The sequence below is a fragment of the Oncorhynchus masou genome, chromosome 23 (genome assembly GCF_036934945.1).
Source record: "Oncorhynchus masou masou isolate Uvic2021 chromosome 23, UVic_Omas_1.1, whole genome shotgun sequence".
NCBI lineage: Eukaryota > Metazoa > Chordata > Actinopteri > Salmoniformes > Salmonidae > Oncorhynchus > Oncorhynchus masou.
This window is the reverse complement of record NC_088234.1, coordinates 29,603,746-29,675,834: the sequence shown is the minus strand read 5'-3', so window position 1 is coordinate 29,675,834 and position 72,089 is coordinate 29,603,746. Positions and strand designations below refer to the sequence as shown.

Here is a 72,089-nt window from a genome sequence, read left to right as displayed (position 1 = left end):
CGGGTGGAGGGAAGGCAGGCAGGCAGACTCCCTAACACTGCTTTGCTAAAGACCTCAATTGTAAGTCATCCAGGGCTGTAGCCAAGTTCTGAGTTTTAGTGAGGGGCCTCACTAAAAGTTGAAGCTCATTTACCGCGTTTCTATACAATTTAAAAACACCCTAAAATGCTATTTGGAGAACAGCAAAAACAAGCATTGGTTACTGTTGCTTCATTCACCTCAATCGATCTACAAACACACAGCCTATTAGCTATAAAATTAAATGAAATCACTTGCGCCGAATACAACGGGTGTAGATCTTAACGTGAAATGCTTACTTGTAAAGCCCTTAACCAACAATGCAGTTTGAGAAATAGAGTTAAGAAAATATTTACTAAATAAACAAAGTTTTAAAAAATCAAATAAAAAGTAACAAGATATTTACATAACAGTAACGAGAAAATAATTAGTTTATATACATTGTTACTTTGTTTCTAAACTCCTAAGTGTTTTTATGTAACTTCAACAGATTTTTGTGAATTTTCCTATTTTGTGCTATGTCTACATATGTCTATATACAGGGGTACCGGTACTTAGTCAATGTGCAGGGTTACAGGTTAGTCGAGGTAATTTGTAAAGTGACTATGCATAGAAAATAAACAGCAAAGTAAAGTGGGGTAGAGGGGGGGTCAATGTAAATAGTCCAGTTGGCCATTTGATTAATTGTTCAGCAGTTTCATGGCTTGGGGGTAGAAGCTGTTAAGGAGCCTTTTGGTCTTAGACTTAGCGCTCCGGTACTGTCTATGACTTGGTTGACTGGCGTCTTACAATTTTTGGAGCCTCCCTCTGACACCACCTAGTATATAGATCCTGGTTGTCAGGAAGCTGGGCCCCAGTGATGTACTGAGCCGTATGCATTAGTCTCTGTAGCGCATTACAGTCAGATGCAGAGCAGTTGCCATACCAGGCGGTGATAGAAACGGGTCAGGATGCTGTTCGGCCCTCGTTTTCCAATAGTCCACGATCAGCTCCTTTGCCGATAGTCCACGATCAGCTCCTTTGTCTTGCTCACATTGAGGAAGAGGTTGTTGTCCTGGCACCACACTGCAGGTCTTTGACCTCCTCCCTATAGACTGTCTCATCGTTGTCAGTGATCAGGTCTACTACCACTGTTGTGTTATCGGCAAACTTAATGGATGGTGTTGGAGTAGTGTTTGGCCACGCAATTGTGAGTGAACAGGGAGTACAGGAGGGGACTAAGCAGGCCCCCGTGTTGAGGATAAGCGTGGCAGATGTGTTGTTGCCTACCCTTACCACCTGGGGGCAGCCTGTCAGGAAGTCCAGGATCCAGTTGCAGAGGGAGGTGTTAAGACCCCAGGGTCCTTAGCTTGGTGATGAGCTTTGAGGGCACTATAGTGTTGAACGCTGAGCTGTAGTCAGTGAACATCATTCTCACATAGGTGTTCCTTTTGTCTAGGTGGGAAAGGGATTGCGTAATTTGTGGATCACGAGGCGGCATGCAAATTGGAGTGGGTCTAGGGTTTCCAGCATGATGGTGTTGATGTGAGCCATGACCAGCCTTTCAAAGCACTTCATGGCTATCGACGTGAGTGCTACAGGGCAGTAATCATTTTGGCAGATTATCTTGGGCACGCTTTCTTGGGCACAGTGACTATGGTGGTCTGTTTGAAACATGTAGGTATTTTCTTTAATGTAAAATCTTTGAAATTGTATTATGTTGCATTTATATTTTTGCTCAGTATAAATAAAACATTTGTGGGGGGTGGGGCACAGTTTGGGAACCACTGCATAGAACACACACTGTATGTTTGTAGTGAGAAGATCATTTGAACCTCTGCTCACCCAGTTGGTGAGTTTCACTATGGTGAGCCTCTGGGATATAAATATACTGCAGATTAAAATAAGAAAAGCAAAGCTTTAGAATACCTCTCACTGGTAGGAATACAGGTCAAATCCATACAGGTGATACACCATTTCATCAACATGAAAGAGGATGACATTTCTCTACAAGTAGGGTGAGTCAACATGTTTTTCTACTTGCACGAACACAAACAGAAATCAGAAGCTTGGACAGCCACGTCATATTTAGCTTACGTTGATTGGACTAATTATCTCAGGTAGAAAGACAGGTCAAATCAAATCAAATTATATTTGTCACATACACATGGTTAGCAGATGTTAATGCGAGTGTAGCGAAACGCTTGTGCTTCTAGTTCTGACAATGCAGTAATAACCAAGGAGTAATCTAACCTAACAATTCCACAACTACTACCTTATACGCACAAGTGTAAAGGGATAAAGAATATGAACATAAAGACATATGAATGTGTGATGGTACAGAACGGCATAGGCAAGATGCAGTAGATGGTATAGAGTACAGTATATATATATATATATATATATATATATATATATATATATATATATATATATATATATATATATATATATATATATAAGATGAGTAATGTAGGGTATATAAACATAAAGTGGCATAGTTTAAAGTGGCTAGTGATACATGTATTACATAAAGATGGCAAGATGCAGTAGATGCAGCATTTTAAATGAGTACAGTATATACATATGAGATGAGTAATGTAGGGTATGTAAACATTATATTAAGTGGCATTGTTTAAAGTGGCAAGTGATACATTTTTACATCAATTCCCTTATTGAAGTGACTGGAGTTGAGTCAGTATGTTGGCAGCAGCCACTCAATGTTAGTGGTGGCTGTTTAACAGTCTGATGGCCTTGAGATAGAAGCTGTTTTTCAGTCTCTCGGTCCCTACTTTGATGCACCTGTACTGACCTCGCCTTCTGTATGATAGCGGGGTGAGCAGGCAGTGGCTCTGTTGGTTGTTGTCCTTGATGATCTTTATGGCCTTCCTGTAACATCGGGTGGTGTATGTGTCCTGGAGGGCAGATAGTTTGCCCCCGGTAATGCGTTGTGCAGACCTCACTACCCTCTGGAGAGCCTTACGGTTGTGGGCGGAGCAGTTGCCGTACCAGGCGGTGATACAGCCGACAGGATGCTCTCGATTGTGCATCTGTCAAAGTTTGTGAGTGCATTTGGTGACAAGCCAAATTTCCTCAGTCTCCTGAGGTTGAAGAGGTGCTGCTGTGCCTTCTTCACAACGCTGTCTGTGTGGGTGGACCAATTCAGTTTGTCCGTGATGTGTACGCCAAGGAACTTAAAACTTTCCACCTCCTCCACCACTGTACCGTCGATGTGGATAGGGGGGTGCTCCCTCTGCTGTTTCCTGAAGTCCACAGCAAACTTGATGATTGAGTTGGAGGCGTGCGTGGCCACGCAGTCGTGGGTGAACAGGGAGTACAGGAAAGGGCTCAGAACGCACCATTGTTGGGCCCCAGTGTTAAGGATCAGCAGGGTGGAGATGTTGTTACCTACCCTCACCACCTGGGGGCGGCCTTCAGGAAATCCAGTACCCAGTTGCACAGGGCGGGGTCGAGACCCAGGGTCTCGAGCTTTATGACGAGTTTGGAGGGTACTATGGTGTTAAATGCTGAGCTGTAGTCGATGAACAGCATTCTCACATAGGTATTCCTCTTGTCCAGATGGGTTAGCGCCGTGTGCAGTGTGGTTACGTCATCTGTGGACCTATTGGGGCGGTAAACAAATTGGAGTGGGTCTTGGGTGTCAGGTAGGGTGGAGGTGATATGGTCCTTGACTCATCTGTCAAAGCACTTCATGATGACAGAAGTGAGTGCTACGGGGCGATAGTCGTTTATCTCTGTTACCTTAGCTTTCTTGGGAACAGGAACAATGGTGGCCCTCTTGATGCATGTGGGAACAGCAGACTGGGATAAGGATTGATTGAAGATGTCCGTAAACACACCAGCCAGCTGGTCTGCGCATGCTCTGAGGGTCTCGGCTGGGGTTTGCCGTCTGGGCCTTGCGAGGGTTAACACGTTTAAATGTTTTACTCCTGCAGTGAAGGAGAGCCCGCAGGTTTTGGTAGCAGGCCGTGTCAGTGGCACTGTATTGTCCTCAAAGCGAGAAAAAACGTTTGTCAGGCTGTCTGGGAGCAAGACATCCTGGTCCGCGACGGGGCTTGTTTTCTTTATAATCCGTGATTGACTGTAGACCCTACCACATACCTCGTGTCTGAGCCGTTGAATTGCGACTCTACTTTGTCTCTATATTGACACTTAGCTTGTTTGATTGCCTTGCAGAGGGAATAGCTACACTGTTTGTATTTGGTCATGTTTCCGGTCACCTTGCCCTGGTTAAAAGCAGTGGTTCGCGCTTTCAGTTTTGTGCGAATGCTGCCATCAATCCACGGTTTCTGGTTTGGGAATGTTTTAACCGTTGCTGTGGGTATAGCATCGCCGATGCACTTTCTAATGAACTCCATACGAGTGAGTCACTGGCTAAATAAGTACTAAGCTATTTCATCTGACTCTGTAGTTTCATTTCAATAATAAATGGACAGATAATTATGTAATTACATCATAGGGCCAGGAGTTTTTCCTGACTTGACTATAATCCTTAGCAGGAAAAACTCTGGACATTTCAACTTAAACCTAATCATGACACAAGTTCTAAATGGAAGATGCTGAGACAACTGATAACATGGACTATAATGTCACAAAGAGAATATGTGACGTAAGCATATTATACAATAGAAACAGAGGGAGGAAAGACAGACTTATTACCTGAGTAGGAATCTGTGTCTTCCTTGATGTATGTCTTAATTCCCTTAACAGCTGTTGCCTCTGAGCCGATAAGAGATGCCAACACTCTCTAATGGAATCTCATATCCCCTGCATGAGGGAGGGACAGTGTGTGTGTGTGATAATATTTTATATCCCCTGCATGAGGGCACTGAGGAGCCGAATTTGGATTGAGCCTCAGATTAATGAGTCTGATTTTACAGTGAGCAGGTGTTGCCATTGTAATTAGTCAGCAGGTCAGAGACATCCAGTGTAGTGGATATGAGGCTCTATCCTCACACAGCATTATCCTCAGGGAGAGGGAGACGGGTGTGTGTGTGGGGGGAGGGGGGGGGGGGGGACTTGAAACGCCCCAACAACAATCCCTCCTCTATTGCCCTATGGACCCTAGAGGCATTTGGCATAGACTATGGATCATTTGATACGGAGTGGGAAGCCTGTCCACTAGCCTTCCATAGTACAGTAACTGCTTGTGCCAGGAAGATCGTTTTAGTTGAAGTCAAAGTTAGACATCACCCCCCATATTACAAACTATGTGTTGTGATAATTGCGTTGTTTGCTTTACAACCTGTTCATTCACATGCCTTGCGACCGTGATGTATAGGCCTCAAGCCCGAGACAATAATACAACAGTAGCAGAATAAATTCAACCACACCTTTGTTTTATCCCAAAAATGGATAGCAACCTCTGTCTGGTGAAGTCCACGACGCATATTTCATGTAACAGACAGTTACATGACCTACAGCATGGTCAAGCAAGTTAATGTTTCCGACATTTTCGGAACACTAAACAACTATTGATTTAAAACCAGTGTTACCACAAGTCACAAAGAAAACAGGAGCTGCCTCAACTATTCCAGCACCATTTCAACTTCAACATCATCAAATCACCTCTGCCCAGTCTAATACAGTCACAACTAAAAGATACCAAAAACAATTTAGTCTAAACAACATAAGCTAAATATGATGTGGCTGTCCAAGCTTCTGATTTCTGTTTGTGTGCGCGCAAGTAGAAAAACATGTTGATACTTTAACTTTTTTTTGTCAAGGGATGCCAAATGCTCACTGGCTTCTCTTGCATTCAATGCTACAAGTGAGGACAATATTATTAGCATTACATAAAAGTCAGTTTTTACCATCCCGTCTTTGGTCTCTATGAGAGTTTCACATATTGTATCTGAAAATGGTGACATGCCAAATGGTGCTAACCAGAGAAATGTAATTGCCATTTAATTTCCTAATAGGTATAATCCAATATTTGAGTCTCCTGTTGTTATAAAATCTCAAAGTAATCTGACTTGTATTGAAACTCCGTAGGATTTTAAATGCTGAAAAGCTGAAATTTTTACATCTTAATATTTGTAGTTTATTACCTAAAATGGATAATGTGGGCCTGAGGAAGACCCTGATATTTTTATTGTACCTGAGACCTGGTTAACTGATTAAACCCCCCGTTTCTATGGATGGTTACAATGTGTTTAGGGCTGATAGGAAAGGCAAAGGTGGTCGTGTTGCTATTTCCACGAGGAATGTTTATAGGACAATTTGACCCAGCTGATTACAAAACCCACTCGCCCAAACGAAATCAACTTTGATTGACCTCATATTTACAAATACTCCAGAGAAATATGCTGGGAGTGGGGTATTTGCATTAGATATTAGTGACCATTGTATTTTTTTAAACCTTTATTTAACTAGGCAAGTCAATTAAAAACACATTCTTATTTTCAATGACGGCCTAGGAACAGGGGCAGAACGACAGATCTGTACCTTGTCAGCTCGGGGATTTGAACTTGCAACCTTCTGGTTACTGGTCCAACGCTCTAACCACTAGGCTACCCTGCCGCCCCAGGGATATATGAATGCCTCGATCCAACTCTTGTTAAATCAACAAGAGGAATTTAAATTTCAATGAACAGGCCTTTTTTTGGTGACCTTGATTGCAATGCAACTGACCCAGAGTTGGCTTTGAACCACTTCACAAAAGCTTTCAATTGTATTGTAGATAAACATGCTCTCTTTAAAAAATATATATAATAATTAGAAATCAGTCTTGCCCTTGGTTCAGTCCAGAGCTATCTGAAGTCATACACAACAGAGATGCTGCCTGGGCCAGAGCTTGACTCGGGCCCAGACTAGCAGACTTTTAGGCGATTGAGAAATCTGTGTGTAAAACTAGTTAAATAAGCTAAATCAGATTATAATGTTAATACGCTATCTGAATGTACAGGGAACCCAGATAAATGCTGGAAAGCTGTTAAATCACTGAAGGGTTGTGTCTCGTCTTCTCTCACCCAAGAAATCAAATTTAGATTCCGGCCCTATTACTGACAACATTGTTATCATTAATGCATTAAATCACCATTTTATCTCTGCAGGCTTTATATTTTAATGTATTTCAAAGCCAGCTCTTGAAAATAGTAGTTTCGATGTAGATGGGGGAAAATCAATTGAATGATACTGAAAATGCTGGTCAGGAGTTCTCTTTTTGGAAATTCACTGATAAAGAAGTCCTGGATGCTTTGTTAACATTAGACAACAACAAAAAAATCTACAGGGGCTGATAATTTGGTGCAGCACCCCTTATTGTTGGCCCGGTAGTGCACATTTTTTTATTTAACATTGTTATCAGGAAATATTTAAAAAGCATGGAAATCTCACCCACTCCATAAGGGTGAGGATACAAATGATCTTGACAACTATCGCCCTATTTCAAGACTAACTTGTTTAGCTAAGCTTCTTGAATCCTTGGCTAATGTACAACTTTGTTCCTTTTTATCTGATAATTGTATTCTTAATATAAACCAATCAGGGTTTAGGCCTGGGCATAGTACTACCACAGCAACCATGCCAGTTGTAAATTATCTTGTCAATGCCTCGTTCATTGACCTGTCAAAGGCGTGCTCATTCTGTTTTAGGGAGAAGAAAAAAAATTCAAGAGTCGGCCTGAGATATACAACCCGTTTATGGTTTCAGATTTATCTTAGCAACAGAACTCAGGCCACCTTAATAGATGGTGTTAAAGCTGAATTTCTTGAGATTCAAAAAGGTGATCCTCAGGGTTCGATTTTGGGTCCATTATTGTTCACTTGGTATATTAATGACATAGGAAACACTTAATATTCATCTCTATGCAGATGAGTTTTGTATTCCTGTGCCACCTCAGTGCAGCAGGCCATTCGTGAACTACAGCATGAATTTGATTCGATTCAGAGATCTTAAATTAGTGTTAAATACAAGTAAAACAATTAGAGAACAACATGCTGTTCTCTAGGTCACGAAATGTATACCACGAGGACCTGCATATTTGCCCTATAAATGGAGCCTACACTGAGCTTGTTTCTTAATACAAGTACCTGGGTGTCTGGATTGACGACAAGTTGTTCTTCACAACGCATATTTAAAAAATCTGACTAAGAAGCTAAGATCCAAGATAGTTTTTTTATATCTAAATAAATCATGCCTTAGTATTAAAAATAGGAGAAAGATTGTTCAAACAACACTTCTCCCTGTATTGGATTTTGGTGATATTGTTTACATGCATCAAATCAAAATCAAATCAAATTTTATTTGTCACATACACATGGTTAGCAGATGTTAATGTGAGTGTAGCGAAATGCTTGTGCTTCCAGTTCCGACAATGCAGTAATAACCAACAAGTAATCTAACTAACAATTCCAAAACTAATTTCTTATATACAGTGTAAGAGGATAAAGAATATGTACATAAAGATATGAGTGATGGTGCAGAGCAGCATAGGCAAGATACAGTAGATGGTATCGAGTACAGTATATACATATGAGATGAGTATGTAAACAAAGTGGCATAGTTAAAGTGGATAGTGATACATGTATTACATAAATGTAATGTAAAAAAAATGTATAAGGATGCAGTAGATGATAGAGTACAGTTTATACGTATACATATGAGATGAATAATGTAAGGGTATGTAAACATTATATTAGGTAGCATTGTTTAAAGTGGCTAGTGATATATTTTACATCCTTTCCCATCAATTCCCATTATTGAAGTGGCTGGAGTTGAGTCAGTGTGTTGACAGCAGCCACTCAATGTTAGTGGTTGCTGTTTAACAGTCTGATGGCCTTGAGATTGAAAAACAGCTTCTGTCTCTCGGTCCCAGCTTTGATGCACCTGTACTGACCTCGCCTTCTGGATGATAGCGGGGTGAACTGATCATCCCTAAAGCCAACAACTCATTCAGCCGCCTTTCGTTCCAGTACTCTGCTGCCTGTGACTGGAACGAATTGCAAAAATTGCTGAAGTTGGAGACCTTTATCTCCCTCACCAACTTCAAACATCAGCTATCTAAGCAGCTAACCGATCGCTGCAGCTGTACATAATCTATTGGTAAATAGCCCACCCATTTTCACCTACCTCATCCCCACAGTTTTTATTTACTTTTCTGCTCTTTTGCACACCAATATCTCTACCTGTACATGATCATTTATCAATCCAGTGTTAATCTGCAATATTGTAATTATTCGCCTACCTCCTCATGCCTTTTGCACACATTGTATATAGACTCCCCTTTTTTTCCTACTGTGTTATTGACTTGTTAATTGTTTACTCCATGTGTAACTCTGTGTTGTCTGTTCACACTTGGCCAGGTCGCAGTTGTAAATGAGAACTTGTTCTCAACTAGCCTACCTGGTTAAATAAAGGTGAAATAAAATAAAATAAATAAAAAGAACAGGCAGTGGCTCGGGTGGGTGTTGTCCTTGATGATCTTTGTGGCCTTCCTGTATCGGGTGGTGTAGGTGTCCTGGAGGGCAGGTAGTTTGCCCCCGATGATACGTTGTGCAGACCTCACTACCCTCTGGAGAGGCTTTCGGTTGTGGGCGGAGCAGTTGCCGTACCAGGCGGTGATACAGCCCGCCAGGATGCTCTCGATTGTGCATCTGTAGAAGTTTGTGAGTGCTTTTGGTGACAAACCGAATTTCTTCAGCCTCCTGAGGTTGAAGAGGCGCTGCTGCGCCTTCTTCACGATGCTGTCTGTGTGAGTGGACCAATTCAGTTTGTCTGTGATGTGTATGCCGAGGAACTTAAAACTTACTACCCTCTCCACTACTGTTCCATCGATGTGGATAGGGGGGTGTTCCCTCTGCTGTTTCCTGAAGTCCACAATCATCTCCTTAGTTTTGCTGACGTTGAGTGTGAGGTTATTGTCCTGACACCACACTCCGAGGGCCCTCACCTCCTCCCTGTAGGCCGTCTCGTCGTTGTTGGTAATCAAGCCTACCACTGTTGTGTCGTCCGCAAACTTGATGATTGAGTTGGAGGCATACGTTGCCGCGCAGTCGTGGGTGAACAGGGAGTACAGGAGAGGGCTCAGAACGCACCCTTGTGGGGCCCCAGTGTTGAGGATCAGCGGGGTGGAGATGTTGTTGCCTATCCTCACCACCTGGGGGCGGCCCGTCATGCGGCACAACCTCTGTTTTAAAACCCTTGGACACAGTCTACCATTCAGCAATACGTTTTATCACAGGGAACCATTTTAGGACTCATCTTTGTAGTTTGTACAAAAATGTGGGATGGACCTTTGTCTGCGAGAAGAGAGCTGAATTCTCTTTGATTTATTTACAAAGCAATCTGACAAACTCCCTCGATATGTAACATCATTAATTAAGATAAAAATCATAATTTACCAAACCCGTTCACAGCAATGGACAACACTAGAGGTCCCTTCAATCTCCACAGATTTGGGAAAATCTTCATTTTGTTTTTATGCCCCAAATTTGTGGAATAATCTGCAAAGTTCACTGCAGTTTATATGTGCTGGTGCCACTCATTCAGTTTACATTATTGATTGAGGACCTATGTAGTTGAATATGATCGCTTTTATACGTGTTTTATTTTATACACGTGTATGTTGTTTTAATATTCTGTTTTTATTGTAATGTGTACAGGGCTCTCTTGTAAAATAGATTTTAATCTCAATTGCGACTCCCCGTTTTAAATAAAAGGTCTAATTTTAAATACATTTTTTTTTTTAAACAGGCGGCAACAATGTCATAATCGTTTGGACCAGACAAGCCTGGCTTCCCTTGGCATCCAAGAATACAACATCACTCTTCAAATGATGCCCAACTGACCCAGATTGAGATGAATAAAAATGGGCTGTTTTTGTATTGCGTAAACAATAACAGTTATTGTGTGATGGCGGAGATGCAATGTTGTGTTCCAAACAAAACAACTGCAAGTTCGCTTGCTCTAGTTCCTCAACGGCAAAAAAAAGCACCTTATCGTGGAGGACTCTTCTTTGAGTCATGAAAGTGCATTGATATTACATAGGAACTGTGCACACTTTGAAGAGGTGTGTGGCCACTTGCAGACAACACTTATTCCTCTCACTCAAACCCTTGTAATTTCTGTGTCTTATGTTGCACCTACCCCACATTTTCCATATTACTGAATGTGTCCAGAGTGTTTTCAGATTTCGTTATCAAATGCGGAGAAAAGTACAGTAAATGTAATCAACAATGTGATGTTCAAATTCAGTCTTGTGTCAGGTGAACTATTGTGTCCTCAAATGTAGGTTTAATAATTTCCCCCTAATCTACAAACTGTTCCCTTTCAATTGCTACCACAGTTATGCATATGCTTTTTCAGATTTCCTTCTGTAAGAAACATTTACATGTAGCTCTATCCATACAGGTCAATTCCCACGAGTGTAAAAGGTTACCTTAACCAATCTGAATTCATTCCTAAAAAATAACACTATTTTTTTCCCTATCCCAGGGAACTCCTCTCAAAAACATGTTGGTTTTGTTTTTTTAACAATTAGTCCACTGTTGATACAGTCCCAAAATGTTTCGCATGTCAGCAGTCAAGTTTGATGAATTTTGCCATCTCATGATGTGGCCGGTGACACTTTGTTTCTTGAAAGTCCAATATCTTGAAAACTTGACTGCTGACATTTAAAACATTTTCGGACAGTATCACCAGAGAAATAATGGAGAAACAAAAATAACAAAAAAATATAGTTTTGAGTGGAGTTTCCCTGTAACCCTTAACTTAATAGATGTGAAACAGACCAACAGAGTTAGGTAACAGTGTCTCAACTTAAAATGTTAAAAACTGACATTTACTTGACTTCACCCATAGACATTTGGAAAAACAGACAAACGTCAAATGTCGAGAGTCAAACGGGATTCTTTGTTGACCTGTGCATGGTCATGTCTCCTGGTCTCTCTTTTCAAACAGAGGGCTGACATTTTCCATTAGAAGAGAAAATCGTCCTCCCAGGCACTCATGATGCATAGCATTGACAGTGAGGTTAAACATTCATGTTTAGCGGTAAACAGCTCCAGGTGCCCCTGAGAAGGTGAGAATGCACGAAAGCACACACTTTCCGTCACACACACACATTACAGTAAGCCCTCGCCCACACTATCTAATGCAGTTAACACTCAACATCAAACTCCAACTCACGCTATACCACAATAAACAAAGTTCAAATGCAGAGACTCCGAGACCATTGAGAGCTTTTGAAGTGACAGGTTGACGCAAAATCTGTAACCCATCTCCACTAAACTGTATCAGAACAATGGACAGCGCCCTACACAGTAAAGCAATGCATATTCACGCCGAACTAGCAGAGCTCGACAGCATCGACGCTGCTGTGCTTGGCGGCGGCCTTGGTGGTTTCATTTCCGATATCCATGGTGGCAGTGGCAAATTATTTAGAGCTAAATAGGCTAATAACACTAATAGCTCCTTAGCTAGCTATAAAAGATAACTATGTAGTGGTGGGGCGAGGCAGAGTCGAGTGAAGCAGCTTCAACTGTAAGCCTGACCCGTCCTTATAAATCAAATATTACAGGCGGAGGCGTATCTCGTTATTCACGGAGCCTACCATAGATGAGCCGTGTTCCCCCTGCGTTTTATGAAAACCCAAAGGAGTCATACCAAATCGCCCAGTGGTTTTCCATAACCCCCTACACACAAACAAACTGCAGCGTTCTCTTTCCATGGTACCGACACGTCGCAGCGGAGATACAGATTTGGCGCCAACCTGTCACTCAATCACTTGAACTTTTTTGCTATTTTTAAATAGGGACATAAAACTAAAACGGAATTGGCACAAGTCTCAACTGAGAGAGCATTTGAACTTTTTGCATTATTTGTTGGTTTGGCAATGCCACTGTCAGCCAGAGAAACATGCTGAGAAGGATTATTACCACAGCAAGCATGGTACTTGGAGTCAAACAGACAGGCCTTGATGAGATCTTTAAGGTAAGGCTCACAAAATCATTTTAGACCCAAGTCACCCCCTGTACCAGGACTTTGAATTACTCCCCTCTGGGCGCAGGTATAGGGCACCCCTCAGCAGGAAAAACAGAACGAGACAATTTGTGCCAGGCGTGATATCCCTCCTAAATAGCTCGGGCGAATGTTCCCATAGACTCCGTAAGGCCAGCAGGCTCATCTTTTTTTTGTTTTATTTGTTACTATTATTATTTTTATTGGTGCGTAACTGTTATGAAAGTTGTATTGTCAATTTTGTTTTGTATTTAAAAGACACTTTAAATGTGTACATGACACTGCAACAAAATTTACCCATGGGGACAATAAAGTCACTAAGTAAGTAAGTAAGTAGAGGGCTAAGGCCCCTTTTGCACTCTCGTGGAACCGGGCACATGTCCCTCGCTCTTTCTTCTCACTTTCTTTCCCCAGTCTGTCCTCAACATTGTCACTAAGCCAATTGAGGAAGATAGACATTGCGAAGGAGGGGATCAATAGGCAGGTAGGCCACTTTGTTGGGGGGGGGCAGAATGGAGGGATACGGTTCTGGTAGTCATCATCCCACACTGCCCCTGATCTAAACAATTCAGTCACAAACTGGAGGTACTTCATGAAATTAACATTCAAAGCTGTATGTTTGAAGAGCCTGTAACACTAGGGTAGTTTATCACATTTCCACAGATTACTTTATCTAACCAGGACGACTAGCTTATTCACCATGGGATTTGAAGTACTAGGAACTTGGGTGTTATGAAGGTTATGGGCCAATATACAGTAATACTTCTATGGTTTCTGAGCAACTGAGCTATTACCCTCTGTCTCACTGCAATAATCTGAGAGTACAGTTAAGAGGGGTTAGGATTTAGAGAACAAGAAACACCACATCTGGAAGCTGCAGAAGGAAGGCCCGTAAAAATATAACAATAACCAGACCCATACATCAGTGTGAATGATAACCTACAGATGGCATTCCAATGGCTGCCAAGACTCAAATCATTGGTGTAAAAACCTTCAGTATTGATACGTCGTAATTCACGGGGTTATTTCATAGTCGTACCCATATTCTGGTGAGGAGGAATCTAAATGACAAACAGGCAAAGATATCAATTTTTATTGGAGTAATGCTGGCAACTCCATAATCAGCTCCTTTCATAAGAGACAGTATGTGGAATTGAATGTGACACAGACATCATAAAAATAAAATAAAAACATGGGAGTCTCATGTAGGCCTACATCCACGCGTATGACACACACTCTCACTCTACAGCCAGCGAACTTCGCCTCTAGCGCTAATTAATTTAGATTAAAATGAACATAGAGATCAACGTTGGAGGACGCAGTGCTGATTGCGTCAGAGAGGCTGCTTACTTGCGCCCACACCGCCCCATACAGATCCGTTAAAAAAATGTTTGAAAAAATGTAGGGACCGAGTAATGTTCGCTTTCAATCGAGAGGTTTTTCCAGATGCCTGATTCACAGCCCTTGAACATGGGCAGCGTTAGAGAAATATAGTTTTGCAATGTGTACGACAACAGATAAAGAAATGGGTGAGGCACAGTACAATAAAGGCCACGGGGGACTTGAGTGTGGCGCAGAAACTACGCAGGTGGAATAACTAGAACGCCATCAGAAAACATAAGAATGCTTGATGGATCCAGACCACAGAAATAAAGATAGGGAATGGAGATAACATCTAAACATTTTTTTTAAAATCCTTCTCCCAGGACATAGTTAAATTCAAAATAACTGTGTGGGGATGACAAACAAAATAAATCAGCGTACCTCACACACCATCGCATACACACACACTCTCGGGGGAGCTACTACAGTATAATGGATACTACTTTCAGCAAGCTATAGTTTCAGCCAACGTGGTGTCCTCACATCCCCTTTCTGCAATGGCTGATTACCACGCTCAAAACCTCAGGCCATCGATGCGTCTTCTCATCCCCAGGATGACTATAACAAAAGAGACAACAACTTTCCATCGTGTAAAAGTGTCTGCAGCACCACTGAATGGAGCCTGGCCTTGAACTAATGATTAAATCATTTGCTGGGATGTTCTTGTGATGACACAAGTGTGTTATTAAGTCTGCCAGGAACGATATACACGTAGATTTTAGTTACACAACTAAAGCAGTTGTATAAGGACTGAGAGGAAAGATGTCTTACCTGGTCATTATAAGAAAATCAAGACAAATGAAATTTGATTATCAATACCATATGGACTATAGGTCTAGCTTATATGGTTGGCTAACTTTCAGCACCGAAAAGGACGTTTGGTAATCTGACATCCGAAACACTCAATCCAATCATTACTCAGTACATAGAGCACTCAACGATTTGGGACAGACACAGAAATTCAACCATTCAGTCATTGATTTAAGTGAAAAGCACAACATCGGGCACAAAAACATGACAAAACACCCAGAGAGGATTTATAAAATTAGCTAGTTTATTTCTGAATGGCCGAGATTTTTTTGCAGTGTGCGATTTCTATAAGATCCCATAAAAGATTGTCATCATAAAAACACTGGCCATTCAAGACTGGTAAGTCTCCAAAAAAAAAAAAAATGGCATTGCACACACAAAATACACATGCACATATCAGTACATTCAAGTCCATGTCACCAAAATAGATTTGATTTACAAAATAAAGTCTTCAATAAAAACATCTGAATATTGTTTTTTTTTTGTGTGTGTGTGTGTGTGTGTGTGTGTGTTTTTTTTACAACCAGGTCAGAGTCACAGCACGTATTCGACGAGTCTGAAAAATCCAAGCTTTAAAATCATTCTGTTGTGTGGTTTTACTAAAATAGCAGAGCTACATATTCAGTTACAAAAATATATATATTCCTGTATCCACTGCTGTGTTTCCGCTCTATGCATATACTCTAAGTCACTACTTAAGAGTACTGTTGATACGATTGTTTTGCTAGGACATTTGAGAGAAAAATAAAAATACACATACAACGTGACAGTGTTTTCAGCAGGAAAATGGAGTCAGCATTTCTGAAGCCTAGTTATGTCTACCGGATTTCAATTCAAGTCAATGACAGGAAAATAAATTAAAGCAGTGGTGAGAAGTAGCCTGAAGTGTGAATCCTAAGGCAGGATCCATACAATACGAGCCAGGGACAATCTTCACGAAAAATGTATTTTCCAAAAGGGGACAATGTTGATGATGTGGGAGAACGATAAACAACGGTTGAGCGCAGATGAAACGTCTCTCTACGTGTGCTTCTTCTGACCCTACCGAATACAAATTCAACACAGCTTCGACATTGAGGCGTGAATGTGTGAATTTCGACAACAAAGTAAATCTATCAGCTACCTGAACCTGACAAGCCTGTCTCTGTAGGGGTAAACATCTCTGATTCCGCGTACCGGTGATTGATTGAACTCCCAAAATGGTTTTCAAGGGGCTAGGCCAACGCCTCAGGCCAAAACATTCAAGGGCATCATTTTGGATGTGAGACGGAGACAGCAAGATAGTTTATAGAGTTTGACTCGAAAAAGAAAGGCTAGTCTTTGTTTAATTGATCAGAGAGAATGGCTACCTGTCTCTCTGTTGCGCAAACTCCCCTTTCCTCTCTAGGACTATATCCAACATCTCTATTGGGACGGGGCGCCGTCTGATGAGAGGAAGAGGAAATAACAGAATAAAAAAGAACTGATTGTTTTTTCAAGTGACGGACGACCACCCATCAGAGTAACTTAATGAACAGATATGCAAAGGGCCCAGGTTCCTGTGATTCACATTTCTCCAGCACAACACCCAGACATGGTACTCTGGCGCTCTCTGGCATACATTTTCGATCATTACAGCTGGTCTGGATGCATGCACCTTGCAGGTTCATTCAAGAGAATGTATATTAAAACCTTTAACTTGGGGATATATGGCCCATCTGTGGTCGGCTTAAACAAACAATCTACTCAAAATACTGGCGGATCATTATTCTGATGTCAAAACCTCCAAGCACCAAAGTATTTAACATTTCATCTCTAAACGATAGGAATGGGCATATATACTTTTTTATTCACATATATACAGCTATTTCAGATAATTCCCTGATTTTGGTCCTTTTCCATCCACTAAGTTATTGCTGAAGAGCATAATGTAACTACTCCATAGATTATACAGTACACATGCTGACTGACAACTCCTCGCTGCTGTGGTAGAAAGCGTCACAGATCTATCTTTCTGTCAGTGAATGTTAAGAGCCTTTTGCAGGGGCCTCTCGGAAAATACGTTTCCAATTTACACAGTGAAGTCTGTTTACAAAATGATTAGTTAATCCATTTACCTTGACATCACATTTCAATACATTCAGTGTGATGCAATCTTCTAGTTTATAAACCACTCTACACTTCTGGTCTAGTCAACTGGAGTTGTTACATAGTATTGCGTCGGGTTCATAAAAAGGGGAAAAGGTCCATTAGCGTTCCCCGTAAAAATCCACAAACCACCAAGCATTTTGCTACACCCGCAGTAACATCTGCTAAATACGTGTAAAATTTGATTTAAAAAAAAATAAAAGCAACATTTTCACCTAAACCAGCTGTCTATACAGTGAAATGGACTACAATGTTCACAGCCTGGTCAAATAAGTAAAGTATTTTCAAAAAAACTACGCAAAGTTTCAGTTGAGATGAGTGAGTAAGTGGATAAACATTTTGACGTAACACTGTCGGAGTCTGTACATTATCTTCTTTTGGAGTATAGCTCGGTGTGCGCGAAGAATGTAAACGTGCCGTCTTGTCTGACATCTGTATTGCACCATGTAGCAGCATGCTAAGTAGTGGGTAGATAGCATTCAAAACTACATATATATGAAAACACCTGAATGTTCTAGAGGGTTTGAGTCCCTGGAGGGGGAAACGGTCTGTCATCGCACCCCAGCTTAAGGTAATTCCCCTTTTAAACACTCAAATAAAATTAACATGGATAACCCTGGGTAGAACTGTGTGTGAAGCGAATGGTAGGGGCCCAGAGTTTTTCCTGACCAGGTTCACATGGTCAGGGAAATACTCCTGGCCCAACAAATGAGCAATGATATTGTTAGCTTAGTGATTATAGGCTTCTGTCTGCATGACTTGGAATGGATATTTGGAATGAGCGTCAACTAGAGTGAATGATTGAACATAGGGCTAGGTAAAGACTATACCCATTGTGATATCGCCTAACACGAATTGTCTGGCGTCTTAAACAGTTGGATAGAAAGGCTTTGCAGCCAATTCACATATCAGCTTGAGCTAAAAGCTGAGAGAATCGTGGCTAAACTGTCATAGAAGAGGTAATGGAAAAAAAAGTCTGCACGTCCAACCCTTTACAATAGTAACAATCCTGCCCAACCCTCAACATCCCCCACCAATAAAACAAATAAACACTACATTATAGAAAACATGCAGATGTGTAAATAAATACTCGTATTCAGCATCTAGGACCTATGAAAACACTGACGTATTCACCACAAATCTCTAGAGTATTACTACTACAGCGCCTCGCGTCACAGCCAGATAGTGTTCCTTGTTGAGTCTACACTACAGACCACATAGGCCAGCTTATTGACTGACAGGCTAACTGACTGACTGAAAGCCAATGCAACCTGAACATAAGGAATGGCTATTTAAGTTACCCTGCTCCCCCCCAGCAGCATATATAGTAGAGACAACCCATAGCATTGAGTGTCCATACCTGACATACCCTAAACCCTCACCTCTGCTCACCTTCCCACATCCCACCAGAAAAATCAGACTCAAGCGGGCATGACTGAAGAGCTAAAACACCCCTCGTTCTTGGACCGCTCCTCCTTTCGGCTGGTGGTGGCGACCCGCTCAGTGGATCGGTCCATCTAATACAGAGGGGTGTTTGGTGGGGGTGGGATCAGGAGACGCAGAGGGAACTGGGGACGGAGGCCAGGGTGCAGACGGGGGTGGGAAGGCCATAGAAGATGGGGTCTGTGAGGGGGAAGAGGAGAAGAAGGAAAAGGAGGACCCCCAGCAAGTAGCAGGACAGGACGGTGAGACGGTGGGGGTGCTCCAGGGCCATGCCAAGGGCAGGGAAGCCCATGTGGTTACAGAACGAGTGGCACAGCACCGGCCCCACCAGGTGACCTGATGACCAGAGGGGAAGGGAATGACAAGACTGCATATAATGCATACAGGTTGGTATTACAGTACACAGTAGTGGCGGATGGGGTGAGTTAGCCCCAAACAATGTGAAGCACCTTGACAGAGCATTTATGTAGAGCTTTCACCACCTAAAATAAAATGAATCATATATTAGGCGTGTGTGTTTTCTGTACACCAGAAAGAGAGAAGCTGTAGGCTCACCTGTCCTGATGAATATGAAGGCAGTGTAAGCTCCAAAGACAGCGGTGTAGGAGAACTGGAATACTGCAAAGCAAACAGCACAACAAGTCATTAACTAACCCCTCCTATACAATCTAATGGTGCATGGGAAAAGAAAGGCATAACAAACTAGCAGCACATGGAAGTGAAGGTAGAGGAACAATGAATATAGTATGGTCCTTACCTGCAGCGAGAAAGATCCCAGACAGGGTGCCCTGTCTGAAACGCAGCAGCTCGATCACATGATGGAAGTGGGCTGCGAAGAAAACGGTTGACATTTTGCACAAGCAAAATAACCATTATATTTCAAATAGATGAGAAGGGCACATTATCCTATGAGAGTTCAGAAGAGTGCAACTCACAATTGATTGCATCCAGCAGTTTACAAAACACAGGTTCAATCACATTCCCCTTATAAACGCTCATCTTCGCATATGTACACTGCAAATTTAAATGTAGTACATGGCACTGACATATACTTACACAGACACACAGTTTAAGAGTTGTTCTAATTGATTTGCTATTTCTTTCAGTTGGTATCAAGGAACGATCTAGAACAGGGGTGTCAAAGTCAAATGGACGGAGGGCCAAATAAAAAATTTAGCTACAAGCCGAGGGCCGGACTGTTCGAATGTTCATTGAAAAATTTTTAAATGACGCATATAGTCTAGTGAACCTAATTGAACCTACTGAAAACCTAACAAATATATTCCAATATGATCAGATAAATAAAGCAATATTTTCTTATGGCTCTGTCAGTAATCTTTAATTTTCAACAGACACAAAAGACAAATTTCCTTTATATAAAAATCCCCATAACATGAACATTAAATGAAAGAAACCGGTATTCAAGGCACCATCAGTAGCCTATATTTTCTATTTTAGCAAAAGTGGGCTAAATTTACTTCAAAGAAAAAAACAATAATAGCAATTTTCTATCATCCACTCAACTGAAATATTTTTAAAATATAATTGGATTGAAATACAATAAAATAAAGTGCAAAAATCTATTAATCAAAAACAACACTTTGTTTAAGGAGAAGTAACATGCAGTGAAAACAAATATTAAACTTTAACTTTTAAACTTGAACTGAGTAAAAACTCTAAATATGTGATTGCACAGTAATGTTCACTTGTTTGAGGTTGAGGGTGATACTTGGTGGTGTCCCATCTTTTCCACAAGTTCATCAATGTTCGGGGTAAGGCTCTGAGCTGAGGAAATCCTCAGAATTGAGTGGAGGTGTTCAGCAGTAAGTCGACTTCTGTGTGATGTTTTGTTCAGGTTCATCAAAGAAAAAGTTGTTCACACAGGTATGTGCTGCCAAACATAGACAACGTTTGAGCAGCCTGGATGCGCAGCTGGGGCATTGTGTCGGGGAGGAAACGGGCGAACTCCGCAGCACCCACTGCCGCATATTTTGCCCTCAGTGCATCATTGCATTGGAGGTCAATCAACTCCATTTGGAGGTTTGGTGGTGAGCTTTCCACGTCAACAGCAAATGGGTTACCGAGCAGTTCCAACCTGCTTTTTTGTGCTTCAAAGTCAGCAAATCGGCGTCGAAAGTCAGCGGCAAGCATACCTATTTTATCAGCCAACTGTGCGCTCGGGAACGCACTGGTAGAGAGCTTCTCTTTCATGGTCTGGCAGCTGGGAAAGTGGCTCAAATTTTCTTTCCGCATCTGCGTCTCCCACAGAGTCAGTTTGGTTTTAAATGCCTTCACTGTACTGTACATATCAGAGATGACATGATCCCGACCCTGCAGCTGCAAGTTCATTGCATTCAGATGACTCGTAATGTCACACAGAAAAGCCATTTCACACAGAAACATTTCGTCTCGGAGTTGTGTTGTGTCTTTCCCTTTGCTGTCCAAGAACAGACAAATCTCCTCACGAAGCTCGAAACATCTTTGAAGCACCTTTCCCTGGCTTAGCCATCGCACCTCTGTGTGATAAGGCAAATCACCATGCTCCGTTTCTAACTCCGTCAGAAATGCCTTGAACTGGCGGTGATTCAAACCTTTGGCTCTGATAAAGTTAACTGTGCGCGTGATGATGCTCATTACATGCTCCATTTTCAAGGCTTTACCGCACAACGCTTCCTGGTGTATGATACAATGATAAGCTGTCAGCTCACCTGTCGCGTTTTCCTCTTGCATCTTTTCCCGTATCTTCGCCACCAGTCCGCTCCTGTGTCCACACATCGCAGGTGCTCCGTCGGTTGTCAAACCCACGAGTTTTTCCCAAGGCAGCTCCATCTCATTTACACATCTTGACACCTCTTCATACAAATCATGCCCCGTAGTTGTGCCATGCATAGGACGTAAAGCCAAAACTCCTCTGTCACGCTTAGGCTGGAGTCCACTCCGCGGATGAAAATTGACAACTGGGCAATGTCAGAAATGTCGGTGCTCTCATCCACAGCCAAGGAATATGCAATGAAATCTTTTCCCTTTTTCACAAGCTGCTCTTTTAGATTGATGGACAACTGGTCTACTCTCTCGGCAATGGTGTTTCTGCTCAGACTCACATTTAAAAAGAGTTGCCTTTTTTCTGGGCAAACTTCGTCACAAACTTTAATCATGCAGTTTTTGATGAAATCCTCCTCCGTAAATGGCCGGGCTGATTTAGCGATCTCTTCTGCCAAAATAAAACTGGCCTTGACAGCAGCCTGGCCTTGTGATTTGGCTTTTTTGAACAGAGCCTGTCGAGATTTGAGGCCTCGTTTTAATTCCTCTGCATTTTGTAGCCTTTGTTCCTTGTCCATATTCATGTTTTTGTCCGCGTGTTTAGTTTCATAATGTCGTCTCAGATTATACTCTTTCAGTACCGCCACACTTTCTCCACACAGAAGACACACAGGTTTTCCAGCTACCTCCGTGAACATATACTCCGACTCCCACCTTGTTTGAAACCCCCGGTTCTCAGTGTCCACCTTCCGTTTTGCCATTTTTGATGGGTATCTGAAAGTTAATTTTACTGTGATGCTGACGACTGCTGTGCCAATAAATATTGAAATGAAGCAGCCTACTGCTCGGTGCGTCACCGTTGCATTGTGGGAAATGTAGTATTGGTGCGTGTAAAAGATCTGCGGGCTGCCGGCTTGCTGCGGTCTGCGGGCCGGTTCTAATAATAAATCAAGATCATCCCAGGGGCCGTAAAAAACCTTCTCGCGGGCCGGATGTGGCCCGCGGGCCTTGACTCTGACATATGTGATCTAGAAGATCCCCCTGTGCTGTTTTTAGGTGGGACTCACCAACTCCGAAGAAGAGGGGGCAGGTGAAGATGGCAGTGGAAGGACTAGTGCAGGGTACCAGCATGGGCAGCATACAGGCCCTGAACACCAGCTCCTCAGTCAGAGGGGCCACCACCTGGTTCCTCAGCCAGCGCATGTCACTGAGGCACAGAGCCCAGAACCACGGGTCTGTGGAAGGGAGAGAAAGCTTTAGAGATGATGATGATGTACGCGATAATGTGCATGTGAGAGAGATACTGTACACGTCCAGGAAAAATGGATGCACTTAGGGCTGAATCCTACTTTGAGATTGGTACAGACCTTATAAATCATGCATTGGTGTCAGTGGGAGGTTTGAACAAAACTCAAGTTAAGCGTGCAAATCTTCGGTTAAGATTTAGGCCATAATCTAAATTTGACATATAGCAGAAATGAATCGTCTCCACTCCAGGATAACACAGTAATAGACATATCGGGTGAATAATAATCTCCAGACAGTATCTCACCAAAGGTCACCCGTATCCCATCTATGAAGCCCCAGGGGCAGTCCATAGCCAGCTGGATCAGGGGGCCAACGAACAGCACCTACCAGAGCAAAGGTCAGAGATCAACTAACGGTCTGACCATAGGCAGAGATCGATCAGAGTGAGTTTCTATTACCATGGTGAGGAGCAGAGGCAGTATGATGGCTGGGATGAGGCCCTCAAAGCGAATGCCCATCAGAGCCAGCAACGAGGGACCAGGCTGTGGAAGAACAAAAGGAGACATACTGATGGAAATCATGGAATTGTTTTCATGTGTATTAGGGATGTGAACGTTTAAATGTTAAGACTTTAAACAAAATTGGGATCCTTAACGTTAACAAAGATCGCTAACCGAAAAACAGTTTAGATGTTTTTCTTGCCCCGAAAAATTAAAAGCACAGTGCAGTAATCCCAAAACCTTATATTCTATGTTATAGCCTAACTAGACGCTAGGCTATAAAGGCCTGGGGAAAGTTGTGTAATTTAAAAGGTAGGAAGTAAACAGCATTGTGGGTCAATTTCCACAACAACTAACATCTCAGTATCCTAGGCCCTGCTTGAGGCATTACAAGCCAAAAGAATTGTAAGATACAGCTTTTGATTCATGATAGGTCTAGCGCATGGTTTTGACTCCGTCTACCTGGTGGCCGACCTGCCTATACTGTGCCCCTCTCTCCGTCCCTCGCTCACTGTGAAAGATGCGAGTGTGTGTGTTCGCGGACGTACGGCAACTAAATCAGTCGCCTCGGTTTCAAAAATACTGAATTCCTAGTGGAATCTAATATGGACACAAAGAAATGGGAGTCAATGTGCAAGGAATCAATTACTTGAGTCGACACTCCACCACTACGTCATCCAAAGTTTAAGACACAAGTGCATCGATTAGCGGGAGCCCAAACCAATCCAAATAAAAGGCATGCAGCCCTAAGAAAAATGATTCAAACATTACGAATCTACGTTTTTTTTAGTTTTTTTTTTAGCTGACTTGAATCTGTAGTGACGGAATTGATGAGTCCTCTCCTTCAGCCTAACATGTATGCATGTAACTGCATATGACAATGATCTACAAGTCGGATAACAACTGTGCCCACAGTGCGGGAGACGCAGCTGCTCACTCCAACGAGAAGGTGGCCGACCCTATCCCTGTTCTAATTAGAGGTCGACCGACTATGATTTTTCAACGCCGATACCGATTATTGGAGGACCAAAAAAAGCCAATACCGATATATATACACACACACACACAGTGGGGCAAAAAAGTATTTAGTCAGCCACCAATTGTGCAAGTTCTCCCACTTAAAAAGATGAGGCCTGTAATTTTCATCATAGGTACACTTCAACTATGGCAGACATAGTATGCATGCATGCATATGAGAGAGAGCGAGAGAGCGAGAGAGAAATGCCCCGTCTTCGGTCAGTTCGGATCACCACTTTATTTTAAGAATGTGAAATGTCAGAATAATAGTAGAGAGAATGATTTATTTATTTAATCACATTACCTGTGGGTCAGAAGTTTACATACACTCAATTAGTATTTGGTAGCATTGCCTTTAATTGGTTTAACTTGGGTCAAATGTTTCAGGTAGCCTTCCACAATAAGTTGGGTGAATTTTGGGCCATTACTCTTGACAGAGCTGATGTAACTGAGCCAGGTTTGTAGGCCTCCTTGCTCTCACACGCTTTTTCAGTTCTGCCCACAAATGTTCTATAGGATTGAGGTCAGGGCTTTGTGATGGCCACTCCAATACCTTGACTTTGTTGTTCTTAAGCCATTTTGCCACAACTTTGGAAGTATGCTTGGGGTCATTGTCCATTTGGAAGACCCAGTTGTGAACACACTTTAAAAGAGCACCAGTCCCTCCTGCAGCAAAGCACCCCCACAACATGATGCCGCCACCCCGTGTTTCAAAATTGGGATGATGTTCTTTGGCTTGCAAGCCTCCCCCTTTTCCCTCCAAACATAACGATGGTCATTATGGCCAAAGTCCTATTTTTCTTTCATCAGACCAGAGGCCATTTCTCCAAAAAGTACAATCTTTGTCCCCATGTGCAGTTGCAAACCGTAGTCTGGCTTTTTTATGGCGGTTTTGGAACAGTGGCTTCTTCTTTGACGAGTGGCCTTTTAAGGTTATGTCGATATGGGATTTGTTTTGCTGTGGATACAGATACTTTTGTACCTGTTTCCTCCAGCATCTCCACAAGGTCTTATGCTGTTGTTCTGAGATTGATTTGCACTTTTCGCACCAAAGTAAGGTTCTCTCTTGGAGACACAACCTTCAGGTGTTTGGAAATTGCTCCCAAGGATGAACCAGACTTGTGGAGGTCTACAATTTATTTTCTGAGGTTTTGGCTGATTTCTTGTATCAGAAGCTTCTAAAGCCATGATGTCATTTTCTGGACTTTTCCAAGCTGTTTAAAGGCACAGTCAACTTAGTGTAAACTTCTGACCCACTGGAATTTTGATACAGTGAATTAAGTGAAATAATCTGTCCGGAGACAATTGTTGGAAAAATGACTTGTGTCATGCACAAAGTAGATGTGCAGTCAACTGACTTGCCAAAACTATAGTATGTTAACAAGAAATTTGTGGAGTGGTTGAAAAACGAGTTTTAATGACTCCAACCTAAGTGTATGTAAACTTCAACTGTACATACATACATACATACATACATACATACATACATACATACATACACACAAAGCCATCGATCACGTGACACCACTCATTCCTATGTAAAGTGTCATTAGCGATTTGAAGCCAAATTAAGTCGGTTAAAATGGCGACTCATGGAGACATAGCATGTGCAGTTTGAGCTACTCCAGGGCCTTTTCTCATTTGGCCAAAAGTCCGTTTTCCCTCCGATGTGACCCATTAACCGATAAGTGGTTGAGGAGAGTGTCAATACATTAAGTAGGCAAATGGAAGACGGTCCTCCCCTCATGATAGTCTTCTTTTGGCAAGGAAGTGTTTCCAACCAGAGTCCTTTGCAGAAGAGTTTTGAAATCTGTTCTCTAACATTGAATAATTATATTCTAAAAAATCCTTCTATAAAATGTATTTTACAACTAGCAATTGTATTTATTACTTTATACATATTTTGGGATTCCACCCTGTAAACGTTATTTGCCTGATGACATGCGATTGGAGAAGGGGAGTCTCATTTCCAACAAATGTATTTTCGTCCACTTTCCCTCTCCTCAATTCCCTTTGACCTTTCAAAAGGTCAACAGGTGTTTTAGAAGCAATTATTGGTACGATCATTCTCCCCCCCCAAAAAAAATACACAAAGATTGCAATTTTTCTTTTCACTATAATGAGGGATTCTGTTTTCTGCAAACAATGCCTGCATTAAAACGGTCGGCCCTGAACTTCCATGGACTCAATGAGAAGGGTCGCTCTCCCCTGATTAAAACAGATCAAAGATTTTTTACCAAATTCGTAGTCAATGCACATTGCAGGGCAGTATATCAGTCAGCCTATAGCTGGGCTCCATAAAGCAGCGCACAACTGGCCCTGCGATGTCCGGGTTTGGCCGGGGTATTCCGTCATTGTAAATAAAAATGTGTTGTTAACTGACTTGCCTAGTTAAATAAAGGTTGCTGAGACAGTGCTGTGTAGAGACTCACCATCACACCAGTGTACATTTTCCATGCCCACACGAAGACAGGCGACACGGCAGATACGATCAGGACACTAGTGAATCGCCTCTTGATAACGGCCGGGTGGTCTCTGGGGGGCAAGCATGTGATGGACACAAACAGACGTGTCAAAATTACATTTTGTAAACAAACAAACCCCACAAGAAGCTAGTACAAGAACACTGTAGTTCAGCAGGAAACAAAATAAATTAACCCAGATATGTTTGATTGCTTGCTAATTTACCAACAAATAATGGAACAAGTGAAGGCTTTGATTTCTGGTCAAACAGATGTAAAAGGTTTCTTAGATAACATCTACCAGAAAAAGTCTTAAAATGGGCCTATTAAAAACACATAAAAACAGAATAAATGTTATAGTTAAGACCCCCGATAACTAATATCAACATGTATTTAATTTTGCTGAAATGATTTGCATTCGGTAAGTTTAAGGAATATTGCCTAGTGTCTTGTCATTCTGAAGATATTTCCTAATTTCTCTCCCACATGAGATAGAAAAAAATACTAGTTGGTAGGTCTAACTACCAATTTTGTTTATGATTTCTTAAGTGATTCAAATGGGTCATTCTGTTACAAAATCCGCAACTGAATAAATCTTTAACAGAATGACAGTCACCAACCAGTTGGGTCACCTGCTACTGTCCTCCCTTCCACAGATTAGTTAATCCACTTCACTTACTGTAGTATATAACCAAAATAGTTTATTTTTTAAACACACGTGTCATTTTATAGCTGACACCCTATTCTTTCTGCTGACATCTTTTAATCTTAATTCAGAGTAGATATTTAACAGGGTTTTTGTTTTGAAAATGTGGGTCACAAACTAAGGGAGATTCTGTCATTATGTTATAAAACTTTGCATCTGCACTGTTCTTAAGTCAAATGTTTTTGTAAAATGTTCAGGGGAAATTGTTAAAAGCAGTCCTTGTGCATCGAGTTGTATGGCTTCTTTAAACTTTGGAATCAGTTATTGTTGTTTGGCATACATTTCAAGGTGAAAAATCGGAGTTCGGCCATCGCTCATCCATATATTTTTATGTACATATTCATTCCTTTACACTTGTGTGTATAAGGTAGCTGTTGTGAAATTGTTAGATTACTTGTTAGATATTACTGCATGGTCGGAACTAGAAGGACAAGCCTTTCGCTAAACGCGCAGTAACGTCTGCTAACCATGTGTATCTGACCAATAACATTTAATTTGAGTCTCAGCGTCATTCTGTTACGATGGAATTTCCCCCAGACTGCTGCACTAAAGCCATGCTAGCTATTTAGTTCCCTAATTTAGCTAGCTGCCACCTAACATGCGCCGACAGCCTAGCTTACTACAGCTCCCACATTCCTTTACTGCATTTTCTACGAATCAAGAAAGTAAAGAAATGTAATAAACTCAAGGCTTACCTGGGTAAGTCACTTCTCCATACGTACAAACTCCCGACGTAGGAGCAGGCAAGCAGCAAACAGGACAGTACAGACACCCAGCATATTCCGTCTGGAGGCACAAACTCGCCATTGCCGCGCCACACTTGGTTTGACATAAGATTTGGCGTTAAATCGTCATCCTCTACCATGGCGAGGGGACAGGGTCAATGGTTGTGTTTAACGACGAGCTTATGTCGTGGTGTTGTAATTCCTTGACCACTTTAATTCGTGAAAAGATTCATAAAAGCAAGATAAGAAAAATGTCAGTTCTCGATCACATATCCTGGCGGTATAATATAACGTCATCACGTTGCGTCGGCTGCACACCTTCCCATGATCAATGCACTGAGGATCAATCATAGGGTGCGTTCGTAAATTCACTTTGGAGTGCCAGAGAGTGCTCAGGGCGTTCGTACATTCAGAGCGTTGTCAGATTGTCAGTTCGTAAATTCAGAGCGCACACTGGACGCTCTGGCCGAGGAGTAGGGTTGATCCGAGGGTTCTGATCTCACAACGGCAATCAAGCACCCAAGCTAACTCCATACATATATGAGAGAACACCTCCCTCACCCTGACCATTTTACTCGGCCTGGCAGGGCTGGTTAGGCAGTTTTCATATTATCCAGCGTTGGTGACTTTAACTGTTCTGCTGGGAACACTTTAATTGCGTTTTTTTGCCGACGTTTACTGACACCGGCCATATTCAACCGGTGTTGAGCGTTCATAAATTAATTAATTATTCTGCGCTCTGGTACACTCAGACGAGTGCTCTGGAATCGGAGTAGATAGCCAGAGTGAATTTATGAACGAACCCATAGAGTCCCACAGAGGAGAGCTTTGCTCGAATACCCATACTAACAAACGGTATACTACATACTACATACTTAATGAGTATATAATGAGAACTTGTTCTCAACTTGCCTACCTGTTTAAAAAAAAAAATATATATATATATATATATACACTATTAGTTCATTTTGGTATACTGTAAACGAACGGTATCCTTTCAATTGAGCATACTAGCTTCGCCTGTCTACCGGCTGTTGCTACGCAACCTCTTGCTAGCTTGTTAGCGTAACAAATTACTAGCAAGACAGTTTATGACTGGGTGTGTTAGAAAGTTCAATCTGGAGTGCCAGAGTGCACTCTGGTCGTTCGTAAATTGAGAGCGTTTTCAGATTGTCTGTTTGTAAATTCAGAGCAAAGCGCACACTGGATGCTCTGGCCGAGGAGTAGGGTTGACCCTAGCGTGCACCCAAGCTAAGAAGAGATTGCTCTGAAATCAGAGTATATAGAGAAAGTGAATTTACGAAAGCACCCGAGTGTCCATTGAGAACGCACAATGGCTACACCACTTAGCGAAGAATGACGGGAATAATCAAGTCAATAAACATTGGGTAGTTAATTAGATAGCATATAGTTAATATACTGGCAAGTTTGATGTATTAGTAGCCAACTAACGTTAGGTAGCTAGCTAACATACCGGTACATACTGCTGTAATGATATGCTAGGATGGTTCGCAAGGATAGCATAGCTAACAAATTGTCAGCCAACATAACGTGTAAGGTAACTTATTTGAAAAGTCATTAATTTATTACATTGCTCAACATTTTCTTAACATTTTATCATAATTAATTAAAACAATGAATTCCTCTCTCGTTAGACTTCGGCTGCATATTTATCGCCATTTTCTTCAAATCTGAAAACGATGTAAAGCCACGCCTTTTCTGAAGAATTGTATTATGGGCCCTAAAAGCACAGAAATAGTGTCCACTGCTTGTGTACTTCGTATTTTGGAGAATGAATTATGACATCTAGGAACTATTGGCATACTAACTATATCCATTCTATGACCAATAAGCATACTATGTACTCAAATTACATCAGACATAGCACAGTTAGTATGAATATTCGAACACAACTGAGATGTCATAATACCCATAAAACCTAGCGGTCAAACAAGGAAATGTTTCCAATTGTTTTCCACCATTCATGTTTCCGACATGGTATTTTAGAAACACTTAATAAGGGCTGTGTCGAGTGTAGGCTTCCCCTAATGTGATGCTTTAATAACCGTGTAAATCTCTCGGACAAGGTGACTTATTTACTTTCAGATTCAAAAATGCTAATTAGCATCAAAGTAGACATCATGCAAAACTACAAATCCCTGCAAGCTCCTGCACGTCATCTCGAGCTGGCACCTTTGCTAACAGGTATTGTGTCAATTTAAAACTTGCATAAGACACTTCACAGAATTGTCCATTTAAAAAAATGTAGCAAATGTATTCATTGCTACATTTAGCTAATGTTAGTTCATCCAAAGATTCTTACCTTTTCCTCAATTTGGCAGTCTTGTCCAGATCATCATGGCATTTGTAGTTCTTTATGATAGCCACATTAGCAGCTAATTAGCGTTTCATTTTTCAAGAGGGCACGACAAAGCCCAGGAGAATGAAAATATTTGGCATGGGTCCTCAGATCCTCAAAGGTTTTACAGCTACATCATCGAGAGCATCCTGACTGGTTGCATCACTGCCTGGTATGGTAACTGCTCGGCCTCCAACCGCAAGGCTCTCCAGAGGGTAGTGCGTTCGGCCCAGTACATCACTGGGGCCAAGCTTCCTGCCATCCAGGACCTCTATACCAGTCGGTGTCGGAGGATGGCCCTAAAAATTGTCAAGATGCCAGCCACCCTAGTGGCAGATGGACTGTTCTCTCTGCTACTGCATGGCAACCGGTACCGGAGCGCCAAGTATAGGTCCAAGAGACTTCTTAACAGCTTCTACCCTAAAGCCATAAGACTCCTGAACAGTTAATCAAAGGGCTAACAAGGCCCCTGTTTTACGCTGCTGCTACTCTGTTTATTATCTATGCATATTCATCTTAACTATACCTACATGTACATATTACCTCAATTACCTCGACGAACCGGTGCCCCCGTACATTGACTCTGTACCGGGACCCCCTGTATATAGTCTCTATTGTTATTTTACTGCTGCTGTTTAATTATTTTTTTATTTACTTAACACTTTTTTAAACGGAAATTATTGTTGGTTAAGGGCTTGTAAGCATTTCACTGTAAGGTCTACCTGTTGTATTCAGCACATGTGACAAATAACATTTTATTTGTTTGTAGTCCATCTGTGGTAAATTCAATTGATTGGACATGATTTGGAAGGCACATACCTGTCTATATAAGGTCCCACAGTTGACAGTGCATATCAGAGCAAAAACCAAGCCATGAGGTCTAAGGAATTGTCCGTAGAGCTCCGAGACAGGATTGTGCCGAGGCACAGATCTGGGGAAGGGTACCAAAACATTTTTACAGTGCCAAGCGTCACATCTGGAGGAAACCTGGCACCATCACTACGGTGAAGCATGGTGGTGGCAGAATCATGCTGTGGGCATGTTTTTCAGCAGCAGGGACTGGGAGACTAGTCAGGATCGAGGCAAAGATAAACAGCGCAAAGTACAGAGAGATCCTTAATGAAAACATGCTCCAGAGCTTTCAGGACCTCAGACTGGGGTGACGGTTCACATTCCAACAGGACAACGAACCTAAGCACACAGCCAAGACAAAACAGGAGTGGCTTCGGGACAAGTCTCTGAATGTCCTTGAGTGGCCCAGCCAGAGCCCGGACTTAAACCTGGAGTAGAGGTCGACCAATTATGATTTTTCATCGCCAATACAGATACCGATTATTGGAGGACCAAAAAAAAGCAGATACCAACAAATGTATTTGTAATAATGACAATTACAAGAATACTGAATGAACACTTATTTTAACTTAATACATCAATAAAATCAATTTAGCCTCATAAATAATGAAACATGTTCAAGTTGGGTTAAATAATGCAAAAACAAAGTATTGGAGAAGAAAGTAAAAGTGCAATATGTGCCATGTAAAAAAGCTTGCTCAGAACATGAGAACATATGAAAGTTAGTGGTTCCTTTTAATATGAGACTTCAATATTTCAAGGTAAGAGGTTTTAGGTTGTAGTTAATAGTATTTATAGGACTATTTCTCTCTATACCATTTGAATTTCATATACCTTTGACTATTGGATGTTCTTAGAGGCACTTTAGTATTGCCAGTGTAACAGTATAGCTTCTGTCCCTCTCCTCGCCCCTACCTGGGCTCGAACCAGGAACACATTGACAACAGCCACCCTCGAAGCAGGGTTACCCATCGCTCCACAAACCCTGCAAAAGGAACAACCACTCCAAGTCTCAGAGCGAGTGGCGTTTAAAACTCTTAGCGCGCACCCTGCTAAATAGCTAGCCATTTCACATCGGTTACACCAGCCTAATCTCGGGAGTTGATAGGCTTGAAGTCAGAAACAGCGCTATGCTTGCGAAGAGCTGCTGGCAAAACGCACGAAAGTGCTGTAACGGCTTTCTTTCTGTGAATGAGAGTCGGACCAAAATGAAGTGTGGCTATTAAGATTCATGTTTAATAAAACAACGGAAACACAAATCAATACAAGAACAATAAAAGTAACGCGAAAACCGAAACAGCCTATACTGGTGCAAAGTAACACAGGAGCAAGGACAATCACCCCCACAAAACCCAACACCAAACAGGCTACCTAAATATGGTTTCCAATCAGAGACAATGACTCACACCTGCCTCTGATTGAGAACCATATCAGGCCAAACATAGAACTAGACAAACTAGACATGAAACATAGAATGCCCACTCAGCTCACACCCTGACCAACCAAAACATAGAAACATACAAAGCAAACTATGGTCAGGGTGTGACAAGTGCTGTTTGAATGAATGCTTACGAGCCTGCTGCTGCCAACCATCGCTCAGTCAGACTGCCCAAACTGTTGCATATACCCTGACTCTGCGTGCAATGAATGCAAGAGAAGTGACACAATTTCACCTGCTAACCTGGATTTCTTTTAGCTAAATATGCAGGTTTAAAAATATATACTTCTGTGTATTGATTTTAAGAAAGGCATTGATGTTTATGGTTAGGTACAGTCGTGCAACGATTGTGCTTTTGTTAAATCATCCCCCTGCGTTGCATCGATCATATGCAACACAGGACACGCTAGATAAACTAGTAATATCATCAACCATGTGTAGTTAACTAGTGACTATGATTTATTGATTGATTGTTTTTTATAAGATATGTTTAATGCTAGCTAGCAACTTACCTTGACTTCTACTGCATTCGCATAACAGGCAGTCTCCTCGTGGTGTGCATTGAGAGGCAGGTGGTTAGAGCGTTGGACTAGTAAACCGTAAGGTTGCAAGATTGAATTCCGGAGCTGACAAGGTAAAAATCTGTCGTTCTGCCCCTGTACAAGGCAGTTAACCCACCGTTCCTAGGCCGTCATTGAAAATAAGAATGTGTTCTTAACTGACTTGCCTAGTTAAAATAAAGGTGTCCGAAAATTAATCGGCCATTCCGATTAATCAGTCGACCTCTACTCTGGAGAGACCTTAAAATAGCTGTGCAGCAACGCTCCCAATCCTACCTGACAGCGCTTGAGAGGATCTGCAGAGAACAATGGGAGAAACTCCCCAAATACAGGTGTGCCAAGCTTGTAGTGTCATACCCAAGAAGACTCTAGGTAAATGTTGCAATTCTTCAGCCATTCCCGAACCTGAGACCAAAAACAAGCTACATACATTTTGGACAGTACCAAAACAAGACCTTATCTAATGATTCTGTCTCTTCACAGCAAAATCTTCAGAACAGGATGGTTGTATCCCCCATATAAATAACATTATAATGTTTGCAAGAATTTTGTATAATAATTCAATTGAAAAACAGCTGTACATTTTTTGGTCCATGAAATGAAACTGGTATGCTTTTTTATACAGTACCGGTCAAAATCTTGGACACACCTACTCATTCCAGGGTTTTTCTTTATTTTTTTACTGTTTTCTACATTGTAGAATAATAGTGAAGACATCAAAACTATGAAATAACACAAATGGAATCATGTAGGAAGCAAAAACATGTATATTTTACATTTGAGATTCTTCAAAGTAGCCACCCTTTGCCTTGATGACAGCTTTGCACACTCTTGGCATTCTCTCAACCAGCTTCACCTGGAACCCATTTCATGAAGGTCAGGACAAACACGTTGTTTCCAGAGGCAGTTTGGAACTCTGTAGTGAGTGTTGCAACCGAGAACAGATTATTTTTTTTACACGCTAAACACTTTAACACTCAACACTCGTTCTGTGAGCTTGTGTGGCCTACCACGTCAGGGCTGAGCCGTTGTTACTCCTATATGTTTCCATTTCACAATAACAGCACTTACAGGTGACCTGGGAACTGACTTGTTGAAATGTAGATCTTTGGCCATGTAGTGTATTTTCTGTTATTTTTCATTCGAAAGTGGTAGCACATAAATTTTTAAGCAAGTCAACAGATTGCTCTTTCTTCAATTTTACAACCTCTATTTTCACATCTCCCTATAGTATAGAGCTGGAGGTGTTTCTTAAAAAAAAATACATGATCATTCACACAGAATAATCTACACACTGCCTTGGCAACTGTACCTTCCTGAACAGCGCCTCTTTACAGTAGCCTACCAACTCTACTGTACAAGCATCATGCGCATGGGCTGGGATCAGCAGGTAGGTGGAGCCAGCACAATGTGCAAATCTTACGCAAGAATCGCGGAATCCTGATCAACCGCAGAGAGGCAATAATGTGGGCGATGGTGTGTCGGCGTTACTCCTGTGTTTTTTCCAAGGTAGAGTGCTAAAGAGAGATGGGCGTGACAACGGGCTGTCTGGACCACGAATAGTCTCCGGGAGGAAAGAGCATCTCGCAGTCTCCGATGTACCCGATGACAACGGAGAGGCAATGCCGACTGTCGGGTCCAATTGTTGTTCCATCCAACATACCTTCGCAGGTGGTGTTTTAACAACGGCACGACGTCCGATATTGAGGCCGCACGGGGATTGACACCATCCAAAAGGGAATAAAAAAATCTAACGGACCTCCTTCGGCACACATTAGCGGGTATTTATTGATTAATTTGCCAACTTGTTCAATTAGGCTACTGTCCATCAATGTGTGTTTCGGTGCTGAAGTGGTTTGACAATTGGCCCGTCTTGTGTCTTTTTTTTTTCTTACATTCATGATAGCAGATCGGATAGGCTATTCTGTTGTCTCTGCGTGTGTGCTTGCGTGCGTGGCGATGTCTTGTTATTGTAGTATTTATTGTCTGTGCAGTGGATTCCCTCGTGTACTTCCCTGCCTCAAAGACTGCTGTGCTATGGAGCAGAGAAACGTTCAAACAAATAAGCAATTATTACAATGGGTAGGCTATTAAAAAAACACTAACCTCAGTAGGCCTAAAGATATTGTAATTACCTGCCCATCATAATCACTTTTCACCATATCATGTAATTTTTTAATATAGCCCAACATATTTTTTTCCTGCGATGGTTCTTTCAGCAAGCCTACACTAAACAAGGTTTTAATGCTGCAATTTTTTATATCCAACTGAAATGTCATCTTCCATGCTATTACGGCTATGATTATAATGAGCAAAATGACAAGTCCTTGATTCAAATGATTGCGTCTCCTTGGCTATAGCGATCATAGACGTCCGTCGTGAGCATAACAGAGGGACACGCAATCCTCTGCAATCTGGCCCTTGAAGGCACAGAGCAGAACCAGCCATGATCATGTTCTCAGTGCCCAAGTCGGTGTGTAGCTTCGTTGGTTTATATTACATATCAAAATATGTTTAACTTTGCCTTATCGCATAGCTGAAGGACTCTGAGCATAGTCTATTTATTCTGGTTAGGTGTTTGGCAAATTATGTTATTTGGGGAGGCCTGCTTGCTGAGAAAAAACGAAATCCTATACGCATGATGATAATGGGGAACAAGATGGCTCACAACTCCCTCAGACTTTGGAGTGCAAGTATACATTGGGGAACCTGGAAGTGTAAAAATATTATTGAGCAGGTTTGGTTCCATTATGGCCCCTTGTCCAACACACACACAAATATATATAATTGTTTAAGATAAAATAAGCTGTATAGATAAAGATCTTAGAAATTAACAAAGGTCTCAGTCTAACAAATCTGTGTTAATTTGTCATATACTGTATTATGTGCACAGTATAACACAAACACTCACACATACACACACATTCACACACAAATCAAATCCAAATTTATTGGTCTCGTACACATATTTTGCAAATGTTATCGCAGGTTTAGTGAAATGCTTTTGTTCCTAGCTCCAACAGTGCAGTAATAGCCTACCTAACAATACAAAGCATAGACTTAAGAAATATTAAAAATATATTAGAATGAGTAATGTCAGAGTCTGGAATATAAATACAGTACCAGTCAAAAGTTTGGACACACCTACTCATTCCAGGGTTATTCATTATTTTTTACAATTTTCTACATTGTAGAATAATAGTGAAGACATCAAAACTATGAAATAACACATATGGGATCACATAGCAACCAACAAAGTGTGAAACAAATGAAAAGATTATATTTGAGATTCTTCAAAGTTGCCACCCTTTGCCTTGATGACAGATTTGCACACTCTTGGCATTCTCTCAACCAGCTTCATGAAGTAGTCACCTGGAATGCATTTAAATTAACAGGTGTGCCTTGTTAAAAGGCCATTTGTAGAATTTCTTTCCTTAATGCTTTGAGCCAATCAGTTGTGTGACAAGGTTGGGGTGGTATACAGAAGATAGCCCTGTTTGGTAAAAGTCCATATTATGGCAAGAACAGCTCAAATAAGCAAAGAGAAACGACAGTCCATTATTACGTTAAGACATAAAGGTCAGTCAATCTGGAAAATTTCAACCCGTGGTCGAATTGCTGGGGGAAAAAACTACTAAAGGACACCAATAAGAAGAGGAGACTTGCTTGGGCCAAGAAACACGAGCAATGGATATTAGACCGGTGGAAATCTGATGAGTCCAAATTTGCGATTTTTGGTTCCAACCACCGTGTTTTTGTGAGACGCAGAGTAGATTTTGGATGATCTCCGCATGTGTGGTTCCCACCGTGAATCATGGAGGAGGAGGTGTGATAGTGTTGGGGTGCTTTGCTGGTGACACGGTCTGTGATTTATTTAGAATTCAAGACGCGCTTAATCAGCATGGCTACCACAGCATTCTGCAGCAATACACCATCCCATCTGGTTTGCGTTTAGTGGGACTATCATTTGTTTTTCAACAGGACAATGACCCAACATCCCTCCAGGCTGTGTGAGGGTTATTTGACCAAGAAGGAGAGTGACGGAGTGCTGCATCAGATTACCTGGCCACCCGACCTCAACCCAATTGAGATGTTTTGGGATAAGTTGGACCACAGAGGGAAGAAAAAATAACTAACAAGCGCTCAGCATATGTGGGAACTCCTACAAGACTGTTGGAAAATCATTCCAGGTGATGCTGGATGAGAGCATGCCAAGAGTGTGCAAAGTTGTCATCAAGGCAAACTGTGACTACTTTGACGAATCTCAAATATAAAATATATTTAGATTTTTTAACACTTCATTGGTTACTACATGATTCCATATGTGTTATTTCATAGTTTTGATGTTTTCACTATTATTCTACAATGTAGAAAATAATAAAAATAAAGAAAAACCCTTGAATGAGAAGGTGTGTCCAAACTTTGGACTGGTACTCTTTACATGTATATGATGGTGTGTATACAGTAGACATTATGGACAGACACACACACACACACACACACACACACACACACACACACACACACACACACACACACACACACACACACACACACACACAAACAACAGGTTTGCAGCATCTCATTCTCAATTTGTATGTTCCATATAACCAGTTTCCTATTCCCCATCATGTACTGTAGTTTTGCTGTGGTCTTGCTGTGCTTGTTAAAGAGGCCTCGATGTTCTCCTGCTGTGTCCTCGCTTAGAGCCTACTGGGAATCTGTCTGTTTTGTTTCTCTTTTGCCTGCCCCTGTTCCTCCTCCTATTCTTCCTCTTCCCCCTATAGGGTAAATACACAACTTCGTTAATACTGTTTACAACTGCAAAGAGTAAATACAGACAATCCTAATGAGTAAGTTCCTCACACTTAAGCATAATCCCATTCAAAATGCATTCTTCACAGTCTTAAATGGACTTCTGTCTACAGTCACACAGATGAATCCTGCATGACTGATGCTTACTCATACAGGCAGTCCGTAAGCTGGTTGTCTGCTGTGACACGTGGGAGAAAGAGAGAGAGAGAGACAGACTGAGAGAAAGAGAGAGCGAGAGAGAGAGAGCTAGGGAGGGATAGAGAAAGAGAAAGACAGTGAGGACGAGTGACGGGGGAGAGAGGAAGAGAGGAGAGTGGAATAGCGAAAGGGTGAGTAATGAGGAAAAGAGAAAAAGAGAGGGTGAGAGAGAGAGGGTGAGTCAGAGTGTGTGTGGTACCGGTGAAGAGGTGATGAGGTAACTGAGCGGCCCACCTGTGTGTCTTCTTGTAAAGCCAGAGGGGTCAAGCAGGTAGGTGGAGGTGGCAATAACACAGAGATATTACATAACGTATACTTACCGACAAAATACTACCAATCTTAAGGGGAACCTTAGGCCAAGTGTAGGCCGAAGCCATTTGAACCATTGAGATATACGTATATTAACCTGTGCATTTTAGCTATTGAGATATGAACCCATTTGAACCTGACAAAGAGTAGTCTCAGTAAAGGAAGAGAACATCCTCAACTCTGAACATGTAAAAAGGGTGCTTGGAACCGAAAATCAATCATCTAAAAAATGTAAATAACACCTGGCAAAGATACCCCAATGTGACTCTGGGGGAATACAATGTGTTGTCACTGAACAAGGGCCCCTTTTCCAAGAAGATACAGACAAACAACTTGGACTAAGATGTAGTATGGGATGGATGGTTGAGCCTGGTATTGGATGATGTTGTTGTTGCTGTTGTTGTCTCAGAGTTTGAATAAGCACTCTATTGGGATACCACAGGCTCTATTATGCCTGTGTGCCAGCTTGATGTGAAAGGAGGATTTCTTTTCTCAGAATATTTGTCTCCAAGTATAGAATATTGTGTGAGTGATTTTTCTAACCTGGTGAAGGTGGAACCCTCTAGAAGTTTGTTGGAAAGACACACACAATCTCACACGCGCACACACACTTTCTCTCAGTCTCTGAGGTAGTATGTTGTTCCCTCTCCATTAATGGCATCATAGCACCCACTGCACTGCACAGCACTAGCCCAGTCACAGACTTTATCAGGCAGGCCCATTAGTACACAACACCAGTGCTATCGGGCTTTGTCTGCTTCGATAACAGGTGACACCTTGGCCACCATAGACCATGACCGACAATTGACTGGCAATCAATGCAATAACTCAGTGTTTTTTACGACAGTGTCGTATGTCCTCATGTGCCTGTGCATACGGTGTAGGTTAGATGGCCTCTGTCAGCTAGCATTGGACATGTTTGGGAATTGTGGTGGTGGTGATATGAATTTAAACAAACCAGTAGAGTAGAGTTACGGCATATCTCAGTTTATCTTCTGCCAAACATCTCGCTTTTCTTAGCAAGGTGCTAAATCTGAGTCCCTCGTTGCCATGTTTTCATCGTGTTGCATACCAAGATAAAATGTTGCAGATAGTAGCACAGCTACCCTGACAGTAACGGTCATGTGCAGTGGAAATGTATTCCCAGTGATATCCAGTATCAGGAAGAAGCTGACACGAGGCAATACCATGGAATTCACTGCAGTACACTCTTGAGAGAAAAAAAGGTGCTATCTAGAACCAAAACGGGTTATTTGGCTGTCCCCCTTGGATAACCCTTTGAATAACCCCTTTTGGTTCCAGGTAGAAGAACTCTCTTTTTTGGTTTCACCACTGCTACAAATGTTAAACCACAAATCATCACTGAATGGAAATTGTTGCCTCTTTAATCGTATGCAATTGATATGATAGTGGCTACATTTCTCTAGATATGGGAGAAAATAAAAAAAATACGTTCAAAAAGATGTCTGGAAAGGAGTAAAATGTGATCAATGTTGTCAGGAATTCATATTTTATTCCTGAGATCACTTCCTGGTGTGTATATTTAGCTCTCTGTTCATTTGTTACTGGATGGAGATGGAAGAGCTTCACCCCTCCATTTCACTCCTCTCTCTCTCTCTCTCTCTCTCTCTCTCTCTCTCTCTCTCTCTCTCTCTCTCTCTCTCTCTCTCTCTCTCTCTCTCCCACACACACTCACCCTTCCTCTGCAGTAGGAGGAGAGAGAATTGTGGGTGAATTGTGGTGAAGAAGAGGGAGGGAGACATTTGGAGAAAGGGGGAGCTAAGGTTGAAGAATGTTCTTAATGAAACCAACCAAAGATAATATAACAAATGTTAGATTACATTGTGATACCCTGTGTAATAACTGCAATGGAAATCGTGAAACACGTCGCTATGTGTCATTGTTTTCCTTTGTGTCTGTTGACCTGTGTATTATCGGTGGTCGCTATTCCTTTCCGGTCCCTATAGCTACCATCCCAGTCTTTTACTGTGGACTGCATTTCTATCTCTCTATCTCTCTCTCTCTCTCTATTATTCTATTTCCCTTTGTCTTCCTTTGTCACAGAGATTTTCTTTGTTCCTCTGTCTCTTTCTCTCAATAACCCCCTCCCACCCTCTACATCTCTCTCTCTCTCTCTCTCTCTCTCTCTCTCTCTCTCTCTCTCTCTCTCTCTCTCTCTCTCTCTCTGTCTCTCTCCACTCCCAGGTTGTGGCAGTGGGTTGATTAGAAAGTGCGTGGCAGAGAACAGGTAATCCATCACCCTGCCAAACCCCTGCACCGGCGAGCATGCGCACACACACACTGTCTCACACACACACCGCCCACGCACACCGTGTGTCCCCTCTCTCAGTCCCTTCGTCTGTCTGCCTCCATCCCTCCTATTCTCATTGTCCATCTCTGGTTTCCCATTTTGCCCTTTGGTTTTAGTGTCATGCTTTAGGTCTGTCTGTGCTTGTACACATCAGTGCAAGGTACCTTGTATCTCCACCTCTCATTTCTCTCCACCTCTCAATCCTCCTCCTCCATCCATCCGGCCATGCCGCCATGGTTTTTCTATTTCAGTCTCATCCTCCTCTCCCTACTCAACCCCTCCCCTCCCTCTTTCTTTCACTCCCTTTCTACCTCTCCTGTGTCCATTTTTTCTCTCCATCCTACTCCTATAACACTCCATCTCCCAGCCATAGCAATGGAGAGCCATAATGAAATGGCGACCGCCTGCCTAAATCTGCTCTCTGTCGTCCATCATCTCATTATGAGGGGATGTTCTCTGTGTTGGCCTCCGATTAGACGTGTTTATATCGAATAAAGTCTAATGTTCACGTCGTGATGCAATTGACAAGTCGCCGGAACAGCTGTGGTCCCCATGCTCTTGTCTGATCTGGCCGTTCATTTTGAGGGATGGGGCTTTGAGGTTGGACTGCCCAAACTCAAGATTATATAGGATATCAGACACATAGACAGAATGAGAATGTCAGTTCTAGTTCATCTATTTCTGTGATCAGACAATTTGTACTTCTGGGGGAAGATAAACATATAGCAGAGTTGGAATTCCAGTCTGTTTATAACCATAACATGTTTTTAGTTGTTGTGTAGGTATGCCATGTTCATGATCCATAAAGAGTGAACAAGGCAATGGTCTATTATGGCTGGCTGTGTGATGTCACTGGTTTCATTGGATTCGTGGTGTAGGTGGTCTCGCCCACTTTGGATTGATAATAGGGTATTTATAATAAACATTGGCATAGAACCTGTGTTTGCCTCATTGCCAACACAGACAGGGAATGCAGAGATTTTTTTGACTTGTGTACATTTGCAAATGTCAAGGGATTTAAATGTAAATAGACATTTTACTGTATATGTGCACCCACTGTTTGAGGAGATAATCATCTTTCCTTTATTCACAATTCATGTGATGTGATGCTTGTTTCTGTAAAGCACCACTAGAATGTATCCCTGTGCTATTATACAATTGTATTAGACTATCATAAAAAAATATATTTTTAGTCCAATTCCTTCAATGCCAAGTGCTTGTTTTCATTTGACAGTGCTCCCAATCGAACCATTGAAATGCCACAGCCAGCCAAGCAGCCATAAACCTTTTGTAAAAACTGAAAACCAATCATGTTGAACCCAGAGAAAAGTTGCAGCTCTCACAGGGTTTGTTAAGAATCTCGGACACGACAGAACATCGATTGATGGTTATCTGGTTGTTAACTTTAAAAGCTTTGGGAAACATGTTCTCTTGTTTTGAGTGATTCTTGGCCCTACAAAGGACTATAGTAACACTTGCCAATGGCCATAGAACTTGAGTTCATTTAACAATGGTAGGATATGTCAGACAGAGACACAATGTGGTACAAGCTGAGGCTGTAGATTTAGGCGTTTAACTGCCTGCGTGAAAATGCTTGGCTCACTTGTACCCATCTAGTCCTATTCGTTTTGCCTGTCTAGCGTGCGCGCGCACACACACACACACACACACACACACACACACACACACACACACACACACACACACACAGGCATGCACGCCCGCACGCACACACAGGCATGCACACACACACTCTGCAAATGCACCAAGTCAGCAAAGAAGAGAGAGTACTTCTGTTTTGTCACATAATGCAGTATGACAATTAAACTTTTAAGTATAGCGACATCATCATGATGACTGTCTGAGTAGGACCACAAATGCTGCGTCTTTGTTTAAAGGCCATGTATATTTGAATATTGAACTCTTTGATGCGCTGATGATACATCGGTGACTGCATACAGCTGTATCCTTGTCTTGGTGCACTGATTCTCTTGACTGTCTCTTATATCTCTTTCTGTCTCTCTCGCTCTCTCCCTCGCCTTTCGCTCCCTCCTCCTTCTCTCCCTCCCAGCTGTGAGCCCACATTGTGGCCGGCGGGCATGGTTTTGGAGGGTAGCTCGGAGGCCCTGTGTCCCCCGCCCTCACTGGAGCTGCGCCCGTCCTGCAACAAGAGCCAGCCTTCGCCTCCCCTGGGCTCATGCTCCACGCCCCACGACGGACTCTTCCCCGGGGACAAGGAGCCCGTCAAATACGGGGAGCTCATCGTCTTAGGGTGGGTTACCTGTCCCTCTGTGTGTGTGTGTGTGTTGGTGGGTGGGTGTTTCTGTGCGTGTTTGCTTATGTGTCTTCAACAGTGGTTAATATGTACAACAGTTGCCCATACCATTCATCTCATCCCAGGCTGTGTTATACACGCCATGCCTTGAAGAAGCGTTATTTATATGGACTCAGTCTCAGTGGTTGTGTGTACACTCTTAAGCTATCCTTGTCAGTTAGAAGAAACCCCCCTTCCTACCTTCTTTACAAAGCCAAAAAGACTAGCCCTTGCAGCTCCTAGACACACACAGTAACTATCTTTCTTTCCGTTTCAGTGGCTCATAAAAAAAGAGCTAATTTGACTCCCTTACAATGATGCCATTGTAAGAGTCATGGGGCAGAATAGGCAAATTACACTCTCAACTGCCGAGAGAGAGAGAGAGGGGGGGAGAGAATTGTAGACTCATATCTTACTCACTCTTACAGTGATAGTATATAATAATTGTGGATAATGAGTAAGGCTGAATATTCTATGGATTTTATTAAGAGGGAGTGTAATGCCAGCTGCAGACATTTTATGAGCCCTATCCAATCATGACATGGGCAGGTAATAGGCAGGACATAGGCAGACTAACCCATATAGGGAATATTCCCCTCAGAACCAAATTAAAATTTATGGATTGAGATTCAAGCCATTTGGTCCAGTTTTAGAGGAATTGTTTACCTCAAAGTGTGTCACATGTTCACATCTCATAGGTAGTCTAAAATTGTTGTCTGATTTGTTGTGTAGATCCAACTATATGTATTAGGACAATACATGCAAGCCTCAATCCCAACTGAATGGGGAAGATAGGCTGCCAACTAATACAAATGTAATTTGTATATTTTGTTGTATATTGAAAAGGTGTTTTATATTATGGCCTATACTCTACTCAGGCACAATGGTTCCTTGGCCAATGGGGACAAGGGGCGAAGGAGAAGTCGCCTGGCCCTCTACAAGAGACCCAAAGCCAACGGGGTCAAACCTGATGTCATCCACAATGTCTCCACCCCTCTGGTGTCAAAGGTGAGAGGTGACTGTCTAAATCACATTAGATTTAGACAGTCTTTCACAGTTTGAAACACTATTTAATAATTATATAAATGCTTACTCATTAACTCTAGAAATGTTCTGTGTGCAGGAATGAAAAGTACAAACTGTGTGTATGACTCTGTTTATATCAACGCTTACCACATATGGTACTAATACATTCCCAAGCAGGCAAAACGTTTGGGATGCCCTTTCCTGAGTAGCTGGCTATATGACCTGTTTCCTGTATATGTGTGTGTTCTGCATCGACAGGCCCTCAGCAACAAAAGCCAGCACAGCATCTCTTACACCCTGTCCAGGAGTCACTCGGTCATTGTAGAGTACACTCATGACACCAACACAGACATGTTTCAGGTGAGTCCTCTTTTATATTACCTACACATGACATGCCAAGTCAGCCAGAGCCCCAACACTTCAGCACGACAATGACCTGGAAACTGACAACAGAGTGTGTGCATCCTAAATGACATTTCCTATTTAGTGCTCTACTTTTGACCAGTGCCCATAGGGGTCAACGTCTGTGCATTATATAAGGGTACTGTTTGGGGGGGGGCGCACACCGTCAGAAGAGGAGCGAGGAGAGGGTTTATTTCCTGTGTGTTAGATAGCAGACTCCCGCTCTCCCTTCCCCCTCTCCTTTCGGACAGCGACAGACTGCTCTTGCTGTCTATCTCTCATCCCAGTGATGAATGAAGGAGTCCAAACTCCTGCGGGCAGAATGGATCTGAGGTGCTGCAGGCTCCAGGGCTGCGGTCCCATCTGTTCATCTGTCTGCTCTCTCTCTCCAACCAGGGGCTGTGACAAGGCTGCCATTTTATCTCCTGGCAGCCTGGGAGGAAACAAAACTTGTTTGCTGGTATGTTGTGGGCATTTCTCCACAACACTCCAGATGATACCCTGACTTCAGTGGGATTGAAATGGAATTGAGTTTTCTACCACCCTCCTCCCCAAAGACATGTTTCCACTCATATATCCTATTCTATTCTACTCTATTCTACTGTACTTTATTCTATAATTCTATTAACCATGAATCTCCCTCTATCTCCTATGGGCTACCTCGCCCTACAGATCGGGCGTTCTACGGAGAGCATGATTGACTTTGTGGTGACGGACACAGCGGGCAGCAGCACCAGTGGTGGTGGCGGTGGGTGGCAGGTCCAGGGGGCGGCAGGCGAGGGGGTCGGAGGAGGAGGAGGAGGGGGGCAGTCGGCCCAGAGCACAATCTCCCGCTACGCGTGCCGCATAATGTGCGAGCGCAACGCCCCTTACACGGCCCGCATCTACGCCGCCGGCTTCGACTCCTCCAAAAACATCTTCCTGGGGGTGAGTCGCGGTGATGGCCACAGTGTGAGTGACAGCATGGGCGACATCACACCCCGACCATGTCATCACGGTGATGAGCGTCACCACGTGTGATATACTGTGGAGATTGATTGAAGTCCGGGAGGAAATGGTGGTGTGGTGTGTAGGAGTTGTTAGTGGGTGTGTGAATGTTCACCATGTGGTCTGCTTCTTGGGCAATATTTATTCGAGGTGTATATTCATACACAAATTACCCGTCTGTACTGGACAAACAAATTAGAAATCTCTTGGCCCCATCCTATGCGCCCAACCACAAAAACAGCCCTAGCCTCACTTTGTTTAGAGATAAGACTATCAATGTTAAATATCAATAGACACATGTCCGGGACTGCCAGGCCGCATTTGCTTTCAGGCTCTGAGGGCCACGGCTTTTTTAATGGATTGGATTTATGACAGCATTGTTGGATTCTATACACACACATTCGCACAAACTGCAGAGAAATGGGAATTATGGGAATCAAGGAGCCGTGATTAAATTGATAGAATGTATGTGTGCAGTGGTGGGAAAAGTACTCAATTGTCATACTGGAGGAAAAGTAAAGATTCCTTAATAGAAAATGAGTCAAGTAAAAGTGAAAGTCAACCAGTAAAATACTACTTGAGTAAAAGTATAGAAGTATCTAGTTTTAAATGTACGGTGATTGAAAAAGTACTCAATTGTCATACGAGAGTAAAAGTAAATACTAGACTTCAAATTCCTTATGTTAAACCTATCTAGGACTGGGGAACCCTGTTCCACTAGCCGGAACCCCTCGCCAAACCAATGAAATTGCAGGGCGCCAAATACAAATCAACAGACTTCTCATAAATCCAATTTCTCAAACATACAAGTATAAGGTACAATTTTAAAGATAAAATTCTCTTTAATCCAGCCACAGTGTCTGATTTCAAAAATGCATTACAGCAAAAGCTCCACAAACGATTCTGTTAGGTCATCACCAGCTCACAGAAAAACCCAGCCATTTGTCCAGCCAAAGAGTGGAGTCACAAAAAGCAGAAAAAGAGATAAAATTAATCACTAACCTTTGATGATCTTCATCAGATGACACTCATAGGACTTCATGTTACACAATACATGTATGTTTTGTTCGGTAAAGTTCATATTTATATCCAAAAATCTTATTTTACATTGGTGTGTTACGTTCAATAGTTCTAAAACATGCAGTGATATTGCAGAGAGCCACATGAATTCACATAAATACTCATAATAAATTTTGATGAAAATACAACTATTATACATAGAACTTTAGATACACTTCTCCTTAATACAACCGCTGTGTCAGATTTCAACAAAAACTTTACGGAAAAAGCATAATCTGAGAACGGCGCTCAGAGCCCAAACCAGCCAGAGAAATATCCACCATGTTGGGTAGTCAACATTATTCATAAATAACATTATAAATATTCACTTACCTTTGATGATCTTCATCAGAATGCACTCCCAGGAATCGTAGTTCCACAATAAATGCTTGTTATGTTCGATAATGTCCATCATTTATGTCCAATAGCTTCTTTTGCTAGTGTGTTTGGTAAACAAACCCAAAAGTGCGATCTGGTCCATTCGGACGAAACGTTCAAAAAGTTATATTACAGGTCGAAGAAACTTGTCAAACTAAGTATAGAATCAATCTTTAGGATGTTTTTATCATGAAAGTTCAATAATGTTCCAACCGGAGAATTCCATTGTTTGTAGAAAAGCCATGGAACGAGAGCTAACTCTCTCGTGACCGGGCGTCTTGAGCCTGTGACACTCTGCCAGACCACTGACTCAAAGAGCTCTCATCCGGTCCCACTTCAGAGTAGGAGCCTGAAACAACGTTCTAAAGATTGTTGACATCTAGTGGAAGCCTTAGGAAGTGCAAGTCGACCCATATCTCACTGTGTTTTCGATTGGGCTAAGTTAAAAAACTACAAACCTCAGATTTTCCACCTCCAGTTTGGATTTTTTGCCTACCATATGAGTTCTGTTATACTCACAGACATCATTCAAACAGTTTTAGAAACTTCAGAGTGTTTTCTATCCAATACTAATAATAATATGCATATATTAGCATCTGGGACTGAGTAGGATTCAGTTCACTCTGGGCACGCTATTCATCCAAAAGTGAAAATGCTGTCCCCTATCCCAAAGAAGTTTTAAGTAAACTAGACGGCACAATTGTCTTAATTTACGGACAGCCAGGGGCACACTCCAACACTCAGACATCATTTACAAATTAAGTATTTGTGTTTAGTGAGTCCACCAGATCATAGTCAGTAGGGATGACAACACGTTATATTGATAGATATGTGAATTGGACAATATTGCTGTCCTTCCTGAGCATTTGAAATGTAACAAGTACTTTTGAGTGTCAAGAAAAGTTATGGGAATAAAAAGGTACATATCTTCTTTAGGAATATAGTGGAGTAAAAAGTTGTCCAAAATATAAATAGTTAAGTACAGATACGCACATGCAGTAAGTCGTTTATTGGGGCATGTGAGTGACGTGTGTGTTAGAGCTGGGAATTGCCAGCGACCTCACGATACAATACTATCACGATACTTCGGCGCCGATACGTTATGTGTTGTGATGCTCACGATTCTCACACTTGTGTATGTACTGTGTTATGATTCAATACTGTGATTTTATTGCGATTTAATGTCCCAAACCTATTTCCCACCCTGCGGTATGTCCGCTGCAGGGGGACAAGAGAGAGCCATAAGAAAACTAGTGTTGATCAGTCACGGATATAAAAGTGCTGAAAACAAATTGGCTCCCAAATTAAAAAAGAAGATGAAGAACAAGCTATGAAGGAAAAATACTGCAGTTTTGGTGCCGCTACAGCCAACTAGTGCAAAAATAATATCCCGATATGTAACTGTATCCGTCAAACACTTCTGTCTATATCTGCGTGCAAGTATGTGCACATACGCTTGTGTTTGTGTGTGTGCGTGTGCTTGCCCGCACGTGTGCATGGGAGTGTGAGTGTTTGCTGAAAACCACTCCAATCAGCAAACACAACAATAAACTGCATTAAAATTACAGTGCAGTGGTCCAGTGCAGTGAAGTAGAGGGGGGTTGCTTGTGTTTGATCCATTCTGGCAGAGGCACTCAGTTCCCCCCCTTCTCCCTGTCTTCCCCCATCCCCCTCGCCCATACAGGGAATGAGTTATCGAAGGGGTTCTGCGAGATGAACACGGAGTGTAAATGGAGAAAGAGAGAGAGTTGGCACGGGAGAGATGGGGAGGCCATTTGGGGGGGGGTGAAGGGAGGAGGGAGGGAGAGGGGCCATTGTCATTGTGGAAGACATTGGAGGCAGGAGTCCAGCTGTACTCATCTCCATCGATGGGAGTCGGCCCTAGGGTCAGAGTCAGACACACTGTGCTGCCACACCGTCAGTCTGCTACTGACCTCCACTAGCATTTGATTATGAGGGGCAAGAATGGCGGCCATATTGGATTAGATGAAGGAAGGTGGTAATGTTTTTGAAACGCTTGACTGGTCAATGTTCGTCGCGTGCCAACAGTGACCAAGGGCAATGACAGGATAGTTCATATACCAGACAACAGTGTTATGATATACTTACATATGCTTTAGTGGATATCACACAAGAAATAAGTGTTTATACTGAAAATGGTTTTCGTTGACTACAGATATACAACAAAATGATGGCATCGATGACAACAATTGCATGACACCACATGCAACCTTTTGTCCTATTTGTTTGTCCATTGCAGTGTCAATGTGTCCACGTCGAGACAGCATCATGCGATAACATCCGGATGACTAACCTAACCCCACCACATAGACTTGCGTAATTCATCTTAGCATCATAGCATGTGGCCGGTGCAAGACATACAGGAGAGAAACCTCAGAGCCCTCAATAGCTTAAGAGCTGCTAGCTGCTGTCAATGAAGCGAAGGCGGAATAACCTCCGCACGGCTCCCTCCTCTACAACTGGCACACACACAATGTCCTTGGCAGACAGCGGAGTCGGGCAGGCAGCTCGGCCCACTGCTACTGTGGAGGTGGAGAGGGAGCGCGGGATGGAGAGAGAGTGGGAGGGATGGAGAGGGAGAGAGAGAGAGAGAGAGAGAGGGATAGATGGATGGATGGAGGTAGAAAGGAAGTTTATTCAAAATATTAGGACATAAATGTTCTGAAAGGCTTATACAATAACACTGGTTGAATGGCTTGTCGTCATGCCTGCTTTGAAAGGTATGCCCACTGACAGAAAATATCATAACACTGCCACTGCAGGGACTGAATGCCCTGCAATGTTTATGTGTGCGTGTGCATTGCTGTGTGTTCGTCTGTATAGTGGTCCTACTCTGGTCTAAATATAGCAGTGCAGAAAAGCAATGTTAGCTGTTTATTTTCTCTCTCTCTCTCTCCCCCACCCATCTCTCTCTCTCTCCCTCTCCCTTACTCTCTTTCTGCCTCTTCCTCTCCTTCTACCCCCCTCTCTCTCTCTCTCTTTATCTGTCTCTGCTTTTATCCATCACTGTCCCTCACCTTGGCTCTCTGTCTGTCTGTTTGTGTGTGGGTCTCTCAGGAGCGGGCTGCCAAATGGCGAACGTCAGACGGCCTGATGGATGGCCTGACCACCAATGGGGTGCTGGTGATGCACCCGGCGGGAGACTTTGTGTCGGAGCCGGCGCCAGGCGTGTGGCGGGAGATCTCGGTGTGCGGGAACGTCTTCGCCCTGCGGGAGACACGCTCGGCCCAACAGAGGGGAAAATTGGTGAGGGGGAGGTCGTCATCAGTGGGGGGGGGGGACACTACTGTTATATCTGCAGTTACCTGTTATCTGATGATCACGTGTGTGTGTACAGTCGTGGCCAAAAGTTTTGAGAATGACACAAATATTAATTTCCACAAAGTTTGCTGCTTCAGTGTCTTTAGATATTGTCAGATGTTACTATGGAATACTGAAGTATAATTTCAAGCATTTCATAAGTGTCAAAGGCTTTTGTTGACAATTACATGAAGTTGATGCAAAGAGTCAATATTTGCAGTGTTGACCCTTCTTTTTCAAGACTTCTTCAATCCGCCCTGGCATGCTGTCAATTAACTTCTGGGCCACATCCTGACTGATGGCAGCCCATTCTTGAATAATCAATGCTTGGAGTTTGTCAGAATTTGTGGGGCTTTGTTTGTCCACCCGCCTCTTGAGGATTGACCGCAAGTTCTCAATGGGATTAAGGTCTGGGGAGTTTCCTGGCCATGGACCCAAAATATCGATGTTTTGTTCCCCGAGCCACTTAGTTATCACTTTTTCCTTATGGCAAGGTGCTCCATTATGCTGGAAAAGGCATTGTTGTCACCAAACTGTTCCTGGATGGTTGGGAGAAGTTGCTCTTGGAGGATGTGTTGGTACCATTCTTTATTCATGGCTGTGTTCTAAGGCAGAATTGTGAGTGAGCCCACTCCCTTGGCTGAGAAGCAACCCCACACATGAATGGTCTCAGGATGCTTTACTGTTGGCATGACACAGGACTGATGGTAGTGCTCACCTTGTCTTCTCCGGACAAGCTTTTTTCCAGATGCCCCAAAATATCGGAAAGTGGATTAATCAGAGAAAATCACTTTACCCCAGTACTTACCTTTTGCAGAATATAAGTATGTCCCTGAAGTTTTTCCTGGAGAGAAGTGGCTTCTTTGCTGCCCTTCTTTGACACCAGGCCATCCTCCAAATGTCTTCGCCTCACTGTGCATGCAGATACACTCACACCTGCCTGCTGCCATTCCTGGGCAAGCTCTGTATTGGTGGTGCCCTGATCCCGCAGCTGAATCAACTTTAGGAGATGGTCCTGGCGCTTGCTGGACTTTCTTGGGTTCCCTGAAGCCTTCTTCACAACAATTGATCCGCTCTCCTTGAAGTTCTTGATGATCCGATAAATGGTTGATTTAGGTGCAATCTTACTGGCAGCAATATCCTTGCCTGTGAAGCCCTTTTTGTGCAAAGCAATGATGACGGCATGTGTTTCCTTGCAGGTAACTATGGTTGACAGAAGAATGATTCCAAGCACCACCCTCCTTTTGAAGCTTCCACTGTGTTATTCGAACCCAATCAGCATGACAGAGTGATCTCCAGCCTTGTTCTCGTCAACATTCACACCTGTGTTAACGAGAGTATCGCTGACAGGATGTCAGCTGGTCCTTTTGTGGCAGGGCTGAAATGCAGTAGAAATGTTTTGGGGGGAATTCAGTTCATTTGCATGGCAAAGAGGGACTTTTCAATTAATTGCAAATTATTTTATTTTTTTCACCTTTATTTAACCAGGTAGGCTAGTTGAGAACAAGTTCTCATTTGCAACTGCGACCTGGCCAAGATAAAGCAAAGCAGTGTGACACAGACAACACAGAGTTACGCATGGAGGAAACAATAAACAAGCCAATAACACAATAAATGGGTCAATGATACAGTAGAAAAAATAAAGTCTATATACTGTGTGTGCAAAAGGCATGAGGAGGTAGGCAATAAATAGGCCATAGGAGCGAATAATTACAATTTAGCAGATTAACACTGGAGTGATAAATGAGCAGATTATGATGTGCAAGTAGAGATACTGGTGTGCAAAAGAGCAGAAAAGTAAATAAAATAAAAACAGTATGGGGATGAGGTAGTTAGATTGGGTGGGCTATTTACAGATGGACTATGTACAGATGCAGTGATCGGTTAGCTGCTCATATAGTTGATGTTTAAAGTTGGTGAGGGAAATAAAAGTCTCCAACTTCAGCGATTTTTGCAATTCGTTCCAGTCACTGGCAGCAGAGAACTGGAAGGAAAGGCGGCCAACTAAGGTGTTGGCTTTGGGGATGATCAGTGAGATATACCTGCTGGAACGTGTGCTATGGGTGGGTGTTGTTATCGTGACCAGTGAACTGAGATAATGCGGAGCTTTACCTAGCATAGACTTATAGATGACCTGGAGCCAGTGGGTCTGGCAATGAATATGTAGCGAGGGCCAGCCGACGAGAGCATACAGGTCGCAGTAATGGGTGGTATAAGGTGATTTGGTAACAAAACGGATGGCACTGTGATAGACTGCATCCAGTTTGCTGAGTAGAGTGTTGGAAGCTATTTTGTAGATGACATCACTGATGTTGAGGATCGGTAGGATAGTCAATTTTATTAGGGTAAGTTTGGCGGCGCAAGTGAAGGAGGCTTTGTTGCGAAATAGAAAGCCGATTCTAGATTTGATTTTTGATTGGAGATGTTTAATATGAGTCTGGAAAGAGAGTTCACAGTCTAGCCAGACACCTAGGTGTTTATAGTTGTCCACATATTCTAGGTCGGAACCGTCCAGGGTGGTGATGCTAGTCGGACGGGCGTGTGCGGGCAGCGAATGGTTGAAAAGCATGCATTTGGTTTTACTAACGTTTAAGAGCAGTTGGAGGCCACGGAAAGAGTGTTGTATGGCATTGAAGCTTGTTTGGAGGTTAGTTAGCACAGTGTCCAAGGATGGGCCAGAAGTATGCTGAATGGTGTCATCTGCGTAGAGGTGGATCAGGGAATCGCCTGCAGCAAGAGCGACATCATTGATATATACAGAGAAAAGAGTCGGCCCGAGAATTTAACCCTGTGGTACCCCCATAGAGACTGCCAGAGGTCTGGACAACTTGCCCTCCGATTTGACACACTGAACTCTGTCTGCAAAGTAGTTGTAGTAGAACCAGGGGAGGCAGTCATTAGAAAAACCAAGGGTATTGAGTCTGCCGATAAGAATACGGTGATTGACAGAGTCGAAAGCCTTGGCCAGGTCGATGAAGACGGCTGCACAGTACTGTCTTTTATCATTGGCGGTTATGATCACTCTTCATCCGATCACTCTTCATAACATTCTGGAGTAAATGCAAATTGCCATCATACAAACTGAGGCAGCAGACTTTAAATTAAGATTTGTGTCATTCTCTGTGTCATTCTCAAAACTTTTGCCCACAACTGTATATGTGTGTGTGTGTGTGTGTGTGTGTGTGTGTGTGTGTGTGTGTGTGTGTGTGTGTGTGTGAGAGATATATATATAGTAGAATAATAGTGAAGATATCAAAACTATGAAATAACACATATGGAATCAAGTAGCCACCCTTTCACTTGATGACAGCTTTGCACACGCTTAGCATTCTCTCAACCAGCTTCACCTGGAATGCTTTTCCAACAGTCTTGAAGGAGTTCCCACATATGCTGAGCACTTGTTGGCCGCTTTTGGCCCTTCACTCTGTGGTCCAAGTTATCCCAAACCATCTCAATTGGGTTGCGGTCAGGTGATTGTGGAGGCCAGGTCACCTGATGCAGCACTCCATCACTCTCCTTCTTTGTCAAATAGCCCTTACACACCCTGGAGGTGTGTTGGGTCATTGTCCTGTTGAAAAACAAATGATCGTTCCACTAAGCGCAAACCAGATGGGATTGCGTATCGCTGTAGAATGCTGTGGTAGCCATGCTGGTTAAGTGTGACTTAACTTCTATGTAAATCACAGACAGTGTTACCAGCAAAGCACCCCCACACCATCACACCTCCTCCATGCTTCACGGTGGGAACAACACATGCGGCGATCATCTGTTCACCTACTCTGGTTGAAATCAAGAATCTCAAATTTGTACTCATCAGACTAAAGGACAGATTTCTACCGGTCTAATGTCCATTGCTCGTGTTTCTTGGCCCAAGCAAGTCTCTTCTTCTTATTGGTCCTTCGGTAGTGGTTTCTTTCCAGCAATTCGACCATGAAGGCCTGATTCACACACAGTCTCCTCTGAACAGTTAATGTTGAGATGTGTCTGTTACTTGAACTCTGTGAAGAATGTATTTGGGCTGCAATTTCTGAGGCTGGCAACTCTAATGAACTTATCCTCTGCGGCAGAGGTAACTCTGGGTCTTCCTTTCCTGTGGCGGTCCTCATGAGAGACAGTTTCATCATCGCGCTTGGTGGTTTTTGCGACTGCACTTGAAGAAACATTCAAAGTTCTTGAAATGTTCCAGATTGACTGACCTTCATGTCTTAATGTAATGATGGACTGTCGTTTCTCTTTGCATATTTGAGCTGTTCTTGACATAATATGGACTTGGTGTTTTACCAAATAGGCCTATCTTCTGTCTACCACCCCGACCTTGTCACAACACAACTGATTGGCTCCAATGCATTAAGAAGGAAAGATATTCCACAAATGAACTTTTAACAAGGCACACCTGTTAATTGAAATGCATTCCAGGTGACTACCTCAGGAAGCTGGTTGAGAGAATGCCAAGAGTGTGCAAAGTTGTCATCAATGCAAAGGGTAGCTACTTTGAAGAATCTCAAAAATAAAATAAATTTTGATTTGTTTAACATTTTTTTGGTTACTACATGATTCCATGTGTTATTTCATAGTTTTGATTTCTTCTCTACTTTTCTGCAATGTAGAAAATAGTCAAATAAAGAAAGACCCTTGAATGAGTACGTGTCCCAACTTTTGACTGGTACTGTATATATATGTGTGTTTGTGTGTGTGTGTGTGTGGTTAAATTAAGGACTCCACAGTTATGCTAAACATCTGATGAGCTTTAGAGTTTCCCAACTATGAGTTATGAATGATGTTTTGTGAATCAATCATTAAAGTTTGATTCGATTCTTGATGGTATGCGACAGGGTAGGATGATCACAGTGCCATAAAGTGGTCGTAGGATAGGGAAACAAAAAATTTAAAAAGTCAAAGGCACAGAAAAAGGAAACAATGTATGCAAATAATTATGGTTTGACAGTTACAGTATTGTCTGTACCTGTTTACGAATCCTCCCCTTAATCCTCCTCCCCACCCCGTTTCCCTCCAGGTGGAGAACGAGTCCAACACCCTGCAGGACGGCTCTTTGATTGACCTGTGCGGTGCCACCCTCCTGTGGCGTACCCCGACGGGCCTGCGCCGCACCCCCACCCTCAAGCAGCTGGAGTCCCTCCGCCAGGAGCTGAATGCTGCCCGGCCCCAGTGCCCCGTGGGTTTTAACACCCTGGCCTTCCCCAGCCTGGCCCGGCGAGAGATTGTTGACAAGAAGCAGCCCTGGGTCTACGTCAACTGTGGTCACGTGCACGGCTACCACAACTGGGGCTACCGGAAAGACAAGGGCCACAACGTGGGCCCCGGGGGGACGGCTCCGGCGAGTACCGGGGAGAGGGAGTGCCCCATGTGCCGGCGCGTGGGCCCCTACGTGCCCCTGTGGCTTGGCTGCGAGGGCGGGCTGTACCTGGACGCTGGGCCACCGACACACGCCTTCTGCCCCTGCGGCCACGTGTGCTCTGAAAAAACTGTGGCGGGCTGGAGCCAAATCCCGCTGCCGCACGGAACGCACGCCTTCCATGCCGCATGCCCCTTCTGCGGCACTTGGCTGACGGGTGAGCAGGGGCACATCAAACTCATCTTTCAGGGGCCCGTCGACTGAGGCCGGAGCTGAGTGGCTGAGATAGGGGGCAGGCTAGAGGGAAGGTGGACTGGGGAAATGTCTAAAAGGACTGTCTGTAAGGAAACGACAAAAATAGCCAAGACTGTCGAAATGACGATGGACTGAACCGAAGAAGAGAGGGAAACGTGATGGAAGTAGATGATGCATAAATGGCATTTGAGTTGTATTTGGGGAAGATGTAAATAAAAGGTGTTGAAATGAATACGTGACTGGTGTTTGGTGATCTTTGGAATACTGATTGTAGGTAAAAAAATAAAAAATAAAGTGTCATCCGACACAGTTGTCAGATGTGATTTCAATATTTGAAAATGTGAAATTCATGGTGAACTTGCTGTTGTTTCAGTTAATCCAGATGAATCAGATCTCATGATAAAACCATCCATTGTATCGGTGTGTTTACAGATCTAAAACAATGGGTTTAAAGCACTTGATTCCCCATTGACTCCATGTTAGAGCTAGCTCTGCAAACTGTTTCTATCCTGGTGATTGACTCCTTAGATCGGATTCATCTGAATTCCTACACCAGGTCACCAAAATCAGCTAATTGAAGACGTGATTGCCATCCACTTGAGGAAACCTATCCAGTGAGGTTTGATTTTAACCTTCGCCAGGGTCCATCTCTCTCCGTCTCCCCTGAGGAGCGTCTGGTACCCAGCTCCCAGTCTGCAGCGCCGCCACCAACACCAACGCTATAAATAACTCACTCAAGGTCACCAGCGCCCCACCACCACAGGGCCACGTCAGGAGAAGAGAGGGAGGAATGGATGGAGGGAGGGGGGAGGGAGGACGAAGGACAATGGGTCAGTTTAGTAATGAGATTCCACATACTGTAGGTCAGGTCAATGAGCACATCACGCTCAAAATCAGTACAAATTGCACTAGAATTATTTTAAATAATGGCCTAATTCTAAGCCTGAAATGCTATACATTTAGACCAATGTCTGAGTGAAAATGATGCATTTGCCATACCACACAACCATACAGTAGAGTCATTGAATTCAACATACAATATGAATTTTTGTACACACATTCCTGCAATTCTCTACTGTAATGACTTCTAGCTTTATCATTATGTGATGCAAATAGCGCTGGAAAGGGATTAGCTGGTATGTTTTTGCTGAGAGGGTCTTCTTACTGCAGACTGCAGCAGTAGTCCTAAGAGGGATGTCTGCAGTACTTTATATTAGACTGACTAAAAAAGAGCCAGCATTTCCCTGCCCACAGCGCAAACACTCCTCCCCGGCAATATGTGAATTATTCCATTTGAAGCATCTCCATATTGAACGCATTCCTTCATACTCATGCGGTGTTAGAGTAGAGTACACCTTTAGATGAGAAGCTGCCTGGGTCTTCTTCAGTCTGACTGTTTATTTGAGATATATATATATATATATATATATATATATATATATATGTCAAGGACAAAGTAGAGATGACAGGCAGGCAGATACTGGATGTGTTCAGGGTACTGAGTGACCACATGCAGAGGAGACACACAAATCATACAAGTCCATGTCTGCTAGTAACACGTACACATTCACACACCTAACAACACCGGTGCGCTGATAGCACAGAGTACATGTGGGAAATAAAAAAAAGGGACAGTTTACCCATGTTGACATTGATCTTTTTTTAATTATTATATATATATTTATAATATGTACAGAAGAAAAAAAACGCAATGAAAATCAGCAGTGAGACAGAGCACCAAAGTGGACAAGCGAAAAACAGAAAAGAACAAAAAGAAAAAGTGCAGACGACCAGGAGAGGACCTGCACAATGCTCGGTATTAAAAAGAACAGCGCGTGTTCCTTTATTAAGCCACGGAAGAGCAACAAAGTAGTGTGACATTGACATGGAAAAACATTCTAGGGATTCTAGCAAGATTCTAGTTCCGTCATAATCACATTCACGAGCAAGCTCCAAACCAGAGCCCGCCCCTAACTCCACACCCCATGTGTTGTCCCACCCACATTTCCTAAACCCCTCCCTCTTATCCTTCGACAGACCAGACGACACAATATTACCACAGTATATTTTCAATTCATATATTAAAAGTCAGTAGAATATGAAGACGTCGTGGAAGGAAAAAGCACATTCAGAACAAATCAAAAATCAAATGTATGTAAATTTTAGCATGTCCGTGTGACAAAGTGTGCGTGCGTCTTGTTTGTGGAGTTTCAAACAATCGTTTCATTCGCAGAAGGGCTCATGTAAGATTTGAGGGAAAAGCCAGAAAGCAAGCCTGTGTTCAGACAGCAGGAATGTTACACACACAACCCCCCCCCCCCCCCCCCTACTACTGATCCCTCCCTTCCTACCAGTGACAGTCAGCTGATTACTACCAGATTCTCAAATTCATCACACCGAACTGCCTAAGCATAAAATGAGCCAGCACAATCCAGTCCGGTTGAGTCTTGCATTGTGTCACGGGGTTTAGCCTAGTTTTCCCATCCTATCTGTAAGGGCTCTTCTAAAAATACAAGGGCTAAGGCTACTGTATCTACTACCCTACATATAAAAAGAGTCACAACTTATCTAAACCTGCTGTTCACAGTTAATCAGATTCTGCATTCTGCCCTAACATCACTCTTCTAGACATGAATGCCATAGACTGGTTTGGTAGCCATATGCTGCGGACAGCAAGAGCTCACTAACTCATCGGTATTAATTGGACATCGCAGTTTGTAGAGGCTGAAACTGCACTTTGCAATTGCATGGGGAATGCATAGCATACCTCACTACCTGGAGCTCTGAGTCCGGAGGACAAGGCCGTGCCACCTTAAGTGCTGAGGAATTTCAAGTCTCTCTTGAAGACCAACCCGGGAACACCAAGAATGCTCCCAAAGTCCAAGCGAGATTCCGTTATCAATGATGAGTAGTTGGAACCGGGTCACAAAGAACAATGTTGGATTCATGAGTTTGAATAAATGGATTGGCTTTAAGAGGAGGTTGATGGGAGTTCATATCCGGTCTGCATGGCAAGACCAGTCAGTCCCTCTTAACCCCGAATGCTCAAGCACACAGTCGAACACTTCAACCCAATGAACCAGAACCTAGGACCGCGACCGTGCTCTAGGAACGTAACCATGATGACGTAACACGATCAAACCCAATGACCAAATAGCATGACCATAACATGCTTATATAGTTGTCGTAAAAGTAAGAACCTCTGTCTGCACTTGACATAGCTATAAAGCTATACAGGTACAAGATTAGAACTGTTACACACACACACACACTACTGGATGTTTTCAGACTCAAGACCAAGACAAGGGAAAACCATAAAGACAAAAGGAATATCACTTTCCAGGTCTAGTCCGGGTTCTCAGCATGTCACCCTAATTCCCACCAAAGGCAGAGAATAGATCTTCCCAAAGTCCGATTGTAACCGTGCCTACTTCTACAGTCGTAAACGGTCTTGAAAAAGAAAAGGGTTGAAAACTGAGGTTGTAATAATCAACGAATGCCAAATTGCCTTTGTTGTATAGAACACAAACGCTTAGAGGCCTTGTTCACTCTACTGCAGCGCATTAAAAACCACCAGTGTTGGTTAAGGTCAGGGGTTTTCTCCACATCCCTGCAAGGACCCATAGTTCCATAGGAATGTCGCTGAAAAATAACACACTGCCATGAGAACCATGCGGACAGACTGGGAAGGGAACGGTGCAGGGCAGGATACTGTAGGAGGGGGAGATCAGGACAGCCGGAACCATTAACACACATTCTGACTCGCCTAACACTTAATGTCTTAGGCTATATAGAGGCTACAGGAACCAGCAGTTGACAATGAAGAACACTATTCACGCAATGATCTAAAAGAGAGCACTTCTGAGGTAATGAGTTGACATGTGGTCATAGTACAGTATTGAGACTTCGGTCTGAGTAGGGACTCCACTTGAACATAATTAGCTAGGTCAGGACACCTTGGAACATTTAAACCGTGACACACTGGCTACGCTTCTTAACAACCACACTAACTGACATGAAACCGTGACAACCATAAAGGAAATGCACTGTGGAACGCGTGACGACAGAGAGGGGGGTTGAAACACGGTCTGAGAAGTCGGTCATGGCCAAGGCAAAGAGAACCTGTGGTGCGACTGTGACATGCTACACAAGTTAAGCATGCGGTCAGTATCTTTAAGAGACCAGTAAGGCACAGGAGGGAACAGTAGCTTTCATAGACAAACTCCCCCGACCCGGTCAAACCTAGCAACAACCAAAAAACATCCCAACCGACCCACCCACCCAATAACGTAACTTTGACAGCATTTCAAGCAAAAAGAAATATCAAATAAAATCATTGTAATAATACCTATGAAACAATATGAATAATAATATATTAAGATGAACACAGAATGTAGGCTATTGCCAATTTGTGGTGTCAGAGTAATGTCCTATTAAATCGTTGTTGAATATCAGTTGCATTGCCCAAGCCCCTATCTACGCCCGCCCCTAACCTAGTACTACAGTATGTCATGCCCCGTTATCTGTGTGTGTGTGTGTGTGTACGTTCTGTGTATGTTGAAGAACCACTTGGGTATATTTAAGCAATCAGGCCCGAGGGGTTGTGGTATATGGCCAATATACCACGGCGAGGGCTGTTCTTAGGCAAGTCGCAACAGAGTCCCTGGACACAGCCCTGAGCCGTGGTATATTGGCCATGTCACAAACCTCAGAGGTGCCTCATTGCTATTATAAAACTGGATACCAACATAATTAGAGCAGTAAAAAGAAATGTTTTGTCAGACCCGTGGCAGACTGTCTGATTCTCCACAGCTGTCAGCAAATCAGCATTCAGGGCTGATTTATAATGTAATATATAGTGTCATGACGACTTAAAGACATACAAACATGACCTAAGCGTATCTCACATATTTATGTGTTATTTTTTTAAATTCTTATTCTTCAATATGTGAAATCCTAACAGGAGTGATGTGGGCTAACTAACACCATATCCACCAGAACCGAAAAGAAATGTCTTGCGCTCTCCCTTTCTCTCACTACATCCTCCATTCTGCATATGGAGGGATGGAGGGAGAGGGAATGGAGTGATTCCAAGTTTGACCAAAAGCTCTCATGATCTGCATGGAGTGTCAAATCAACCTAAAGCATGCGGTATACGAGAAGTCCCACCACCCCCAGAATACCCTCTTCACACAGACTGCAGTGTATGAGTCTCTTCCCCCCCCCCCCCCCCGTCTGCTGATGCCTTCATTCAGAGGCAGAAAAAGAGAACGATTAGAGGTGCTTGGGGGAAAGCACAACAAATGGGCATCCCCATCATTTAATAACATCGATGACTCACCACCGCCTCACTAGAATGTTAGTACGCTGGTAGTGGCACACAACTGTCTGCTTTCTGCTCCAATGCCAATTCAGTTTGTATAACGGATGGATAGTCATGAATACATGAGTGTTACTATTGCATTTGAGCTATAAAATGTGGACCAGACTGTGCCCGTGACTCAATCTATGCTGTAGACAGACTTAAGATGACTACAAGGCCCCCCAACATATAAAATAGGCCCTATAGACAGATGACTACTGTAGCACACAAAACTTAATTTTGCTATAAGACTTTCACTGGGTTGCAATGAAAGACATAACCTGAAGGAAAGAGACCCATACCTGTGACTATCTCGAATGGGAGAATCACTGACCCACTTTCAATGTGTGTGTGTGTGTGTGTGTGTGTGAGCGATAAGCGCTCGCCAGAATCTAAAACCTAATCTTCTATCACCCAGTTCCCCTCTAAATCAATACCAATCTTTTCTCATATCTGTTTACCTTCCTGCCTCATCACTCAACAAAAATGAAAAAAATAATAATCCTCAAACCCCCCCCTCACCCCTACCTAACTATTTTTCCCCATTCGCTTTTTTTAGGGGAGAGTTTTCAAGTCAGTCCGCAGTTCTAGCCCTTCAACTCCTCCCCTCCATCCCTTTCTCTCAACCTCTCCCTGACCACCCATCCCTCACTTAACCCTGTTCCCATTGGTTCTCTGTAGGGTAAGACAAAGGGAGATGGAAGGGAGGCTGAGGGGTGAAGAGTGGAGGGAGAGGTGGAGGAGGTGAAGCCCCGGACAGAGAGGGACGGGAGGAGGTGGTGAGCATCCAGAACCGGGTCCGGTTTAACAGCATCCCCCGCCAGACTGCCTAACCGGGGTGCTATCTATCTTCAGGTTGGGCTTGTCCCCACCGGCCGTGGCCCCGGGTCCCATCCTCTTCTTAATCTCAGCAGCCATGGTCATGAAGGCCTGCTCCACGTTGGTGGCGTTCTTGGCACTGGTCTCCAGGAATGGGATGGCCAGGGAGTCGGCAAACTCCTGCAGGCGGCAGACAGGAAGAGAATAGATAGGGGTTAGACAAATATAAAAACATGCAAGGTACACTATTGATCACCTCAGAAGCCAACTCGATTTTGTATTCCCACATTGATAAGGAAATAGCTTTCTAGAGAAATCGACTGCTCAAAACAACGAAATTAACTGTTTTGTGTAGTATGTTTTGTGAAGTGCCCAGAACCTTTTGATGGAAGAATCATTTCAGAATTGCAGGCTGTACGTCTGATATGAGTTTCCATAACTTACAAGCTAGGTAGTATGCCATAGGGATATGGTTTCGCTATTACTTTACTGAAAACTATGTGCGCCCAAACCGTTCAAAAGCAGGAGGGTGTTAAGCGCGGTTTGGCGGGTCATGTTTCGGAGGACGCATGACACGACCGAGCGCGTTGGCGAGTTGCAGCGATGAGACAAGATCGTAATTGGATTGCAATTGGATATCACGATATTGGGGAGAAAAATATTATATAATAAAATAGCGGACTGCGAGAAGCCTATTTGTTTGATACACCATATATACACAAAAGTATGTGGACACCTTCAAATTAGTGGATTAGGCTATTTCAGCCACATGTTCAAAATGAAGTACACAGTCATGCAATCTCCATAGACAAACATTGACAGTAGAATGGCTTACTGAAGAGCTCAGTGACTTTCAATGTGGCACCGTCATAGGATGCCACCTTTCCAACAAGTCAGTTTGTCAAATTTCTGCCCTGCTAGAGCTGCCCCAGTCAACTGTAAGTGCTGTTATTGTGAAGTGGAAATGCCGAAGAGCAACAACGGCTCAGCCGCAAAGTGGTAAGCCACACAAGCTCACAGAACGCTGAGTGCTGAAGAACGTAGTATGTAAAAATCATCTGTCCTCGGTTGCAACACTCACTACCGAGTTCCAAACTGCCTCTGGAAGCAACGTTAACACAAGAACCGGTCGTCGGGAGCTTCATGAAATGGGTCTCCATGGCCGAAAAGCCCCACACAAGCCTAAGATCACCATGCGCAGTGCCAAGCGTCGGCTGGAGTAGTGTAAAGGTCGTCGCCATTGGACCCTGGAGCAGTGGAAACACATTCTTTGGAGTGACAAATCACGCTTCAGCATCTGGCAGTCCGACGGGCAAGTCTGGATTTGGCGGATGCCAGGCGAACGCTACCTGCCCAAATGCATAGCGCCAAATGTCAAGTTTGGTGGAGGAAGAATAATGGTCTGCAGCTGTGTTTCATGGTTCGGGCTAGACCCCTTAGTTCCACTGAAGGGAAATCTTAACGCTACAGCATTCAATTGCTATCTAGACGATTCTGTGCTTCCAAATTAGTGGCAACAATTTGGGGAAGGCCCTTTCCTGTTTCAGCAGGACAACGCCACCATGCAGAAAGCGAGGTCCATACTGAAATGAGATCAGTGTCGAGATCAGCGTGGAATAACTTTACTGGCCTGCCCTGGCCTTAGCACCACCGAACACCTTTGGGATGAATTGGAAAGCCTACTTCGAGCCAGGCCTAATCGCACAAGTCCCCACAGCAATGTTCTAACATCTAGTGGAAAACCTTCCCAGAAGAGTGGAGGCTGTTATTTCAGCGGGGGGGGGGGCAAATCCACATTAATGCCCCTGATTTTAGAATGAAATGTTCGACAAACAGGTGTCCACATACTTTTGTATCCAGGTAGTGTAACAAACGAGCTTGTTCAGTCGTGTTACCATATTAGCTAACAATCTGGTAACTGGACAGGCACACGTTTGTTTTAAGACGGCACAAAGAGATTGTGAACCCAAAAGTATCCCTTTTATTCTGATAAAATAAATAAACATGATTTGGGTCGGGTGTAGCCCTGGAAAGACTTAGGCTATGCCATGTTGTCTTCAGGAGATTTTCTGTTGAATTGATTTCCTTCACATTAGATGATGTAAGTCAATTGAACATCTATTCCTATATCCTATTATAGGATAATTAGGGTGCTTATCAGCAAGAACGGTACTGTTATTCCTCATTCTTCTTAGTATGTCACTTCTTCACAGTTTTGCTGGTGTAGCTACTTCTTTGATGCGATCTATTATGCGTACTTGCGCCTTCGAAAATAAATATGACAAGAAGCTATGCATTTTTTAGACATTCGTGTAGGTAAGTTGTGTCGTGGACATGATTGTATGTCATAAAAAGGAGAATAGGCTATACTGAAATGTCCCTTGCCTCAATTATTCTGTCATTTTAGTCGTGTGCACAAGCTGCTATGCAGAAATGGTAAGGGGACTCTCAAAAGCTCGTAAAAGTAAAATATCTTGCCTATATACAGTAAGGGGACACATTTTGACACAACATGTCAGCCTCAACCACCTTTAGATGTTTGTTGAAAGTGAGGCGACTTGAAGTAATTCATTGTTATAGCGTGAATATTTTAAAATCCTTTCCACATGGGAAACACGCCTCCCTGCAGGACTTACTTCAAGCCCTATTTTAAAGGGATTGTTCACCCACATTATTATTTTACAATTTGTGGGGGGTTTTTCCAACACAATTCTGAGTAGATCTAATCTCTTAATGTTCATCCCAAAGTGCACCTGATGGATGCATTCATGCAGCAGTTGAAATTATATTTTTCTTCCGGGGGAAGCCCCCAGAACCCTCTATTGGGGTTCCCTCTCTGGCTTTGGGGTAAGCCCCCAATGTCCTCAAATCATAGAAATGCCTCTGTAGCCATACCTTGGCTGTTGTGTAGTCCACCACTTTCTTGGTGGTGAGGTCACACTTGTTCCCCACCAACAGCTTGTTGACGTTCTCGCTCGCGTAGCGGTCGATCTCCTGCAGCCACTGCTTCACGTTGTTGTAGGACTCCTACAGCACACAGGACAGAATGAGATTAGTCACACAGTGCATGGCTGCCTATCCTACAGGCAGGTGAGAAACAGTGGACATTTTTGTGTGATTTTTACCCATAAGAGTCTAAGCCCTATCTAGGCCCGGGGGAGGGAGGGGTTCTACTAAGCCATATGGAATTGTTTTAAGAAGGTCATACCAATGATCATTTTGATCATATTCTAGCTCTGTGTCACCTTTCACCGAAGATGCGGAAGTGCGACATCGGCGGATGCGGTGGATTGAGAGGCATCCAATGCTAGCTTAAACTGAAAGATTTTTATGGGGATTTCTTATTTTATTAGGCCAATTAGACATTTTAGAAAGTCAAAAGAACTTGGGAAGTACAATATTTGACTACAAAAATACACAGAGTATTAAGCTTAGTTCTAAGCATTGATCCCCCTTGAACTAATAACCCACCTGATCTGTGACATCATAGACCACGATGATGCCGTGGGCGCCCCTGTAGTAACTGGAAGTGATGGTGCGGAACCTCTCCTGCCCAGCAGTGTCCCACTGGAAGAGAGGGAGTGGAGAATTACAAAAGAGAGCGGGAGGGGATAGATAGATGTTTAATGAATACAAACGAAACAGGCTAATTTAAATAACTAAACACACACCTGTCATCACCCAAGTTCCTTTCATTCCTGTCTTGAAAACACTTGGAATAGCACTAGCTAGGCATCTATGGACATTAGAATACCACACTAACATCTATAGTTTGACTCCTTGCATCAAAAGAGCCATGGTGGGAACAGAACTGGATCCCAGGCATGTTGTTTCGCCTTAGGGCGAGGTGTTAAACTACACACCAAACACAGGATGTAAAACTAAGCAGCATAACTAGGTTACTGAACCGTTTCTCAAATCTAATCAAGCCTTTATAACATCAGGAGTTGGCGGGTGGGGGGGGGGCGCTCCTCCTGTTTTACCAGATGTATTCGTTTGGAATGGTACAGCCTTTTCTCCTACCAAAACAGTATCCGATTACATCCTATTAGACTATAATAGTTCGCACAATCACGCGAGCGGCGCAAAATAGATCACACGGCTTTGAGCGGTGCCAAAACCCTCAAATGTTCATCATAACAGCAATAGCTGGGGCTAGGCTTCCTAATTAAAACGAAGCGTTCCCAACAGCCACCCCTTATTTGTAGTTGGTGGTGTGGGTGTGGGTAGCGGCACGTTGCAGCGTTGATCGTGTCAGACTCACAATCTGCAGTTTGATGGTCTTGCCGTCCAGCTCGATGGTGCGGATCTTGAAGTCTACGCCGATGGTGCTGATGTAGCTCTCCGTGTAGGTGTCATCCTGAAGAAGAGGAAGGAGTTACAGACGGCAGAAGAGAGAGAGAGAGAGAGAGAGAGAGAACAGTCAAGTTAGATTCTGGAAGCTGCATTTTGACAAAAGGCACCGACACGACATTTACTAAATAACTGTGTACAGTCATAGCATACGGTGACGATACTTACAGCAAACCGGAGCAGAAGACAGGACTTTCCCACACCGGAGTCACCAATAAGGAGGAGCTTGAACAGGTAGTCACTGAAATTAAAGCATCCAGCATTAGACCAAAGACTAGACATACTAAACAGTGTTGCTACTTAACTCCAGTCATAAGCCCTACTGATGTTATGTTGTGTCAGTTTCTTCCACTTCGGACAGATAGCCTAGAATTCTAGGCTAAGGCCCAATAGAGAGGAAGTGTGGGGAAACACAGTCCTGAGAAACACTCCTGAGGCAACCAACCGATTGACCAATATCAAGTTGTGTTCAAGCAACTACTTCTAAATAGGACATTTAGCAGGGCCACAGCCAGTACACTGTGAACTCATTCACCAATATGGAACTCTCAGAAATGTTTGTGAGTAAGTAAATATTATGCTGTAGTACTTTCACATCAACTCTCTCAGCAAAACAAGGTCACATGCATTTGACACACTTCCACTGCACAGAAGTGGCGCAATGACAGAGCTATTCTTGTGTCTACTGAAATTGAGATGTGGCATGTTTTTCTGCCAAAGAACGTCCAATGCTATGGAAACTAAACAATCTGCATGTATGTGGCAATCTCTTCCCCAAACGCAGCCTTTGATGTGATGTGGCGATGTCTCCCACATTCACGAAGAAAGGTAACGTTAACGTTAACGTTATTCACAGAGGCTTCTACAACAAATCACCTATCTGAGTCGGCGTCCATAAGCTTTCTATGTACCGAGACGGCATATGCTGGCTAAATTGCTACCACCCGGCACATAGCCAATCTATTCGTAAAGTTAGCAAGTAGACTAACATAACGTTAGTTAGCTAGCTAACGTTACACACCAACGTTAGAGACAAAGGAGAGAGCGCCATCACAGAACGGAGGGTGTGTGTTTGTTAATGACAAAGCTTTCTCAAAGCAAGCATTGGTGTTTGTTAGCTAGATCTCCAAAGGCAGCAAGACAGCTTTGCCACTGTAAGTTAGTGGGCCGGTATGACGTTTCAGCACCACGTCCTATTCCTCCGGTCGCTACCGCACAGATCAGGGGATCTGTGCGCGTGTTCTCTCATTTCAGGGCCACACACACACACACAAGTGACAGATGTTTGAGGGACGAACTAGCTATGCCCGTTGACAACAATTACATTCCAGCTAGCTATTTGTATGTAAAACGTATGCTAGCTAGCCATCTATCATTAGCCGACAATGTGGCACGAACAAGCGATCAGCTGACGTTGGCTGAATATTAGTTAAACGCTCGACTCACATTTATGTAATTGCCCTAATACAATAAAACTACAATAAACGTGTTCGATCTATGCATATAAGATTACAAAAGGAAAGGGAGTGTAAAATATACGAGTGGTTGTGTTGGCGGTAGAGTCTACTCACTATTCTGGATTCATGATTTGACTGACGTTCGGGATATGTTTCTATCGGCGATTTCACTGTTCCTTCCTCCTCTCTCTCACTCCGCTTTCACAGGCAAATATGGATTGTCGGTCTCAATATCCAAGGCACTTGGATGTCTTTCACCGTATTTTCTAACTCCCCTTGTCCTTCTTGGCTGTCTAATCGTTACGAGGCTATATAACGTTCACAGACATTCCTATTTTCGTCTGATTTGACAGGTTTATTTTCTTCTTTTTCTTTCTTTCTGTGTCCGCTCTTCGCTCAAAGTACAAGATGGCTGCGCAGGTGCGGCAGTGACATCAAATGACGTGGCACTACGGACAAATCTAGAATGTGTCTGAATGCTGGAAGTTGTAGTTCAAAGTCTGCCGAGACATGGGGGACTTTGTATTTATTTAACCTTTATTTAACAAGGCAAGTCAGTTAAGAAAAAAAAAAAAAGAAAAAAAATATTGTACAATATTGTCACATGCTCCGAAAACAACATGCAATCAGTGTTAAGAAACTATTTACTAAATAAACTGATGTAAACAATAAGGGAAAAAAGAAAAGAAGAAGAAAAAACAAAAATGTAAAATAATTAAAGAGCAACAATAAAATAACAGTAACGAGGCTATATACAGGTGGTACCGGTACAGAGTCAAAGTGCGGGGGCACCGGTTAGTCGAGGTAATTGAGGTAATATGTACATGTAGGTACAGTGACTATGCATAGATAATAAACAGAGAGTAGCAGCAACATAAACATGGGGGAGGCCATGCAAATAGTCTGGGTAGCCATTTTGTTAGCTGTTCAGGAGTTTTATGGCTTGGGGGTAGAAACTGTTAAGAAGAGTTGGTGCTCCAGTACCACTTGCCGTGAGGTAGCAGAAAGAACAGTCTGTGACTAGGGTGGTTGGAGTCTGGCAATTTTTTATGCATCCTCTGACACCGCCTGGTATAGTGGTCCTGGAGGGCAGAAAACTTGGCCCCACTACCCTCTGTAGTGCCTTCCAGTTGGAGGCCGAACAGTTGCCACACCAGGCAGTGATGCAACCAGTCAGGATGCTCTCGATGGTGCAACTGTAGAACTTTTTGAGGATGTGAGGACACATGCCAAATCTTGTCAGGAATAGGCATTGTAGTGCCCTCTTCACGACTGTCTTGATGTGTTTGGACCATGATAGCTCGTTGGTGATGTGGGTACCAGGGAACTTGAAGTTCTCAACCTGCTCCACTACAGCCCCATTTATGAGAATAGGGGTGTGCTTGGCCCTCCATTTCCTGTAGTTTTCCTGTAGTTCACGATCATCTCCTTTGTCATGATCATGTTGAGGGAGAGGTTGTTATCCTAGCACCACACTGCCAGGTCTCTGACCTCCTCCTATAGGCTGTCTCATCGTTGTCGGTGATCATCGGAAAACTTAATGATGGTGTTGGAGTCGTGCTTGTCCATGCAGTCATGGGTGAACAGGGATTACAGGAGGGGACTGATCACGCACCCCTGAGGGGCCCCCGTGTTGGGGATCAGTGTGGCAGATGTGTTGTTACCTACCCTTACCACCTGGGGGCGGCCTGTCAGGAAGTCCAGGATACAGTTGCAGAGGGAGATGTTTAGTCCCAGGGTCCTTAGCTTAGTGATCAAATCAAATCAAATTTATTTATATAGCCCTTCGTACATCAGCTGATATCTCAAAGTGCTGTACAGAAACCCAGCCTAAAACCCCAAACAGCAAGCAATGCAGGTGTAGAAGCACGGTGGATAGGAAAAACTCCCTAGAAAGGCCAAAACCTAGGAAGAAACCTAGAGAGGAACCAGGCTATGTGGGGTGGCCAGTCCTCTTCTGGCTGTGCCGGGTGTAGATTATAACAGAACATGGCCAAGATGTTCAAATGTTCATAAATGACCAGCATGGTCCAATAATAATAAGGCAGAACAGTTGAAACTGCAGCAGCAGCACGGCCAGGTGGACTGGGGACCGCAAGGAGTCATCATGTCAGGTAGTCCTGAGGCATGGTCCTAGGGCTCATGTCCTCTGAGAGAGAGAAAGAAAGAGAGAAAGAGAGAATTAGAGAGAGCACACTTAAATTCACACAGGACACCGAATAGGACAGGAAAAGTACTCCAGATATAACAAACTGACCCTAGCCCCTGACACATGAACTACTGCAGCATAAATGCTGGAGGCTGAGACAGGAGGGGTCAGGAGACACTGTGGCCTCATCCGAGGACACCCCCGGACAGGGCCAAACAGGAAGGATATAACCCCACCCACTTTGCCAAAGCACAGCCCCCACACCGCTAGATGGATATCTTCAACCACCAACTTACCATCCTGAGACAAGGCCGAGTATAGCCCACAAAGATCTCTGCCACGGCACAACCCAAGGGGGGGCGCCAACCCAGACAGGAAGATCACATCAGTGACCCAACCCACTCAAGTGACGCACCCCTCCTAGGGACGGTATGAAAGAGCCCCAGTAAGCCAGTGACTCAGCCCCTGTAATAGGGTTAGAGGCAGAGAATCCCAGTGGAAAGAGGGGAACCGGCCAGGCAGAGACAGCAAGGGCGGTTCGTTGGTCCAGAGCATTTCCGTTCACTTTCCCACTCCTGGGCCAGACTACACTCAATCATATGACCCACTGAATAGATGAGTCTTCAGTAAAGACTTAAAGGTTGAGACCAAGTTTGCATCTCTTACATGGGTAGGCAGACCATTAAATAAAAATTGAGCTCTATAGCAGAAAGCCCTGCCTCCAGCTGTTTACGGCAGGACCAAATCAGAGAGATAGGTAGGAGCAAGCCCATGTAATGCTTTGTAGGTTAGCAGTAAAACCTTGAAATCAGCCCTTGCCTTGACAGGAAGCCAGTGTAGGGAGGCTAGCACTGGAGTAATATGATCAAATTTTTTGGTTCTAGTCAGGATTCTAGCAGCCATATTTAGCACTAACTGAAGTGTATTGCTTTATCCGGGTAGCCGGATAGTAGAGCATTGCAGTAGTCTAACCTAGAAGTGACAAAAGCATGGATTAATTTTTCTGCATCATTTTTGGACAGAAAGTTTCTGATTTTTGCAATGTTACGTAGATGGAAAAATGCTGTCCTTGATGAGCTTTGAGGTCGCTATGGTGTGGAACGCTGAGCTGTAGTCAATGAATAGCATTCTCACGGAGGTGTTCCTTTTGTCCAGGTGGGAAAGAGCAGTTTGGAGTGCAATAGAGATTGTGCGCTGAACAACTGTCAAGTGTCTTCACTGACATTGGGGCCGTATGCAAATTTGGCTGGGTTTAGGGTTTCTGGAATAATGGTGTTGTGAGCCATGACCAACCCTATCAAAGCACTTCATGACTACAGATGCGAGTGCTACGGGCCGGTACTCATTGAGGCATTGAGGCAGTTTACCTTGGTGATCTTGGGCACAGGGACTATGGTGGTCTGCTTGAAACATGTTGGTATTACAGACTCGGTCAGGGACAGGTTGAAAATGTCAGTGAAGACACTTGACAGTTGGTCAGCGCATAATCAGAGTACACATCCTGGCAATCTGTCTGGCCCTGCGACTTTGTGAATGTTGACCTGTTTAAAGTTCTTACTCACATCGGCTACGGAAAGCGTGATCACAGAGTAATCCGGAACAGCTGGTGCTTGCATGTATGCTTCAGTGTTGCTTGCCTCGAAGCGTGCGTAGAAGTAATTTAGCTCATCTGGTAGGCTCGTGTCACTGGGTAGCTCATGGCTGTGCTTCCCTTTGTAGTCTGTAATAGTTTGCAAGCCCTGCCACATCCGACAAGCATCGGAGACGGTGTAGTACGATTCAATCTTAGTCCTGTATTGACGCTTTTCCTTTTTGATGGTTTGTCGGGGGGCATAGCAGGATTTCTTATAAGC

The 72,089-nt window shown here is 43.2% G+C and overlaps 3 protein-coding genes across 4 annotated transcripts; 1 reads left to right on the top strand and 2 right to left on the bottom strand.

The window, feature by feature from the left end:
- Positions 1-15,392: 15,392 nt before the first annotated feature.
- Positions 15,393-28,461, bottom strand: LOC135510722 (CAAX prenyl protease 2-like). The gene is made up of 8 exons (XM_064931872.1): positions 28,130-28,461; positions 26,699-26,801; positions 23,208-23,291; positions 23,054-23,132; positions 22,569-22,736; positions 19,499-19,570; positions 19,297-19,359; positions 15,393-19,077 (listed from the first exon to the last, which is right to left on the bottom strand). The coding sequence occupies exons 1-8, from the start codon at positions 28,297-28,299 to the stop codon at positions 18,848-18,850; spliced, it is 969 nt and encodes a 322-aa protein (XP_064787944.1). The 5' UTR covers positions 28,300-28,461; the 3' UTR covers positions 15,393-18,847.
- A 6,320-nt stretch (positions 28,462-34,781) lies between these two features.
- LOC135510720 (E3 ubiquitin-protein ligase pellino homolog 1-like) lies at positions 34,782-56,328 on the top strand. 2 transcript variants are annotated; one of them, XM_064931870.1, is made up of 8 exons: positions 34,782-35,149; positions 40,896-40,938; positions 43,073-43,273; positions 44,194-44,323; positions 44,600-44,701; positions 45,416-45,670; positions 50,246-50,434; positions 55,503-56,328. In XM_064931870.1, exons 3-8 carry the CDS (start codon positions 43,101-43,103, stop codon positions 56,103-56,105), a joined length of 1,452 nt encoding a protein of 483 aa, XP_064787942.1. In that variant the 5' UTR covers positions 34,782-35,149; positions 40,896-40,938; positions 43,073-43,100; the 3' UTR covers positions 56,106-56,328. The 2 variants fall into 2 exon arrangements, with proteins under 2 accessions (XP_064787942.1, XP_064787943.1); XM_064931871.1 differs by lacking the exon at positions 40,896-40,938.
- A 5,052-nt stretch (positions 56,329-61,380) lies between these two features.
- Positions 61,381-68,526, bottom strand: LOC135510719 (ras-related protein Rab-1B). Its single transcript, XM_064931869.1, has 6 exons — positions 68,202-68,526; positions 66,799-66,871; positions 66,542-66,637; positions 65,749-65,844; positions 65,173-65,304; positions 61,381-62,457 (listed from the first exon to the last, which is right to left on the bottom strand). The coding sequence occupies exons 1-6, from the start codon at positions 68,213-68,215 to the stop codon at positions 62,263-62,265; spliced, it is 606 nt and encodes a 201-aa protein (XP_064787941.1). The 5' UTR covers positions 68,216-68,526; the 3' UTR covers positions 61,381-62,262.
- Between the last annotated feature and the right edge of the window lie 3,563 nt (positions 68,527-72,089).

Coding starts and splice junctions, on each gene's coding strand:
- LOC135510722 (XM_064931872.1), bottom strand. CDS start 28,299: ATGGTAGAGGATGACGATTTAACGCCAAATCTTATGTCAAACCAAGTG. Junction 19,360..19,498: donor TGGGATCTTTCTCGCTGCAG/GTAAGGACCATA, acceptor TTTGCTTTGCAG/TATTCCAGTTCTCCTACACC. Junction 19,078..19,296: donor CTTCATATTCATCAGGACAG/GTGAGCCTACAG, acceptor TCTGGTCATCAG/GTCACCTGGTGGGGCCGGTG.
- LOC135510720 (XM_064931871.1), top strand. CDS start 43,101: ATGGTTTTGGAGGGTAGCTCGGAGGCCCTGTGTCCCCCGCCCTCACTG. Junction 43,274..44,193: donor GGGGAGCTCATCGTCTTAGG/GTGGGTTACCTG, acceptor TACTCTACTCAG/GCACAATGGTTCCTTGGCCA. Junction 44,324..44,599: donor CCACCCCTCTGGTGTCAAAG/GTGAGAGGTGAC, acceptor CTGCATCGACAG/GCCCTCAGCAACAAAAGCCA.
- LOC135510719 (XM_064931869.1), bottom strand. Junction 66,638..66,798: donor GTCTTCTGCTCCGGTTTGCT/GTAAGTATCGTC, acceptor CCTCTTCTTCAG/GATGACACCTACACGGAGAG. Junction 65,305..65,748: donor TCTATGATGTCACAGATCAG/GTGGGTTATTAG, acceptor TGTGTGCTGTAG/GAGTCCTACAACAACGTGAA.